The 72,089-nt window shown below is 40.1% G+C and overlaps 4 protein-coding genes across 4 annotated transcripts; 1 reads left to right on the plus strand and 3 right to left on the minus strand.

Annotated features, from left to right (window-relative positions):
* Positions 1 to 7,472: 7,472 nt before the first annotated feature.
* OR10T2 (olfactory receptor family 10 subfamily T member 2) lies at positions 7,473 to 8,507 on the minus strand. Its single transcript, XM_077751535.1, has one exon. The coding sequence runs from the start codon at positions 8,505 to 8,507 to the stop codon at positions 7,473 to 7,475; it is 1,035 nt and encodes a 344-aa protein (XP_077607661.1).
* Positions 8,508 to 30,417: 21,910 nt separating this feature from the next.
* LOC144221301 (olfactory receptor 10K2) lies at positions 30,418 to 31,362 on the minus strand. The gene has a single exon (XM_077751753.1). The coding sequence runs from the start codon at positions 31,360 to 31,362 to the stop codon at positions 30,418 to 30,420; it is 945 nt and encodes a 314-aa protein (XP_077607879.1).
* A 13,871-nt stretch (positions 31,363 to 45,233) lies between these two features.
* Positions 45,234 to 46,178, minus strand: LOC144221302 (olfactory receptor 10T2-like). The gene has a single exon (XM_077751754.1). The coding sequence runs from the start codon at positions 46,176 to 46,178 to the stop codon at positions 45,234 to 45,236; it is 945 nt and encodes a 314-aa protein (XP_077607880.1).
* Positions 46,179 to 64,781: 18,603 nt separating this feature from the next.
* LOC144221303 (olfactory receptor 10K1-like) lies at positions 64,782 to 65,723 on the plus strand. Its single transcript, XM_077751755.1, has one exon. It carries the CDS (start codon positions 64,782 to 64,784, stop codon positions 65,721 to 65,723), a length of 942 nt encoding a protein of 313 aa, XP_077607881.1.
* The last annotated feature ends 6,366 nt before the right edge of the window (positions 65,724 to 72,089 follow it).

Consider the following 72,089-nt stretch of genomic DNA (forward strand, 5'->3'; position numbering starts at 1 on the left):
CAGGGCTCAAACTCATGAGCCATGATATCATGACCTGAGCCAAAGTTGGGCACTTAACCAGCTGAACCACCCAGGTGCCCCCATTATTCCCATTTTATAAGCGAAGAGACAAAGGTCACATAACTAGTAAGCATTGTAAGTTTTGCTCCCAAACCCATGCTTAAAACACTATACTCCACATTCAACAAATAATTGTCAGAAGCCTATCTCATGATAGGTAATGAAATACAGCAGAGACACTGGGTAAAATCTCTTACACACAGAACATATGTGATAGTGGAGGGTTGGGGAGACAGACAGGAAGCAAATAAAAATACTTCATGTGAGATAGTGACATTGTAGGATCCCAGATTGATTTGGGAAAGGAGATCAAAGAGGAAAATGGGCTATTATTGCAAAGACAGTGGAAAGAATGGGAGCCTCTGAGAAGGTGGCTTTTGAGAGAAGACCTAAAACAAGAACAAGAACCATGGCATGCAGTGCCTCGGGGAAGAGCGTTCATTCCAGGCAAAGGAACTGCAGACAAAAGCAGTGTTGTACTGGGTGTGTTCTAGAAACTCCCACATGGCTGACTATACTGGAGTGAATTGTGGGGAACATGACAGGAGGTGAGGCCCATGAGCTGGGGTCAGTTCATAAAGGGGCCTCATAGTCCACTGCACTGGGACCGAAAGTCATTGGAGAATTCAGAATAAATGGAGAGCAGCCATTAGGTAAAAGGAGATGAACTCATAAGCACAAGTTGTATGTGGCCTCAACATTGGATGACTACAAAATGGCGCCCATTCACCTGCGCACTCACACCACAGTGACCCTGGTCTGCTTATCTGCACTGGCCCTAATTCAAAGTATGCCTCATGTACACGCCAACCAGTGTTCAGCATTGCTTACGAAGCGGCACCCTGTCCGGTGCCCTCTCCAGTTCACGCCCCCATTGGCTAACTGTCCGTTGCCCATGGGGTTGCTTGGAACAGCTTCAGGACTTCCATTTCTGCTGGTACACAACGCCTCTCACCGGTTTTCAGGTGCCTCTACAGAGGGCTGCTCCACGTGGAGGCGAGGGCTGGGCTGTGGCTGCCTCCTCAGTTCTTTGTCTCTGGTAGTAGTTCGCGAAGTGGCCTTGCCTGTGTTTAACCTAAAGCCTCCTGTGTCCTGTAAGGCCAGCTCTAGCTCTGACTCCTCTCTTGGGATTCGATAGAGACTCCCCACAGCTTTTCCTCAGTTTCAGTCCGCTGGCTAAAGTAGCTGCTTTCCTCATCACAGTGACTGAAATCATAGAGGTTACAGGTGATTCACATAAACTCAGGGTGAACTCAGTATGTTAAAAGACGTAAAAAGTGTTCTTAATCTGTCGTATGAAAACGATTGCCCACGTACTAGCAGTGACACCTTTGCTTACCACTAAAATGCTGTATGTGCCTCAGAACCCACTTTCTACGTTTAAGGGGAAAAAAGGAAATTCCCTCTAGGAGAGGTCATTGCTTCCATTTCCTATGTCCAGACCAAAGGATGGTACCGATATTCTTCAAGAGAAGAACAACAATGATTTTCAAAATATCAAATAAAAGTGGGGTGCCTGGGTGGCTAAGGTCATGATACCAGGGGGTCATGAATTTGAGCCCCACATCGGGCTCTGTGTTGACAATTCAGAGTCTGCCTGGGATTCTCTCTTCCCCTGTCTCTCTCTGCCCCTCCCTTGCTAGTGCTCTCTCTCCCTGAAAATAAATAAATACAGTTAAAAATGTGTTTAGTTACAAAGCAAAATATGTTTGAATATTATAGTATGTATTTAACTTTTTATTGATTTTAATAGGTAGTAGTGTTATGTACAGACATATCTACTAATTATGGTTTCCTTTGTAGACATGGCTATTTGTATAGACAGGCAAGACTGAGCAGAAGGCATAATAAGCCAGGGTATTCCAGAAAAATTATTCATGAAATCAAATACAGGGAAGATTGTTCACCAGCAATAACCGCCATCTAATAACCAAGTGGAAAAAGGGGTCCTACAGTTAATCATTGTAGATGGTCACACATAGTAACCAAGCACTAAAAAAGTTTGGAAGTGCATTCCAACAAGATGATTTAGTCAAAATCTAAAAAAGGAGAAGTAACTATGCAAACCCAGTTTTCACATCCCCAGAGACTTATTTTAGATATCTCTGAATCATACTAATTATATTATTTTAAATATATGTTTTTTAAAAATTATAATTTCTGTTATAGTAAATACTAGGAATTTCTGTAAAATAATCGTAATGAATGCTAAAATGTATAAATTTAACCAGTGCTAACAGACTGAGTAAATACACCACAATGATAGTATAATAACACCTCACAAGTTAAAAAATGATAAGTTAATTAAAAAGATTAAAATCAGTAAGGTAGTTCTAGACTTGAAAATCCCCTGGTAAAATAATTAGAATTTTATTCTAATATCTAGAATATATATAGATATGCTCACCTGAATCTTCATTTCTTTAATCCTTACTTATTCATATTTTTATTTTTAGTGATTTCCTTCCTCCATTTTTATTATAGAGGAAAATATAAATAAAAAATCAACTGCTACCATTTTATTAGAGGAGAAACACACAAACACAATTTGTATAAACTCCTAGGTAATTTTCCTCTTGGATTTGCCTTCCCAGTGCTTCATTAATTTTACTCATTTCAAGTATTTTATGCTCCATAATAAGTTGTGTGTTTAATGCTTAAACATAGAAAGATTGTGAGGATTTAGTGTTTGGGGAATACAGTTTGATGTATTTATGTTGTTACCAAGAGGGCTTCAAGCCATCTAGACTTCAGGCCAGTGCACGTTTTAGTGAGTTTTTCCATCCACGCACAAAAACTTCACTGGACAATAAAAATACACATTTCAACAGGTTGAAAATCAAATTTAGTGCAAGGAGCAGGCGAGGGGCAGGTGTGACGTCTTCCTTGCCGTTGTCTGTTGTTCCCTGTACGCCTCTGCTCTGAGAGTGGCCAGAAATGAGGTCTGGACAGAGTGGGCCTCCGAACGCCTGGCGGTCCCGGGGTAGCTTGGAGGCAGAGTCCTTCCCTTAGCAGGATGGGAACCACTGGGCGGCTCCGACCTGACAAGACAGAGAATCTGAATTGTTTTTCAAAGGATCATCCTGGCCGCTTTATGGAAAACAGACTTGGGAACAGGGGCAAGTGTGGAAGTAGCAATATACGTATCCAAAAGGAATTTAGGAACGACTCAGGGCCTTTGTTCTAAGAAGCTGGACTCCCATTCGGAATTACAATGAACTAAGGTAGGAATATGAAAGGTACAGAGTTAGGGTACAGACTGAGAATTTGGTTTGGGGTGTTTAATTTGAAATGCCCGGGGTTGGGAGGTGAGGGGCTGGGTGACTCATTCGGATAAGCATCCGACTTTGGCCTAGGTCACGATCTCGCGGTTCGTGGGTTCGAGCCCCGCGTCGGGCTCTGTGCTGACAGCTCAGAGCCTGGAGCCTGCTTTGAACTCTGTGTCTCCCTCTCTCTCTGCTCCTCCCCCACTTGCTGTCTCTCCTTCAAAAATAAATAAGCATTAAAAGATTTTTTTTTTTTTTTAACTTGAAATGCCCGTTAAAATACACTGCGGGGCAGGAGGTACCCATATGAACAGATGGTTGGAAGCCGGTGAAGGGGCTGGGGGTCAGAAGCCGGTTCTCTGTGCTGTGGGCCGGGCTGAGGGTAGGAGGGAGGGACTGGCCGGTTCTTTCTGCTGGATTACAGGAGGGGTGGCTGAGATTTCACCGGAACTGAGAGGGGCCTCGCTCATGGGGGGACTCCAAGCTGAAATATCACAAGCCCACAGATGGGCCTTCAGTTTTGAATGTTGCTGGGTTCCAAGTGTTCTGGAAATAACCAGCAGCCCAGAACAATGCCTGAAATTCAAAGCGGATGGAAGGAGCCGGGTGGGAGTGAGAAACATTGTTACTCATCTCTGACAAAAGAAGCCTAGAAACTGAAAGTAAATACCTAGAAATGCTTACAACAATTCAGCTGAGTAATTGTATGTGTCTTAATCTAACAGTAAGGCGAGAAAAGTTCTTGTGTGTCCTTTTGATTTTGGTTTTATGTAACTCATTTCACTGTAGTTTACAAAAGCACTGGCACATAATACTTTGGGAGGAAAATTAGTCTTTTGCCTCAGATAGATTGAAAGCATAGTCAGAATATGAAGGGAGCACCTGACCATAAAAAGACGGGAAATATAGGTATTTGTGTGTTCTTGTTTGCATTATTTGCATGTGATTGCATAAGAAATATATTAAAATAACTCAGAAAACTTTTTCCTCAAATGTGTTAAAATTCACTAATGTACTAACAAGTAAGTCAGCAAGTTGTTCAAACACTAAGTGTGAATTTCAGGGACGGTCTGGTGCTGGAGGAGAGAGCAGTCTGGGGACTAGAATATTTACAAGATCTGGTGATTATACTTATGTTTCAAATATTCATGAAAATACTATGGCCAAGTGGGTTTATTTTTTTACAAGGTCTGCAGGGGATGATCTGAGGTACAGGTGCACAGACACACACTAGGTCAGAAGAAGAAAAAGGAAGCAACTAGTAAGAGACACAGTTTCGACTAGAAACGGGGTAACACACCAACAGGGAGGCAAACGACAGTCGCAAGCTGAACCCTGAAGGAACACAACTTCGGATTTTCAACACCCCCCAGGGTTCCCCCGGCAAGCTGTAGGCAGATAGTGCGGGTGACACACTTCACCCATTTCTCACTTGGAGGATATTTTATTTTACCCTTTGACCCAGGAAGGAGTGTTTGGTCGGGATCAGCTACAGTGTTTTCATTTGGGAAAGATAACCAAGTCTGCGCGGTAGGGGATGGAGTTAAGGATCAGGACTTGTTTTCAGCCGTTACTGTGTGAATTGACGGAGGACTCAGCCAGAGCAATGAGAGAAGGTGAATGTTGGCTACAGGCTCTTACTCTAACCCAAGCAGCGCACTGCTGGGACAAAAGCCAGTGTGCTTTAGGACAAAGAAGAATCCCCATGTGTCCACTTGGCTTCCTTGTCTCCAAAACTTGGCTGAGGGCATGCCAATGGTTACATTGCCGGGTTGTGACTATGAATTAAAGGGGCGCAGAGCTAGGACCCGGGGAGTACATGTGTCAGGACCTTCTGTTAATGTGGGGGACACGGAATAACATACTTCCAAGAGCCACGTCACCCGGGAAGCCCTCTACAGTGGTCTGGGCACCAGCGCTGCCTCCGAGTCCTGTAGCTCAGGAAGGGCACCAGCCCTGACTTCTAGTCCTGTAGCTCAGGTAGGGCACCCTGCAGGCAGGGGTCCCACAGCACAGTGAACCTGCCTGTGCTCTGCTTTGTCTGGAAACCATTCTCTCTCTCTCTTTTTTTCTATTTTTTTCAATAGATTTATTTATTTATTTTGAGAGAGAGAGAGAGAGAGAGAGGAGGGGAAAGACAGAGAGAGAAGGAAAAAGAGAATCCCAAGTAGGCTCTGCACTGTCAGCACAGAACCCAATGCGGGGCTCCAACCCATCAACCCTGAGACCATGACCAGAGCTGAAACCAAGAATCAGATGCTCAACCGACTGAGCCACCCAAATACCCCCTGACCCTCTTCTTAAATGTCTCCGGGCTACTGAAAAATCCAGCTTAAGAACCTCGAGAAGGAAGTAGTGGATTTCTTGCTGACAAGGCACGCGTGGATTTGGGCCACATCTTGGGGAAACAAAGGCTGTAACTGTATACACACCTTGAGCACTTGTAAGGTTGTACAGCCTTAACTAGCATTCAAGGACAATCAATCGACTAAGCACCTCTCCCTTTTTATTGGCTTATTGTGTCTCTATATCATCCACAAGAAAAAAAGTTTTTTACCTCATTGAAAATATAAAAGAGAAGCCCTCTCACCTGATCCCAACAGAGTCAGACAGTTGGGTGACTAATTCAAAAAAGTCTGGTAGGGCCGAAAATTGAAAAAATGACCCTTATATAACTGAAATGTTTTATTTCAGCTCAAGATGCTTAAGTATACACATATTTATCAATATTTTCATTTAGGGATAAGGCTTTTCCTTTCAGTATTGACCCATGTGATCAGAGCTCTTTAGAGCACACCTAGCCTAACTAAGTCCACCCATGATTCGTTACAAAAATGGTCATGAATTTACAGATAAACAGGAACTGAGACTTGCAACATTGTGTAAGCAAATAACACTTTTCGATTTTTCGTGATTTTCTTTTCTTCTTTGATTTTCTTGCTCATACTTAATTTTTCCAGAATACTCCATCTAGCTGTATTAGAAACGAACAACCTTTATTACAATCATATTTCACCAGTCCATACTACAAATTACATTTCACAAGCAGAATAATTAGAGTAATAAATGTAACTGTCACAGATGGTTTCGAGAATAAGCAGACACTTTAACTTGTAAGGGCGGAAACATGCAGACACCCCAGGAAGTAATGTAATAGACATGAGTATTTATTGTACAAAGGCCAGGGGGATTTCCACAGGGAAAAGAGCGTGCTGCTTACCTTGTTATATAAAATCATGTTCCCTGTTTACACGTAATTTTCAGCCATACGATTAATGATAAGTGTTTTTCCTTTGGGTGGTGAAACATAATTTGAACAAATCAGACTTTAGTTTTTTTAATGTTTATTTATTTTTGAGAGAGAGAGAGAGAGAGAGAGAGACAGAGAATGAGAGGGGGAGGGGCTGAGAGAGAAGGAGGCACAGAATCTGAAGCAGGCTCCAGGCTCTGAGCTGTCAGCACATAGCTCGATGCAGGGCTCGAACCCATGAACTATGAGATCATGACCTGAGCCGAAGTCAAACACTCAACCGACTGAGCCCCCCAGGTGGCCCTGGGAGATTTTTATTCTAGTACGAGTTGGGTCAATGGGCAGAAGCTCTAATTAACAAGAATCAGCTCTCCCAATCAGAAGACAAACTCTGTGCTCACTAGATAATTCACATATTCACAGGAAAAAACAACAACCACAACAGTTGTTCAGGTGAAAAAAACCCCCAAGGCTCATCAGTTTGAAGAGTTTTAAACACCATCTCAAATTACATGGCTTGAAATGGTAGATTTAAAATAATAAAATTATAAAATAAAATAATAGACCTAAAATCAATTCTACTTAGTACTTGTAGTTCCAATGATTGAAATACAATGGTAGGTTCACGTAAGTTTCATGTTATGACCATTGCAGGTTGGTCAGCTGCAAGATCTGGGCCATTTCCAACTGTGTCCACCTTTCAATTTGAGTATTATTTTCCCTTAAAAAAACTATGCATTTTTCTGTTGCCCAAGTGTCAGTGTTTTGTTTTTGTTTTTTTGTTTTTTAACCAGGCTTTGGACAATGTACCATGTAGACTCATTCATGTTTTTTTTCTGGAATGGGAGGAAAGAAACAGGCATTAGTGATCCCTGTCCTTGGAAACATTGTCCACGTCAGGACTGGATTGGTAAAAAGACAGAGAAAGCATCCCACCTTTGACCTCTCTTGTAACTTCCCTCATTACTTTTAGGGTTTTTTGTTAGATCACCTTGGTTGTTACAGGGCTTTCCCAGAACTCTTTTCAGGGCTGACTTCACCTCCTGGTTCCTCAGACTGTAGACCAGAGGATTGAGCAGGGGAGTGACCACAGTGTAGGTCACTGCCACCAACTGATCCTTGTCTGAGGCGGACTTGGATTTGGGCCTCAGGTAGATGATGGAGGCACAGCCGTAGTGCACGAAGACCACCGTGAGGTGGGAGACACATGTGGCAAAGGCCTTCCTTTTTCCCTCAGCCGAGGGGATCTTAAGGATGGTGTTGACGATGAAGCCATAGGAGATAAGGATTAGCAGGAAAGGCACCATGATCACCAGGATGCTGAGGCTAAATAGAACCAGTTCTTTCACATGGGTGTCCTCACAGGCCAACTTAATGACGGGTGCCATGTCACAGAAATAGTGGTTGACTCTGTTGGGACCACAGAAAGGCATGTCACAGATGAGTTTGGTGGCCACCAAAGCAATGAAGAAGCCCGTGACTCCAGACAAGGAAACCAGCCCCAAGCCTAGCCTTTTGTTCATGACGAGCGTGTACCTCAGAGGGTGGCAAATTGCCGCATAGCGATCATACCCCATCACAGCAATGAGAAAGCAATTGGTGCAGGCAAAGCCAAGGAAAAAGAAGAGCTGTGTGGTACAGGCCACAAAGGAGACGCTCTTGGTGGCTGAGAGCAGGTGGGCCAGCAGCTGAGGGACGATGACAAGAGTGTAGCAGGATTCCGAAAAGGAAAGGATGAAGAGGAAACCGTACATGGGAGTGTGCAGAGTCCTGCAGCAGCGGATGACAGCCATGATGATGGCATTGGCCAGCAGGATTGTCAAGTACAGGAGAAGGAAGATGGCGAACAGCAGCAGCTGGAGGTCCCCCAGACTAGAGAAGCCCACCAGGATGAACTGTGTAACCACAGTGGACCTGTTGAAGCCTTGCATCTGGACAACTTCCTTCTGTGAAAAAGTTTGGAAGAGACAAAATGATACCCATCTTTGTAATGATAACATTCTTCCGATGTTCTTCACTTTCAGTATCATATTTGCAGGCACAGAATATTGATAGATCTCTCTCTCTCTCTGTCTCTCAGGACAAATATATTCCTTTTGACGATTTTTAGAAGAAATTATTAATCTCCAGTAATGGGAGAATGATTAGCTATATTAGACAAATACAACAGATTAAAAGAACCAACCAAAGAAGCAAGTTTGATATTTCCCACGACTATATGAGGATACGAGAACATTCTACTGTAAGAGAAAGAACAAGATATGAAGCCATATTAATAACAAGATTACAGGTGATTTGGGATTGCTTTCTGATATATTTTTATGTTCTCCAAATATTTAACAATAAACATATTTTAATTTGACGATTCTAAATATGTTTCACTTTTATGTAGCTCAGAATATTTTTACCTCTTTTTGTCTAGTGGCCAAACATAAACAGGAATAATTTGCTACTTCGGAATGTGATGTTATTATTTTTCCTAAATTAAAAAAAAAAGTGTTTTTTGGAATACCTACATATCTAAATTATGCATGGAATTTGTAACATGTGTCAGTGCCCACGATTACTGGCAGCAGTCGTAGTGGATGGCCTGCTAAGAACGGGACAAGCAAGAAAGCATGTCGGTGACCAAGTACAATCAGCAGATGGGTGCAGTGATAAAGACAAACATTATTATTATTACTTTAAGTTCAAGGACAATTCCTGGTAGAGAACAGTCTGAAAATCCAACTCATCATTTGATCTACAGTGGAAGGCATCTTGGAGGATTGGTAATGGGGTGCTGATGTGAGGGAAAGGTAGATTTCTCTTGCTGTGATACAGGAATGCATTTCCACTATTGGGCCTGTTTATGACACTTCTGTTATCAGAGGCAGAGCAGTGACCTCACAGGCCCTGGTTTGCGCCAGCCAATGGGCCATCTCTCCCAGGCTCGCTCCACTTCACACGCTGGGAAACCTTTCTGCAGTGCCTAGTTCCGTTAAGACAGCACCTCTTTCTACAATAACATCCAGAGCCCTAATCATCTCACTTTCCGAATCCATTCAGAAATGTAGGGGAAACCAGGTTTACTTGTACCACTCAACATCTCTCAACTTGTTGGCTTCTCTGACGGCTGTAGAGTGTAGGACATAGCCTGAGATGATGCTCTCGTACAAGTTCATTCTTGACCATCTCTGCTGAGGCTCCTTTGCTTAGGTGATTCCATGCACCTGTCATCATCACCCTTTCCCTTTCTATGGCACTTTGGGGAAAAGAAGAGACTACCCCACCACCCAGTAGATACCACAAGTGTCTTTGTGTCCTTGTTTCAGGCTGCGTGCATGCACAAAGTGCCTTCTCTTGAGCAAAGTAACCTGGAAGCATCCTCGTCTTTGCAATTATGGTATTAAATTGAAATCGTCTCCCATGTTTGGCTCCCTCTATAGATTATTAGCTTCTTATAGGCAGGGATGACTTTTTTTTTTTTAATGAATAGCTGAATCCCTAGCATAAAGCATACTTTCTAGTTTATCATAGGCTCAACATTTTTTATCTTAATAGAATATAAAACAACTAAATAATATGGTCCAGTAGTAGAGTCAGTACGAAAATTTAAGCTTTTGAACTTCTAATCTACTTTTGAAGAGCCTAAGTAACGTCATTTTGAAATTAAGGCCTCCATTAAGAGCAACCTCGGGCTGCATGTAGCCCCAGTTCCTCAGATTGCTCAAGGCTAAAGCCATACTCGGACCGCCCTCAGGTCAGCTAATCAAAAAACATTCCTGTGGTCTGAGTCAAGGCTGGGAACTGTAGACAGTTATTCTGTACAAACTAGCCAATTTCTCACTGCTTGCCTGAACCCCACATGGGCCCTTTGAACTCACCTCATAACTGGTCATTTTCAAAGGATTCTCAAAAGTCATGATTGGGTCCCACCAAAAATAACAAACACCTCACAGATACTGAATGGTCAACGCTGTTACCATGGGTGCTGTACAATTGTAATTGGTGCTTATGTGATGATGTTATATGTACAACATGTGCACTGTAACACCCCCGTCCCTTACCCCATAAAAACCCTGCTAACTATTGTTCGGGGTTTCACCTTACTGCCATGACACCGGTAGATGGGTGATCCCCGGCTCAAGCTTGTAATAAAGACCCGTTTTGTAACTTGCATCGGTGTCAGCTCCTTGGTGGTCTCTGGGGACTCACGAATCGGGCACAATACTTTCTACTTTCCATAGCTTATGTCACTGACATTTTATGTCAGAATCTGTTCCCCACTTTTTCTAAGGGACAAGCAAACAAGATCTCATGCTGCCTATTCAAGTAAAACTCATTTTGCCATTTCTGACTTTTCTGGAATAATCTGATTTTAATTTTCAAATTTTCTTGAATTATCAAATTTTATTTTAATTTTTTATTTTTAAAAATATATTTATTTATTTTTGAGAGAGAAAGAGAGAGCACAAGCAAGGGAGGAGCAGAGAGAGAGGGAGGCACAGACTCCACAGGAGGCTCCAGGCTATGAGGTGTCAGTACAGAGCCCGAGGGTGGCTCCAACTTGCAAACTGCAGATCAGGACCTGAGCCAAAGCCAGACTCCCAATCGACTGAGCCACCCAGGTGCCTCTGATTATCAAATTTTATAATATGAAACTTACTATCACTAATCCTTAGATTAGGAGATGAGAAAAAAAGAACAAAAAGAATAGGAGCTAGGTAAGCCAAAGATATGGTGAACACACTCAAAGTTAGGGAAGGTCAAGAGGATGTTGCTTAATTTTAATGACAGTTCTGTGAGTCAAAGTGCTTTTACCAGCAACCTGAAGCATCAGCTTCTTTTTCTGTGATTCAAGCAGGAATTTGATTATATCTAAGATAATCCCTGTTTTTGGCCACAAACATAGTGTTTATATGTTTCCTCATGCTGTTTCATATGCTTGTATAGCCTGTTTTCTGTATTCACATCCCCATCGTGTCTCACATTCTCCAATAAACCTTCTCTATTAGAATCCACATAGATGCTTTTCCTCTTCATGACATTTAGAGATCTTGAAATCATACTTGTATGTTGAATAGGTTGTAGTACGATCTATCTATCTATCCATCTATCTATCTACCTACCTATCTATGTATGTATCTATGTGTCTACCTATCATCTATCTATCTATCTATCACCTATCTATCTATCTATCTATCTATCATCTATCTATCTATCTATCTGTCTATCTATCTAGCATCTATCTCTCTATTTCTATATATGTATATATGTATGTATGTATGTATCTATCTCTCTCTCTATGTATCTTTCTATGTATTTATGTATGTATCTATGTATCTATTTAGGTATCTGTCTATCTATCTATCTAGTAGTACTATATACTATACATTTAGAGTATATACACCATATATTCTATATTAAATACTATATATTATATAGTACTCTATACACAATATAGTACATTTTACTATATGTAGTATAGAATATATATAGAATATAGTATATAATACTACATATAGTATGTAATACCATATATAGTATAGAATATATGTAGTATATAGTAGCACACACACACATTACATACACACATTCTATACACTGTTTCTTTGAGGCAGAGACCATAGCAATGTATTCTGAATGATCTGCAGTGCCCACCACACTACAGGGCACAAATAGGCTCTAAAAACAAAGGTTAACAAGTGATGGTATGGTTTAATTCTCCTTTTGTTTCTGAGCTTTCTCATAGACTGTGATTTCATTTCCCGTAGAATGTGCTCTCTGCTCTTCTATTATACTTTATATCATTCCTAAGTTTTCTATTATTCTCAAAGTTACCTTTTTTAAAAAAAAATCAAAATCTATGCTGATGCACTTTCCTGCCCTGCCTTTGTTAGTTCTCTTAGTTCATTTCTCACCATTTCAATTTGATGTGAATTATGCAATGTGTGCATATGTGTTTCTGTTTGTGTGTGTATGTGCACGCAATCAGAGTGGATGCTTCTTCATTTCAAGCAAAAGCAAATCAAGTTTAACTCTGATGCAGAATCTTTTCCATACTAATAAAAACTATTATGCAAATCCATTCAAATTTGAAATCCTTGGTGGAAAATGTTTCCTTTTTCAGACGGTAACCAATAAATAAGACTCACTTACCCACTTATGTTCAAGTGATCAAGAAAGTTGACATAAGACTTTGAGTTTCGGGGCTCACAGTCTTGCAGATCTCTCGAATGTTGAAAAAGGCAGCAGTAGAAGAAGGTCACTTGTAAAAGCCATGACATCTGTCCTGAAAGAAGAAGCAATTGAAAAAAAAAAATGCACTGAAACATTTCATAAAGTGTTTATCTAGACACTTAGATGTCCAAACCTTTTTGAATTTTAAATAAGAGGTTGAAAATAGCCCATTCTATATTCATATGTCAACTCAGATTCCATAATTAAGTTGGAGAGTATTTACAGCCTTCTGGGACTCTAAGGACTAGGGCCCTGTGAGACTTAAGGGGAGCTAATGGGAGAGAGAAAATAAATGGCTGAACTTAGACAAGGGTATCTTATCTAATACCAGAAGAGAATAATTAAGATTGGAAAAAAAAATTCCCATCTTTGTAAAGTACTAAAATGGTAAATAAATATTCTTTTAGCATGGGGGGAATTTAGTTACTTTTGGACAAAAGTTTAGAAAACACTGAGACATCAAGAGAAATCAAGTTTTCCAACCCCATGATTTACATGAAGACTGATTTGACAAAGTGTAGGAGGTAAAGGCAGGGGTTGGTGATTATGTAGGAAATCTCTGTCTTACTTCTCAAAGCCTAAATATCAGTCAGACAACTGAGTTTTTAAATGTCCTTCATGGAATTATTGTAAGGGAAAGACTTTTATTCAGCAGCCATTCATGGAGTGCAGTGATTTGGAAGGCAAGGCATTAGGCATTGCAGTGATTCAAAGATAAATAGATTACACTGATCATTCTAATTTAGTAGAAAGATAGATACATGCATAACAAGAGGCCTGCTGAAGCATGTGCCAGTGAACATCATGGGCTAGAAAGATGATCAGTGCCCAGTGAAGATCCTCAAACACAAGCAGGGTTGAGATTCATCCCATGACTTTATGAATAAAAGCACTGGGAATAGGAAAGCTAAGTGGAAACCACTGTATATTTCGTGCCAGGACATTCAAGGGAAAACAAGTGAGGAGGAAGGCTGAGCACCCCTATTTCTGGTAGTAGCCAGTCTGGATACTCAAGCAAATCATCCTTCTGAAAACAACTAAAATTTCTGGGGGAATATTTTTAAAAAATTATAAATATATTGACAAGCTGACAGCACAGCAGTAACTTTCAGGTCAAAATTTGAAAGAAAGCAAGAATCTAGAAAGATGAGTGGAATGCAGGAAGTTCCTTCCACACTGAGGACATTGACTTATCTGGAAGGAATGACAAACCCAAAATGCTAATTTGAGGGACTCACAGGAGGAGGCTGTCTGAAGTTAAAATCCAGTGCCCACCACATGTGAGTTAATAAGTAGATCTTCTACTTTAAACTTTAACTCTGAAGGACAGTGCCTGAGCATAGGCAAGAGGCAGAACTAAGTCCACTCCTTAGCTCACTGTTAGGAGGCAGTAAGGGGAAAGTTGCCTCAAGGCTGACCAAACGTATGGGTCAGGGTGGGGAAAATAAATCCATTTTGGAGAGGTTGTGAACAGTAGGCCTTCATTCTGATTTGCAGCTCAAATTTTCATCTGTACTTGGTCTAAGAAATTTGAGCTCTTAATTTAATTTATCCTGGATCTAAACTGGTAAATTTGTAGAGGATCTAAACTGGTAGTCCTTCTAAAGATTATCTCTGGAGAAAGGAAACCTGCCTAGCTTCCAGATAAGAACAAAATAGAAATTATAAAAATAAAAACAAGAAGAAAAACATCTCTTCACAGGTGGCATGATTGTCTACATAGGAAATCCCAAAGAATAGAAAAAAAAGAACTCCTGGAAGTAACAGATGGGATTAAAGCAAGATGAAGGATACAGAGTTAATATACAAAAGTCTGTTTTATGAAATTTTAAATTATTGATGAAAGAAACAGAAGATTTCAATCAATGGAAAAATAGTCCATGTTCATGGATAGGAAATCCCAATATTGTTAAGGTGTTAGCTCTTTCCAACTTGATTTATAAATTCAAGATATTCCCAATAAAAATCATAGCAAGTTATTTTATATATATCAGGAAACTGATTATAAAGTTTATATGGAAAGGCTAAAGGCCCAAAATAGCCAACACAGTATTGCATGTTAACCACATTTTCTAATTTCTATATCTGTTGCTTTAACATTTGGGGCCTTGTCCAGGGAGAGACTGCCCTCCCAGGGTTAATGGATTCCAGTTCTTAGAGATAACAAATGACTTTTCTTAGAGCATGGCTTTCATGTGCAAACTAAACAATCTAGGGCCTATACTCCCAAAATGTCTGCTTTTTCAGGCTCTACATCATTTCCCTTTACTGGTTATCCCAAGGCCAAGTTTCAGACGACAGGGAAGGCCTCACACTCAGGAACTCCCTGAAATTATCAAACGGGGCAGTCCTAAACCTGCTTAGCCTGCTTACCCTGCCTTGCCCTTTTCTTCCCATGAAAACTAAATAAAAAGGTGGAGGGGGGAAGGGGAGATCTTTCTCATTTCCCCTTAACCTCTCTGTCTGTGACCCAACTCAGTGTCCCTTGGTGTATTGACCTGAGTGTCATGGTGTATCTTTCCACCACCCTACCCCACACCATAGGAACTATAATAAACTATCTTTTCAATGGCAAGTACCTCCTGATCTGTTGGTCTATCTGAATAAAAATAAATCTACACTTTAAAACACATTAAAAGAGAGGAATAAAATTGGAGGACTGATTCTGCCTGACTTCAAGACTTACTATAAAGTAACAGTAATCAAGACAGCATGGTCTTGGTGAAGGAATAGACAAATAGAAAAAGAAAGAAGCTATCCTACTGTGAAAAGACATTGAAGAACCTTAAATGCATGTTGCTAAGTGAAAAAGGCCAGTCATCAAAGGTTATATACTGTGTGATTTCAACTACATGATATTCTGGATAAAACAAAATTAGAGACAGTGAAAAGATCAGTGGTTGTCCGGGTTTCAGAGAAGGTAGAGAGGGATGTAAAGGTGGAGTCTTAGGGATTTTTAGGGGGCTGAAACTAATCTGTATGGCACTACAATGGTGGATGTGAGACATTATGCATTTATGAAAACCTATAAAACTATACAATACAAAGTGTGAATCTCAATTTAAACTATAGACTTCAGGTAATGCTAATGTATTGATATTAGTTCAACAAATCTGACAGATGTGGGCTGCTTGGGTGGCTCAGTCGGTTAAGCGTCTGATTGTTGATTTCAGCTTGGGTCATGATCTCATGGTTCTGTGCTGTCAGTGCCGAGCCTGCCTGGGATTCTCTCACCCTCTCTCTCTGCCCCTCCCTCGCTCATGTGCTCCCTCTTTCTCTTTCTCTCTCAAAATAAAGAAATAAACATTACAAAAACTAAATTTGGCAAATGTCCAATACTTCAAGATGTTAGTAATAGAAGATGATGGTGTGTTGCTTGGAGTGGGGGCGTGTGTATGGGAACCTTGTGTTTTTATGCATTATTTTCTATAAACCTAAAGATACGCTGAAGAAGTGAAACATCAAATTCTCACACATGATATGTGGAGAAATTAACCAGACACACATGATTTCATTGTAAATGACCAAAAAAGGGTGAAAAATATGGCGATAGAAGCCAGGGTAAAGGTTAGGTTTGGGAAGATAATGCCTGGGAAGAGGCAAAATGGAGCCTTAGAAAATTCTCACAATATTTAATTTCTTTTTAGTTGTAAAAATTCATCCAACTATATACTTATGATCTGTGCACTTTATGCTTTTAAAAATTTGCTTTAGTTAACAGAAACAAAATAGAAGGTCCTCTTTTGGCAATAATAGATGAGAAAGTTTTGACTCAACCCACCCAGTAGGAATAACCAGAAAAGGTACAAGAAAATATTGGAGAGAAATTGGTTTGAAGACATCAGGACCCTAAGGATTAAAATCCAGGAAAAGCAAGAAACCTGGAGAGATTTTTCTAGTATATGGGGAGCATCCACTTGCTAAAGAGAACCTGGCAATTTTGGAAGAGACTACCAAAACTTCAAGAGATTGAGACTCATGGAGCTGGAGGACCAAAGACCACGAAGGAGTGGTGGGCTGGTGAGCTCCCTAAGCTTTTCAGTTGATATCCACAAGGGGAACATAATAGGAAGGAGACAAACAAGAAACAGACAGCCAGCCTTCTCAGAGCCTGAGCCCAGTTTCAAATAGCCTCAAATCCTGGCACACCTGAACCAAGACTTCATCTTTTTTTTTTTTTTTAATGTTTTATTTATTTCTAGGAGAGAGAGAGAGAGAGAGACAGCATGAGCAGAGGAGGGTCAGAGAGAGAGGGAGTCACAGATTGAAACAGGCTCCAGGCTCTGAGCCGGCAGTCAGCACAGAGCCCGACGCGGGGCTTGAACCCACGAACCGCGAGATCATGACCTAAGCGAAAGTCGGACACCCAACCGACTAAGCCACCCAGGCGCCCCGAACCAAGACTTCATCTAATATCTGACCTCCATTGGCCCTTACTCTGACCAGTAGATCATAGTGACATTCTGGGTCTCTTGGGAGGTGCATAGACAGTATCTAAGAACACCCACAAGGTCTGGGTATTCCCCTTTATCCAGTGCATAGGCCCTTTGGTAAATGGAGATCTCTCTGGGAATTACTGGGTCAAGATTTTCAGGATACAATTGTGACCATGTTGAAGTGTCTTTCCTCTAAGTTACTTGTCTTCTTTTACAATCAAGGAGTTTCAGGTTTGGGAATTGGTGTTGTACTGAAATTTAGGTAAGAGGCCATGAATTACTATACTGGTAACTAACACAGCCATCCATCAGACATAGACTGTGATCAAACAGTTTATTGATTGGCTGCTCATCTATTTTATTGCTAGAAATCCTTTGGTCAGCTGGCCGTTTCCATAGATCATTGCAGTTCATAACACTAATCAGTATCCTACACTTCAGTTTATATTGTTTATTGTCCACATCTTATCTCTGACAGTTTTGTGTGGCCTCCAGGCTTCCATTCTCCAGAATACTCTTACCCATTATCTCTAGTCTACAATAGCAATTACTACAGAACTCTCTAAGGAGGTTTATATTCACCTCTGCATTCTGTAAATGCAACCAGATCCTCTGGCTGATGGTGGTTAGTGTTGGACATGGACGTTGTGTATAGTGTTTCTACCCCAACACATTCATTTCCCAGAGCTTTTGGATTCCTTTATGGTATGTTACAAAAACCGTGGCATTTCCAATTTATTAACCATATGTCAATATTTAGTTCAGGCTTCAATTAGTTATTCTAGCAGACAATGCCATTTCTGGATGTATGAGTCAACATATTAGATTCTGAATCCCAGTTGAGTGCTCCTGTATCAACAAATGTAATGAGATTGAAATTGATGTTTCTTCTCCTTTGGTCTAAGATATTCATAAGTCTTCCCTGCATAGGGACATGGCCTCCTAACTCCCACTGATAGAAATTGGCAGGACTGTAAGGTTTTTTTGTTTTTTTGTGTGTGTGTTTTTAAGTTACCTCAGAGCTGGCTTTCTACCCCTCTATCCAGATTGCATTGTGATCTATTTCCTTTGGGGGGGGCCTGTCAGGTGATGGGGCCATTAGCCCAGGTGCAACCACAGAGTCTTTTATGCAGAGGACGGTTAATTCCCTTAGATGTGTGGGGGTGGGAGTGGTATCTTCCTCAACAGACAAGGGTGGTTTGGGGGAATTGGAGGATCAAGATCTCAGCCTCACTTAGATCAGTTGAAATGTATTCATCCCATGTCTCATGTCTCATTTGACATAAGAGCTCTTGTCAGGTTTATCTTTAAAAGCTAAATACACATCCAGACTATGGACTTCACCTTTTGTGATAGCTGTCCCAAGACTCCAGATGGTGTGGACTCCTTCAAATTTGTTAAGAGGGTGTTCTGATCTTCCACATATCTTTTAAATTGTCTCTTCATTGCTTGTAACTTTGTTTTTGTTTGTGTTCACTTTATAATTGTAAAAATGCCAGGAGCTTACAAATTCTTTATAGTCACTGTGACTGCCATGTCATCTGAGCAAAAAAGCACATGATTGCGTGATGCTATGGTCTCCCTACACAACCCAAACTATGCCACACTGGTGCTTACCCGAGTAAATGAAGGGGTATCAGACACCTGGATGAAGGCATTCCTGTTCACACTAGCAAGGAAGTTATCTGTGTACTCTTAAGACAGATAAGTAACTTCATCCTGGAACCCCATGCTTTTTTCTCAAGTCATTTCTATTTCCAATCATTACATCAGTCAAGGTCCCAATGGAAAATAAATGGCACATTAAAATTGAGGAAATTCAAGGCATAGGAGAATTGCATAGACAATGGAGTTACTTGGAGTTAGCAGCCTCCTCGTTTTTATATCCTTCATAATTGTATCCAATTACTGTAACTGATACAAGCCAGCCTTCTGGGGAAGAAGGTAGGGTCAAAGGTCTGGAATGAATATGTATATTTTGAACATCAGTATGATATTAGTTCCTGTTCTTGACAAGGGGATATAATATAAGAAAATTTCAGGCCATTATCTTGACCATAGAATTTGCTTTCCATATAAGAGTATTAAATGCCTCTGTGCATAGTCCTTTTATCTTCTGTGCTTGTCTGTGGGGAAAGTATACTTAACTATTTCATTGATGTCAAGCTTGACCATGAGGTTTGCTTTCTCCAGGAAATGTAAAAGCTGGTGTGGACCACATTTTAGCAGAAGCTTTAAGAACTACAGCATGGACCTAATGGCCCCTTTCCCTACTTCGATGAGAATGGCTGGCCACAGATAAGGGCAATTTCTTCCAATTGGAATGAAAAAGGGGAAACAGAGCCTAATGCAGAAGTGGAGACACCGAAAACACACCATGCTCAAGAAACAAATCTTTGAAGTTGTAAACCAGCTAGAATTTAGAAATGTCTATTATTACAGCACAACCTAGTAAACTTTGGCCAGTATGATGCAAAAGGAATACTCAAGACTTACAAAGACCAAACAAAGAAATATAGTGCTAGCTGTATTAAAATGTGATATTTAGGCTCTATGCCAAAAATATTATCAATGATAAAAGAGTTTGGTTTATGATATATATAGTTTAATTCATTAGGGAGCTACCATAATTAGAATATATATAATATTTATGTAACATGTATATAAATATTAATAGACCTAAGGGAAGAAATAGGAAATCCACAGTCATTGTGGGGAGTTTAACACCCCTTTCTTGGTAAGTGATATAAAAAGAGTACAGATTAGTAAGGATACAGAAACACCAAACAATGTTAAAACTTTTTATTTAGGAAAAAAATAGCAAAATCCTTCATCTAACAATTGCAGAATGTATATCCTTTTCAAAGGCACAAAGACATTTACTACACACTGGACAATAAAGTAAATTTCAACTCACATCAAAGGATTAAAATCATACAGAACATGCTTTTATTTATTATTTATTTATTTTTAAAAAATATAATTTATTGTCAAATTGGCTCACATATAGTGTGTAGAGTGTGCTCTTGGTTTTGGGGGTAGATTCCCATGGTTCATCGCTTCCATACAACAGCCAATGCTCACCCCAGCAAGTGCCCTCCTCAATGTCCTTCACCCATTTTCAACTTCCCCGCCATCAACCCTCAGTTTGTTCTCTGTATTTAAGAGTCTCTTATGGTCTGCCTCCCTCCCTCTCTGTTTGTGACTATTTTTTCCCCCTTCCCTTACTCCATAGTCTGCTGTTAAGTTTCTCAAGATCCACATGTGAGTGGAAACATGATATCTGTCTTTTTCTGACTTACTTCACTCAACATAATACCCTCGAGTTCCATCCATGTTGCTGCAAATGACATGATTTCATTCTTTCTCATTGCCAGTAGTATTCCATTGTATAGATAAACCACATCTTCTTTCTCCATTCATCAGCTGATGGACACTTAGGCTCTTTCTATAATTTGGCTATTGTTGAAAATGCTGTTATAAACATTGGGGTACATGTGCCCCTATAAATCAGCACTTCTCTATCCCTTGGGTAAATTCCTAGCAGTGCTGTTGTTGGGTTGTAGGGTAGTTCTGTTTTAATTTTTTTGAGGACCCTCCACACTGTTTTCCAGAGTGGCTGCACCAGTTTACATTCCCACCAACAGTGCAAGAGGGGTCTCTTNNNATTCCATAGAGCATGCTTTTAGCCTAGAGTGAACATATCAATAACAACACCAAAAAAAAAAAAAAATGCTCCACAAAAGCAGAGATGTTTATTCACTTTGCTCCTGATCCATATCTGGTTCTAGAAGCATGCATGGTACATAGCAATCAATAAATATTCTCTGAATAAGTAATAAATAGAAAGAATAGCTAGAAAATCCCCAAAGTGTTTGGAATTTAGGCAGTATATTTCTAAGTAACTACTAGTTAAAGAAGAATTCTTCAGTGAGAAAATATTTTTAAAATATTGCATATGAAAGCTTGTGAGATTCAGGTACCATAGTACTTAGAAGGGAATCGACAGCCATAAATACCTACAACAGAAAGGAAGAAGGACTGAAAGCTACTTGCATAGCCTTAAAATTATTTATTAGAGGAAAGATCTAAAAAGAAACACTATAGAAGGAGAAAGAAAGGTTACAGTAAACGTAGGAATGGAAATAGGTGAAATAGAAGAGAAACTTCACTTATAGATAATTAGCAAAGTCAAAAATTGTTCGTCTGAGAAAAACCAATATGACAAATCTCCAGTAAGACTGATCAGAAAAAAAGAAATTCAGTAATCATTATTAGAATTGATAAATGGGATATGACCACAGATGATGTGGGGAATAATATGTTAATAAAAGCATACTAGGGAGAATGTGATATCTACATATATAAAAGTCAGATGAAAATCAATAGTCTCAGTAAAATAAACCTTAACATGGTCCATTCTGGAAGATATGAGTGTTTATTTAAACATTAAACAATTGAATCATCTATAAGCCATTCGGTAAAGAAATATCCAAGTCCAGATGGTCTCCACAATTTCAATGATTCACAAATTCTTCAGAGAACATGAAGAGATTACTTCCCAAGTCACTTTATGAGGCTAGCGTAATCTTGATATCAAAACTCAATGATAGATTATATAATGCCAAATGGGACTCCTAAGAGAAGTGGAAGTTCATACCTTGTGTGTATAGACACACACACACATACATGCATGCATTCACCTGCACGGCACACGCACATGGGTGCGTGCACGCACACACACACACACACACAGCACCACATAATGAGATTAGCACACATTTTAAAAGATAAAACAAAATGACCTACATTGAGTTTGGACCCCAAAATGCAAGGGGTTCTTTTTTGACATTAGGAAAATTATAATAAAATTTCCCACTTTAACCGATTAAAGAAAGACAATAGTATAATCATTCAAAACAAAAACTTGGGTCAAACGAGAAAGGGAACGCTGTCTCCTAATCTGGTAAAGTTTATATGCAAAGAAACTAGAGCAAATTTCAAATTTAATGGTGACACGTTGGACGTTGTCCTTTCGAGATAAATACCGATAGCGCATTAATATCACTTTTATTCAATATTTCACATGAGGCTCCAGAGAGAAAAATAAAAGGATGAAAAGAATAAAGATTGGGAAAGAAGAATCAAACTGTCATTCCTTACAAATGATGTTATTATGTGTGTGGGAGTCCAAAAGAACTTACAAAGAATTTATTTGAATTAATCACAGTATTTAGCAATTTTGTTACACTTTAAAAACTTGTATTGCAGATCTCGTGCATTTCCAAACATTGCAACAAGAGATTTGAAAAAAAAAAAAAAGGAAATAGACTATTTATAAAATCCTCAAAATAGAAATAAATCTAAAAATTTATATGCGATTAAATTAGGGGCAATTACAAAATGCTATCATGAGCCGTTAGAGAGGAGCCACATAAAGGAAGACAGGGCAGGACCTGGTGTATATGAGGACACAGAGTGGTTCAGTCTGTATTTCATCTCAGCGGGTGACATGAGGGTTCGTGCCGTGATGCTTAGGACAGAAGGTTAGAATGTGTAGTGTAATTCCAACAGCATTTATACAGAATGCACTAGATTCAGTCACTATTATAATCTTACATTTATTAATTCAATATAATCTTGAAAGTAGCTGATCGTATAAACCATATCATGTCACAATTTAACAGATGAGAAAAGTGATGAACAGAGAGATTAAGTAATTTGCCTAAGGTCACAGGGCTGCTGAGCGGAAGAGCCGGACACAGGCAGTGAGGCTACAGAATCCACGCTCTTACTCTGTACACTGAGCCCCCTTCGTTTGAGTAAGAAGAAAAACAAAGAAAAAGCAAAGTCTGAACTAGTGAGATAGCGAAAAATTGCAAAAATAAAAACAAAAACAAAACAAGAATAGACGATCTATAGGTGAAACAAAGGCAAAAGAACAAGACATACGGAAGAACAAAACATATAAACTAAAGTAAAACATTTTGTGCATTTTCCTGGCAAAAGTAAAACAGTTGACACTTTTCATTTTCGGCAGGGGATGCTGAGCGGTGGCTCTCAGGTGTTGCTGGGGGTGGAGCTGTTATACCCAGATCGCAGTATCCTCAACGACCAGAGACCACCGGGGAGACCGAGTCATGCATGCAAAGGCAAAGGGCTTTATTACAGGCTCGAGCTCGGGCTCCCAGACCTCACCAACGCAGTGGATCTGTGCTGAGAGCCCCGACCAAAGGCAGAGTAGGGTTTTTATGGGGTTTGTGATGGGGGAGTTACAGAAGTTGTGACATGGGAACAGTGATCCAATCATAATTATTCAACATCATTGACAGCGGGTTTGACCATACACATTGTCTAGAGTGTTCGTTACTTTTGGCGGGATCTACAACGTTTAGAGTACCTTTAAATTTAACCAATCACAGAGCTAGCCTAGGGTCTTATTCCGCGACTAACAGGTTAACTTTAACATTAGGTAACAGGGTCCTATCTATAGTTTCTCCAGGCCTCTCCCTTAGTAATGTGGAGGGTGGTCGCTGGCCTTTCCTGATTGGGTGCTGCAAGGGTGGTTTCTCCTGCCTTGGGCAATGTGTCACTGCCTGATAGTTTTGGGGAAGCTGAAACTTAGGCCTTCTAGTTTAGAGGGGAAACTTAAAGCCTGTCATGGAGTCAGTTTGGTTTAGACGTTAAGACTTGTGTCCTTACAGGGCCAGGTGACCCTTTTCTGAAGTCAATTTGGCATCCGTTCCCTCAAACCTACATGACCCTGCTCGAGCACTCAGCAGCCTGGCTTACAATCCCACCAGGAAGAGCTGGGGCTACTCCGGGGACGAGTGTATGCAGAACACTGGCTGTCATTTGTTGGCGACTACAGGTCAGGGATTACAACCTTGCACGTGGTGTCTCATGTAACCCTCATGACCGTTCTCAGTGCTGATTCAGTTCCTCACACAACTGCACATTTTTCTGAATTGTTTTGTATCCTCGCTATATTGTCTTTTTTTGAATTGCTTGTTCACTCATATATTTTCTTTCTTGAATTGTTTGGCTTTATTTTTGTGATATTTAAATGTTTTCTATTTCTCTGAATGAGTAATTACTTTTATAAGGGTTTAAATAGTTTTGCTTATTTGGTCCTTTATTTTATTTTATTTAAAAACATTTTTAAAGGTTAATTTATTTATTTTAAGGGAGACAAAGACAGCAAGGGGGGGTGGAGGGGGGAGAGACAGAGAGAGAGAGGGAGAGAGAGACGATCCCAAGCAGCCAGCGCAGAGTTGATGCTGGGCTTGAACTCACAAAACCCCAAGATCATGACCTCAGCCGAAACCAAGAGTTGAATGCTAAACCGGCTGAGCCAACCAGGTGCCCCTGTCCTTTATTTTAATTAACACTTAAGTGATATTGTGTAAATCATTTATATGTTAAAATAATTTCCTCTGTTTACTACTTCTGTTTTCATGTTTAGAGAGCTCTTCAAGACTGAATGTGTTTAGTTAAATTTGGTTTTTTAAATTTATCATATTGAAAAATATTGTGATAGCTGATCAATTTTTGGAATAAAAAAGTGTGAAATAAAATCTTATTGGCATTTTAAAAATATTAAATGATGTGCACAGCTCCCTTTCTTTTAAAAATGACCCTTTTTTTCCTCAATTATTTTGCTGCATAATAGTATTACTTTTGGATTTTCCATTCTGTGCTTTGATCCGTGGGTCCAATTTGCTTTAGTATCACACTAAATTAATGATTGTCATTTTATTGTCCATTTTACTTTCCGGCAGGGTGATTCGTACCATCTACTGTCATTAGTCTTTCATTAGAGATGGAGGGATGTTTATCCCACTATCGAAAAATAGATATTGGCCTTGATTTGAATTTAAAGATGCAAAAAGGATTACTTGGTATCTCTACAGATTTGAGACACCTTATCCTGATACAGAGTGTACATATTTACTCAGGTTTTAGTCTGTCTCCCTCAGAAAAGGGTCTGTCTTTATTGTTTTTTAATTTTTTAATTAATTTTTTAAAATGTACATCCAAATGAGTTAGCATATAGTGCAACAATGATTTCAGTAGATTCCTTAAGCCCCTTATGCATTTAGCCCATCCCCCCTCCCACAGCCCCTCCAGAAACCCTCTGCTTGTTCTCCATACTTAAGAGTCTCTTACGTTTTGTCCCCCTCTCTGCTTTTATATTATTTTGGCTTCCCTTTTCTTATGTTCCTCTGTTCTGTGTCTTAAAGTCCTCATATGAGTGAAGTCATATGATATTTGTCTTTCTCTGACTGACTGATTTCACTTAGCATAGTACCCTCTAGTTCCATCCACCTAGTTGCAAATGCCAAGATTTCATTCTTTTTGATTGCCGAGTAATAGAGTCTTTCTTTATATTTTAATAAAATGAAAGATTTATTTTAATAGGTCTCAAGTAGAAATTGTTAAATATGTTTCTAGACGTTTTGCAAGATCAATAATTTATATTTCTCATTTTTGCAAACACCTGTTGACCTTTTCACACAGCTGTTTTGAACTCGCAGAGGGATGTATGTATCCCAGACCTGACCCTTTCCTCTTGGTCTCCTTGATGCAGGCTGTTTAAGGATTTGCTCTTAACCTTTCAGAGCCCTGTGGACACACGCAGGGCAGCCATCGCCTCTCTCTGTCCTGCTAGATCCACTCTGTAAGCTCACTCCTCCTACAAATTCATCCCCAGTGGCTGCTCCACGGATCGATGCCAGTGAGGTCTCTGTCTCTTGCTGAACAGAAACAACATCTGCTATGTCCCTGTGTTATCACGTCCCCTGGGAAAGATTCCTGCATCGAAGTCCTTTCCACCTTGCTAATAAAGATTCATCGGGGGGTTGGGGACCAGCAACTTTCTTGACTGAGACATCGGGGGGGAAAACGCACACAGTGAAGTCATGTTACAAAACGTTTTCCATACAGGAAAGTCCAAGGTTAAGTGGAATAGCGGGGAAAGGCATCTCAGCAAGTGCAGAAGTTTTTTTGGAGAATAGAGGAAGTCATGTCATCGAGGACTGAGTGAGTTTGAATTAACAAACGGAAGTTGAGACTGTGCACAAGAGGTAGGGATAATGTGTTAAAGATGGACATTTCTGGAACCCTGTTTTTGCCGTGAGCTTGTCTCTCCCGTCCTGTTAGACAGATGTTGCCTGTATTTCTGGTCACTAGGCTCAGCCCGTCACTGAGACAGGTACCCTTGTGCCACGGCCACATTTTAAATGCCGGGGGAGGAGGAGAGGGGGTTCACGTGTAGGGAGCGTGCAGGGTGCATTCCTGCGCAATTGTCTCCTCTAAGGAAAGAAGACCCAGTGAGACACTAAGAACCAAAGTGGTCCTTGCGGAATTCCATTTCTTATTTCATAACGGTGGGTTGTCTGAAAACGGGTGAAGCTGGTGATATCTCATTAAAGTCATCAAAGGAGATGAGAAAAGCATCAGGAATTTAGGGAAAGGACTCGGAGTTTACTGCTGAATTTTTTTCCTCTTTGTGTAAATACCCAGTCGATCTGATCAAGTCTCTATCCTTATGAATGTTAATATTGTTCTAAATCAATGAGTAGGAAAACTAAAGTTGCATTTAAAATAATCTTTCATTGACTTGTATGGAACAGAACTCCATGAGGTGGGAGAATCTTGTTGGCTGGGCTCAAACGCACTCTCTCCCCTCAGTGCGGATGGGTCTGTGGTGGAGGCCCCCCATGTTCTTGTCTCCAGCTGTAATCCACTCTCCTCTAATCTGTAAATACTTTAGGTTGATATGCTTCAAGTTATGTTTTCTTGAATTGTGATTGACCTGCTTAGTGCTACTTGGGGTCTTAAAAATCAGTCTCGGGGCACCTAGGTGGCTCAATCAGTTAAGAATCGGACAAGTTATGTTTTCTTGACTTGTGATTGGCCTGCTTAGTGCTACTTGGGGTCTTAAAAATCAGTCTCGGGGCACCTGGGTGGCTCAATCAGTTAAGAATCGGACTTTGGCTCAGGTCAGGATCTCACCGTATGTGAGCTCGAGTCCTGCTAGAGTGAGGCTGCTTCTCTCTCCCTCCCTCTCTGCCCCTCGTGGGAGTGTCTCTCTCTCTCTCTCCTTCTCTCTCTGCCCCCTCTCACTTGCACGTTCTATCAGAAATAAAAGTTAAAAAATTTAAAATAAAAAAAAGAAAAGAAAATCAGTCTTAATACACGAGGCCAACCTGAGAGGACACACATCCAATTGTATTGTTGTATATTGTGTTACTGCCAAGGCCACAGGAATTCCCTGATCCCTATTTCTGCCTTGGTTTAGCCTTCCCCATGATGTTTTCATGGATGGCAATCCTGAAAGGGAAAAAAACCTCTGAATTTACTATTATTGCCTGAATTTATGTGCTCAGCTGGAATAAAAGCTTAATCAGAAGGCCTAAGGAGCTTTGCTTTCTCACTGAGGTCAACCTTTCCTTACCACTTTCCTGCGAGTCCTGCAAGGACTACAGAGAGGAGCTGCAGTTAACCGAGAGTGTGTGTGCACGTGCCTGTGCTCACATGTGTGCATGTGCACATCTGTGTGTGCATGCATATATGCACACGTGTGCATGCACCTATCTGTGTGTGCATGTATGTGCATGCGTGTGCATGCACCTATCTGTGTGTGCATGCATGTGCATATGTGTGCATGTGCATGTGTGTGCATGCATCCACCTGTAAGTGTGCACCTCTGTGTATGCATCCATCTATGCGTGCGTGTGCATGTGTGTGCATGTGCACGTAGATGTGTGCACATGTGCTACACCACGTGTGCATATGTATACATCTATGTGTGTGTGTATGAATGTGTACATGTGTGTGCATGCATCCATCTCTGTGTGTGTAGCATTGTGTGTGTGTGAGTGGGCCCATGTGCACACATGTTTATACATCTATATGCACGTGTGTGTACATGTGTGCTTGTGTGTGTGCATGTATGTGAGTGTGCGTGTGAGTGTATGTGTGAAAGAGGAGGAAGGAGAGCAGAATGTTCAGTTCTAACCCATGAGGTCAGGCCCAAAGTCAGATGAATTCTTTGTTCACATAAAAAAAGAATAAGGATGAAAAAGTATATAGAATTATATAGGGATACTGTGTGCCAGCAAATTACCCCGAAGGGCCATTCTAACACACACGACCTTTTACACACGGTGACCCTACCCACTTATGAGAGGTCTGCTATCTGACTCCAAGCTTCAGTGTCCACGAGCGTTGGACAAGACCAGAGGAAAAGGAGGAGGTTTTCTTATGCTACAGCCCCAACCCCACCACCACCCAAACCATTCTAGGATGGGGATTAGCCACACAGTATGATGTGAAGGCCACTTATCTCATGGGTGAGAGCTCGTCTTTTCCACAGATGTCACGTGGTGAAGTCTGCTGCTCTGAAGAGCAATACTTAGGCAGTCTACCTTCTACTGATTAAAAAGGTCCTGTCTTCGCCAGAGGTCATGTGAGAACACTGAAGGAGAGCCACTAATGGAGGCAGATGACGTGGGCTCAGTATTAATTCTACTCACCAGTGGGCAAGGCATTTTAATTCTCTGACAGCTGGTTTCTTACCAATAAAGTATAGATCCTACTGTGTGCCCCTGGGCTGCCCAAAGCGCACACCAAGGAACAACTCTGTGACCACAGTGCACCCTGCAGATTTGAGCTGTTAATGCATGAAGCGGACTCATGGGGGTTCTCGGTTTACTTCCTTTTCGTGAGACACTTGATAGGCTGGGGCCTGGGCTGAGCAACAGGCCCAAGGAAAAGAGAACTGGATGGCCAAAGAAATGAACTTGGCTTTAGTCTCTGTACTTTTCAGGCCCCACCTTCAGCAAGTCTCAAGCTCCAAAGAAATGGAAGAAGAACAGCAGTTGACTTACAGGCTTGCAGGCATGCTCGGCATCCCGCAAAACCAGGAGCTTCGAATGGGGAGTCCCAGGTCCCCTCCCTCCTGCTTCAAGCCCAGGCAGGGGTGTGTCATGGATGATCATCTGGTGGAAGGAAAAGAAAAAATGCAGAAACAAATAATTCAGACCTTTATGGACAGATGCATCTTGAAAGGAAACATAAAGCCAGAAGGCAGCTTTCTGCCCGGGTATGCTCTCACTCCTGCAGGAAGGAGAGAAAACAAAATCATCCCATGCAAATTCTGGGCTCCAATGCACACGCAGACTCCTGAGCTGCATGGAGAAGAGGAATTGTTTGCTAGTTACACAGGGATTTCTGTTTGCTGAAGAGTTAATGAAAAAGGTTTAAGCTTAGCTTATGTCTGTTGGCCACACTGTGAGGTTTTAGGTGTTCTCTTTAACCCGTGCTCCTGAGAGTATCTTCAAGGGATGCTAACCAAATTTAGATTTGTCATCTAGATTTGTCAGTGCATAGAAAATTAGAAAAAGGCCGGCTCCCATAATACATTGGAGATCCAGAAACAGATCACTTCTTGTAGAATTTTCTTGCTTGAGCTTTAGTTGGATGTATCTTAGGCACTGAGCATTGCCACGCTCACTGTGTGAACATTACCTCATTTAAACGTTGTGGTCTTGGGGTGCTTGGGAGGCTCGGTTGGTTGAGCATGTGACTTCGGCTCAGGTCATAATCTCACCGCTCGTGGTTTCTAGCCCGCGTAGGGCTCTGTGCTAATGGCTCAGAGCCGGGAGCTTGCTTCAGAATCTGTGTCTCCCTCTCTCTGCCTGTCCCCCACTCACACTCCATCTCTCTCGCAAAAATGAATGTTTAAAAAAAACCCCAACATTGTGGTCTGCCGATATTGAAAAACTGAAAATCGGGAAATACCCATAAAGGGAGAAATATGGAGATAGGAACTTCCTGGGTCCCTGAAACAGAGAACCAGGGCTGTGCAGAAATTTTCAGAGTGGGCACCTCATCTGGCTGAGACTGAGTGGTAGTATTTGTCATAGCCTAGAGGTCTGAACACATCCAAGTTTTCTTATAGTAGCCATCTATTATTTTTCCCTCAACTGAAAAAACTTCAGTGAGCAATAATTAATGTGATCACAGCAAGAAGATGTGTTTTTCAGAATTTTATATTTGGAAATGAAGGAAATTATCTCTGCTCTTGAAAATTGATCACTTGCTCAATCAGTTCTGCTCTGGGAATTTTTCCTTGTATGCCTCAGGCTTTCATGGCTTGGAAGGAGCAGGATCTCGATTAACACTGTGGCAGGGAAATTGTTCTTGCCACAGCTCTACGAAGAGCTGACTTGAACTCTTTATTTCTCAAGCTGTAAATCAGTGGATTGAACAACGGAGTGAGGATGGTGTAGGAGACTGATATGAGAGCGTCTTGGCTTGAGGAGTAGTTAGACTTGGGCCTTAAGTAGATAAAGGAGGCACAGCCATAATGGATGGTGACAACAATGAGGTGGGATGCACAGGTGGAGAAGGCTTTGTACCTGCCTAATGTGGAAGGAAACTGGAGTATGGCGGAGATGATGTGAATATAGGACACCAAGATCAAGAACAGGGGGATAACCAGGACCAGTGCACAGAGCATGATGATGACAATCTGACTCAGGTAGGTATGATGAGATGCCACCGTGAGGACAGGGGCGATGTCACAGAAGAAGTGATGGAGCTGGTTGGAGGAGCGGAAGGGCAGGTGGAACACCATGGAGGTGATAATCTGTGCAATAGTAAAGCCACAGGCACAGGCAGCAGCCACGAGTCCCACACACACCTTGGGTCCCATGAGCTCTGTGTAGCGCAGGGGGTTACAGATGGCCACGTAGCGGTCATACCCCATGGCTGCCAGCAGGAAGGAGTGAGAGCAGCCGAGGAAGAGGAAGGTGAACATCTGGATGGCACAGCCCAGGAAGGAGATGGTCTTCTTCTGGGCCAGCAGGTCAACCAGCATCTTGGGTACAATGACGAAGGTGTAACAGGTCTCAGAGCAGGAAAGGACAGCAAGGAAGAAGTACATGGGGGTGTGAAGGGCTCTGTCTAGCACGATGGTGGAAATGATGATGGCATTGGTGCCCAGAGTGAAGAGGTAGAGGGGCAGGAAGGCAACAAAGAGCAGGCGCTGCAGCCCGGCCAGAGAGGAGAAGCCAAGGAAGATGAACTCCCTCACCAGGGTCTCATTGCCCCGCTCCATGGAAGGTACATCATTCAGAGACAATCCAGGAGAGGAGGAGAGAGTGTCAAGAGAAGCCTCTGAAAACTAGTAGAGTCACAAGAAATTGATCATGAGAGAGCAGGTGTTAAGATCCGTGCTCTGAATTCATTATTCCACCTCCATGCAGTTTGATTTTAAGACATAAAAAGGTGCCTAACATCAGCCGGGTGGACATCCAAGTGAGTGTCCAGAGTCACCCTAACCCCATAGACAAACCATCCTTGACAATTCTCAGACCCCGCTATCTTTTCATCTTCTCTTGTAGGTTATGACTGTTATGCACGTTTGTAACTCTGCACTGTTTATCCTGAAAGCCTCGCCATCAACTTGCTTGTCCCCAGCCTCTCTCATACTGTCAGCTGCAGCGTAAATCATCTGAACACACTACACGGAGAGGTGAATTTGTCTACGACTCTCAGCACCTTCCCATTAACACTCTCCTTACACTAAAACTATGACATTTCGCTCCCACCTCTCCATGACTTGGACCTGCATTCTCCCCGCCCCTGTTGGCCACACTTCCTGGCATGGCCATTGGCTCCACCTTCCCGTACTTTCATTACTAAGTGTCTTGCTTCTGAACTTTCCTTCTGTTCCCCAATCTGGAGCAAGTTTTCCAGGATGGAATATATCTCCGCGTCCTCCAATACCCAACTCAGAGCTCTTCCTCTTGCAGAGAGAACCGCCATCTTCCTCAGGACTCTCGTCCATTTCTACCACTTCTCTTAATGCCTACAGACACTCCATTGTGCCCATCCTTTCCATCCCACCCCACATCTCTTCAGTCTGTCTTGCCCCTGATGCCCAGCAAAACTTCTGAAATATAAACTGTATCATGTTGCTCCCCTCCTCAAAATTTTACTCATGGCTTTATTTTCCAACCCTTTCTGGTTTTCAAGGTCTTGTTTTGGAAACCAAACTGTTTTTGTGATCATCTGTGGATCTGTATGTGATCCATCACTATCGTACAGACGTGTTGCATCTTCTTTGCCTCTATTCCTCGGTGATGCTAACTTGTTACCACATTTTACTTAGAAATGTTTTACCATTACTCTGAAGCCCCAACCAAATCTACTTTCATGGGGAGCTTCCTTGATCTCTCCCCATAAAGGAGATGTTTCTGCTTCAGAATTCAAATAAGACAGTAATTGCCAATCTGATCTGTTGTTTACTTAATTTTGAAATATTGTATTGCTTTTTTCTCATCTCTCTTTTCCACTGGATTTTGTACCCTTGAGGGGAAGATGTAATTGTATGTATTTTCTCCTGAATTGTCCTCGGTATCCATAACTGTATTAGGTACTTAATAGGTTCTCAATTATTAATAGTCATACAAATTAAAAAGTTAACTTGATATGTTGTTGCTTATCTCATGATGTCAGAAAGCCTTCCTAGAACTTGCAGAACAAGACTGTTTTCTGTTTTTCCACCCTGGGCATGAAGATTGCACATGACCACTAATGCCTAAGAATTTCTGTACTACAGGAGGTAAGCTTTATCTTTCAAGCCAAAAAGAGAAATCTCAGTTTATGATAGGAATATAGCACTGAAGAGAGCATTATTAGAATTCTATGTATTCCCAATTCCTTGGGCATTTGTTACTCTCTAGAGCATACTGGAATGTAAATAAATGGGAGGGAAATTATAAGGTAGACTTGTGATTATTCCATTTAAAGAAGCACATCATTCAAAATTATTATCTTAGCTAATACTAATAACAAAAATGAATGACAGCATACCCTACCTTACTCAAGAACCCCTAAATCAAGAATATCAGGTGCTATACAACTGATGGTGTTAAGCAGTGTGATTATGACCAGCCACCGTGTGTTAGGGACACACATATGAATGAGACCCAGTCCAAGACCTCACAGTTCAGGGTGAGATGTTTGCAGAAGAAGAGATTATTATAAAATGATGTGGTGATTGAAATGGCAGATATGCACCTGTGACTGAAAACACCAAGGGAACAAAGCTTTTCGTGCATCCCTGGAAAAGAATATTTTTTGTGCTTATTTCTGGGTTCCTTTATATCTGTTACAGACATGTTGAGCTAAAGCATTCTTGGAGAAATGTCATAAGAATAGGCACAATTTGGTTTCTGCCATTTTCGTCCAGATGTACAAATAGTTCGAGGAAGCACAGTTGCTGACCTGTCCCTGATGTTTTCTGTTTCCATAGTATCCCACCCCTCCCACCCCCTTCAGACCTTCTCTTCCTCCACCTTATTCTCCTGGTTCTTTGTTCAATGCCTGACACAAGGGTTTTTGTTGATTAGAAGGTTTATTTATTCCTAATATACTATTATCTTTCTAATCCCAGGACCCCCGATTCTCAGGACGACTCATGAATATCCATGTATATGATCTCAAATTTTACCTTCATAAGCACATGTAAAGTTGAATAGTGTAGGGATAAAGTGGCTTTTGAACTTAAACTGATAGAGGCTTTAATCCTGACTCTGGCATATTCTAGTGACAAGATCCTAAATTCTCTAAGTTATATTTTCTCACTTGTATGGTGAGAAAAGCAATTCCTGCCTCCTGGGGCTACAGTGGACATTAATTGAAATTACATTTGTGATAGTGTCTAATTTAGTAAATAGGAGTGCCCAATAAATACTTTCCTTTCGTCACTTGATTATTCGATGGGGGTTGGGACCAGAAATATTTTCATCAGTGAGATAATGAGAATTTAACTCATGACAAGTTGGCAAAATTGCCTTTTCTATACTTTCCAAGGGAGGGACAATTAAAGAGGGATTGTCATTCCCCTGAGGCTCTCCAAGCCTGACTGAAGGTAATCTGTTTTCTACGCAGTCCTGCCCTGTGCTGGAAGAAGCAGAGGCTAGACCTTGAAGGATGATGCCAGCCCTTCGGTGTCAGGCTGCTCTACAGCCAGTCATCCCTGCAGGTTCTTTACACCTGGTAGAAAGCAACGGACGTTTCCCAAATTTTCTGTTTTGTTGGGGGGCGGTATGAGATGAGCTTAGAAGATACATTGTAGTTAATCTTAGTCACACATGAATATAAATTCAGGAATTTCTCATTACGGATGTCTTATAATGATCAATAATGTATATCACAAGATATGCATGCTTTTAGGTATCTGTGTATTTAGGTATTAAACTCAACTATTTATTGTGCTCCTAACGACTAGAATACATCATTCCATAATTCTCATATTTTATAATTTCATGATTTCTATTGTGTCCTAAGCACTGCAGATGTAAACGTGAATGTGGGGCACCTGGGGGGCTCAGTCAGTTAGGCCTCTGACTTCGGCTCAGATCATGATCTCACGGCTTGTGAGTTCGAGCCCTGCATTGGGCTCTGTGCTGACAGCTTGGAGCCTGGAGCCTGTTTCTGATTCTGTATCTCCATCTCTCTTTACCCCTCTCCTGCTCATGTTCTCTCTCTCAAAAATAAATAAACATTAAAAAATTTTTTTTTAATGTAAACATGAATGAAATTATTGTTCCCTTCTCCGAGAAGAGAGAATCAAACAGCAGGCATATTACAAGACAGATCATCATAAACATTATGAAAGAAGCACAAGCAAAATGTCCTGAATATATTGAGGAAAAAGGAAACAATTTCTGGAAGGCTTTGAAGAGAGAACTTCATATTCTATATATGAGTATTTGAATATTAGCTGTAAGCATTTTGATAAAAATATGGACATGACTGGCATTACTCATGTAAACGTTGTGATTGAGCTGATTACCGTTCTCCTTAGTGTTGACTGGCCCTTCAGAATTTTGAACAAACATGTGCTCTTTTGTTGTATAAACATACAAAGACTTCCTGTTTCCAAAGGAAATGCATATGTGTGTACAGGTCTGTGGGCAAGAGACACTCATCTCTCCCTCGCCTTTCTTGTGTCTGTCCCATAAACATCACGATGGGGTCACACATGAACCCCACTCCCAGTCTACTTCAGTTAGCCTGTCAGGATTCCTTCTTACATTTCCAGGCAGAAAAAAATAGAACATAATTTTGCTAATAGTTTATCAACTAAAATTTAGGATCATCTTTTAGAAATATAATATGAACTAACATTTATTACATGTTCTCCATATTCTAGAGTGAAAATATTGTTTTATATATAATATAAATATACACAGTCATATTTGGTATTCATAATGAACCCACGAGTAGATATTACTTTTAATATCTCCATTATAAATGATAAGCAAAGAGTTTGAGGAAATCTCTCAAGTTCACACAGCCAGTAGAACTAGCGCTAGAATATAGATCTTCTGATTAGCGTAAGGGTAGTGCAGGTGTGTGTGTGAGTGTGTGTGTGTGTGTGTGTGTACCTGCACATGGGTCGGTGAGAACAGGAAAGCAATAGTCTGTCACCCTCCTTCCATGTGAAGGTCCTTAAAGACAGGATTTCTGTTACATTTTTGCTGTGGACTCCAGTCCCAACCCCACCATATATTAACGTTGAGACTTTGATGTGTCTGGATCAATTTACTCATCTTTGTAGTGGGGTTCACGCTTATAATCTGCGAACTTACCTTTCAAGGTTTCTCCAAGATGAGTGAGAAAATACTATTGCAATGGATAAGTATTATGCAGCTATCAATTCTGTAATTATCATTTAGAATCAAAATGGGGCCAGTGGTTTTGAGACTATGACCTTGATAACTGCCTGGTCCACTCCACTGGCTTTAGAAAGGGTTTAGTGGAGTAAAGATGGTCTCCCTTCACAGGACAGGGAAACGTGTGCTGCACTAACCTTGACTCTTACCCAGGGGCATCTCCAGAAAGTCAGAGTCATGAATGTCATCGGTTTAGGGGATCTTAAAGCTCTCCTCCCACAGTCTCATCTGAGAGATGAAGGAATTGCGCTCCAGAGAGAGCTGTGAAGTCCCCAAGACCAGAAGGCACCTGAGTGGATGTATTAGCAGCAGAAAAGAGGTCTTTTGTAATTCAGAATGTGGCTCTTAGTGTTATGAAGCCTCCTCAACATGCTAATTATGTAGGTACTAAGTTGCTCTTTGTGCATCTGTGTGTACAGCAGTTAGTTCCGTATTCTGTTCCTGAGCCCACCTGATCTCTACAACCTTGTGCTACAGTCAGAGTTTCTGACTGACTCTGATTTTGTATTCCTGGGGATTTCTGTGTCTTCATCTCTGTCAACTCTCATTGTTTGCAGGACATTCACTAAGCTCTGGGACCTGTACCTAGACCCCACATTATACAACGATTTCTGAAAAAGGTTATTAAAAATTTTGTACACACACACACACACACACACACACACTGGGTTCCTATTCAGCCTTAAATAAATGGAAATCCTGTCATTTGCAACAACATGGACCTGGGAGACATTATGCTAAATGAAGTAAGCCAGTCACAGAGGAGCAAATTCTACTTACAGGAGGGAGCTAAAGAGTCAAACTCCTAGAAACAGAGCAGAATGGGGGTTGCCAGGACATGGGGGAGGAGAAGTGGGGAGTGGTTGTTCAATAGGCATGGATGTCCAGCCATACAAGATAAATATGTTCTAAAGATCTGCTGTAGAACATTGTGCCTGTAGTTAACACTACGATACTCTGTACCTAACATGTATGAAGAGGGTAGATCTCCTGCTAAGCATTCTTGCTGTAAAGAACAAAAGATTTCATGATCAAAATATGGTTGAGTGCCCTATTAAATAAATCAGAACCAAGACCTTGTCTCTGTAAATTTAGGAACACCAGTGAGTCAGTTAATTTAGAATATCTATAAAATGTATATGCATAGTTTTACAGAAATTGACTTTAAAGCTTAAATAATCCTGGTTAATATTACTTGGAGTCCACATCCTTACTTGTGACAGTGTCTGTTTTTACTGGCACTGCAGTGGCATGGGCCCATCGCCCTTCTCTGTCTCTTACCTGAGATGTAAAACCATGGGTCCCACTGGGAGCTGGGTGTTTACTCTCACTTCCTGTCCATTGTCCAGTTTCTCAGTGTGATAGGTGTTCTGTCCAAGAGGATGTCTGTTATTCACTGCTGGGGTCCCATCTGCCCTCCCTTTCCTAAGAGGAAGGGAGACACAGAGCCTGCCAGAGACAGAACCGAAGCGAAGTGAAGAAAGGGAGAAGGTCAAAATGGGGCCGAGGCTACTGATCTCTACCCAGGGGCAGGGATGGGAAGATGATCTGGGGATTTAGACCCCGACCAAATGTAACCAGTTTCCTCCCACCATTTGTGCCACTTGACCAAGTCCACAGCCCACATCGAATAGTGACCACCGAAGAGCTAGCACTCTCATCATATTTATTGGCAGTGGGCTGTTCTTCCCTGGGTCTCCTGATGCCAGAGTCATTGTCATGGAGACGTTGCACTGGGTTTAATTAATGGCTGAGTCGATTGTGGAAAATAGAGGCAAGTCACCAAATGCCAAATTGCTCAAAATTGGGGCCAGGCATTAGGGCTTGGGGAACTGAAGGGTCTCAGCCACTTGCAGATGCAGCACACAGCAATTTTAGAAAATTTGACTAATTTTAAGTTAATTTCTCCGTTTTACACATTACTGAAGGGACAAAAGGGAAATTTATGCAGAGAGTTCATGACGACAGGCACAGTATAAAACATGTTTGTTTTGCCTAGAATGTGTTTTTGTACTTAAAATTAGGGAAGTCTTTTCCTGCAGGCTGAGAGGGCGGATTGAGCAATGTTGCTTTTTATAGTGAAGGCCCTGTTTGGAGTGAGCTGAAAGGAGATGCATCTCACCACACCAATCAAGTTCATTTTTCCTACCTCTGTCCTCCATTACTCAGAAATTAATACAGTGCACGATTGTACGTATGGGATATTGAATCAGTATGTGTTGAGTGTTGGGTGAATCAATGGTCACAGACAGTGCTACCCCAATGACACATCAACTTCTCCATTTATACAAAAACACCGTGAAGTATTTCCTGATCTCCAAAATGTCTGGTTTCCCCTAGCCTTTGGCCGTGCTGGAAATGAGGGTGATTTCAGCATCACTTTCCAATCACATGTGGATCGATGTTGAAAACCCCGAACAATGACATGGCGCATAGTAGGAACTCATCAAATATCTGGTAGATGAAGAAATAATGATATGGAGAACAAAACAGTGAACAAGAAATAATGCCCACGAAGAAGTAGGAAGGAAGAAGAGTGGAATTTAACATCTTTGAATTTGAATGGTGAACTTTTTTTTGTTATTGATGTTCATTGTTCACTTCCACTGCTTTCAATAAACTACTTTATTAAGGTTTTATTGACACGTGAAAAGCTGTATATATTTAATGTGGACACCTCAAAGAGTTTGGGGATAAGTACATACCCATAAAACCATTACCACTACCAAGGCTGTAGACCTGTCCTTCATCTCCCAAATTTCCTCCTATCACTATCATCATCATCATCATCATCATCATCATCATCATCATCATTTTGTGGTAAAAACATCTAACATAAGACCTATTCTCTTAGCCAATTTTAAGTATACAATATAGCATTATTAGTTGTGGCACTATGTGGCATAGTAGAGGTCCAGAACTCATCTTGCATAACAGAAATTTTGTACCCTTTGACCAACATCTTCACATTTCCCCCTCCCCCAGCCCCCTGGCTACCATCAGTTTGTCCTCTACTCTCTTCTATGAGTTTGACTACTTTAGGCTCCCCTTATAAGGAGATCATACAGTACTTGTCTTTCAGTGACTGATTTATTTCACTTACCATAATGTCCTCTAGGCTCCTCCGGGTTGCTGCAAACAACAGAATTTCCTTTCTTTTTAAGGCTGAATAATATTCCATTGTATGTATATACCATATTTTCTTCACCCATTCATCCTTCCTGTGGACCTTTAGTTTGTTTTCATGTCTTGATTCTTATTAATAGTGCTGCAATGAACATTGGAGTGCAGGTATCTCTTTGATATCCTGGTTTTGATTCCTTTGGGCAAATGCTCAGAAACAGGATTGTTGGATCATATGATTGTTCTGTTTTTAAATTTTTGAGGAAGCTCTATTCTGTCTTTTGTAATGGTTATACCGAGTATACCGAGTACCATCCTGCCTATAGTGTACCAGAGCTCCTTTTTATCCACATCCTTGCCAATACTCACCTTTTGTCTTTGATAAAATTCATTCTTTTAGACATTTAGTTTAGGTGTCAGGTGATAACTTATCATGCTTTTAATTTGCATTTCCCTGATGATTAGTAATGTTGAGCAATTTTCCATATACCTGTTGGCTTTTTGTGTGTTTTCAAAATGGGAAAAGGATAATCTCTTCAAAAACTGCTGTTATGAGGGGCACTTGGGTGGCTCAATCAGTTAAGCATCTAATTCTTGACTTCTGCTCAGGTCATGATGTCACGGTTCATGGGTTTGAGCCCTGTGTTGGGCTCCACATGGATGGTGCCAACCCTGCTTGAGATTCTCTCTCTCTTTTCTCTGCTTCCTCCTCCAAATAAATAAATAAGCTTTAAAAAATTGCATTGAGAAAAACTGGATATCTATATATGAAAGAATGAAATTGGACCCATATATAAGCCCATACACATTGATCAACTCGAAATGGATTAAAAATTTAAACATAAAACCTGAAACTATAAACTTCTCACAGAAAACAGGGGTACTATTATCTTGATATTGATCTTGGCAATAATTTTTTGGATATGACACCAAAAACACAAGCAACAGAAACAAACATCAAATATATCAGACTAAAAAGCTTCTGTACAGCAAAGGAATAGTGCACAGCATCAAAGAGCAATTTACAGAATAGGAGAACATTTTTGCAAACAAAGTATCTGATAAGTGATTAATATCCAAAATGCATAAATAACACATACAATTCAAAAGCAAAAAAGCAAAAAAACCAAATAATTTGATTAAAAAACGGGTAAAAGACCTGAATAGACATTTCTCCAGAGAAGATATTTTAATGGCCACTCTTACCACCTTATTTTGTCAAATTTTGGCCCCACTCTTATCCAATTGCCTCATTTTAAAATTCCAGTGGGGGAGCAGGTGATGTGTACTAAGTCAGTCAGCACCCTGGGCTCCCTCTGGCTATTGCATATGATTCAGGAGGGGCATGTGATCCAAGTCTGGATGATCAAGAACAGCAAGTTTCAGTTTTTACATTTGTTTTTACATTTGAAGTGAATTTGCTTCAAGTTTGCAGCAAGTTTCAGTTTTTACATTTGTTTTTACATTTGAAGTGAATTTGCTTCAAGTTTGCAGCAAGTTTCAGTTTTTACATTTGTTTTTACATTTGAAGTGAATTTGCTCTTGGACTAGATTTTGTGAGCTGGAGGTGTTGGACACTGTTGAGTTTAGGCTAAAAATGAAACCAAGAAGCAGAGGTCTGAGACACATCTCGAAGACAGTTTGAGGATGACCTTTCAGAACTCTGTACCAGCCTATGCCCAAAAGCATTGCAACACTAGACTTTTCAGCTTACATGAGCCAATAGACTTATTTTTCATTAATATCAGTTTGAGTTGGATTATACCCAAAGATCTTAAATTATAAGACCTTGTCACATTCCAGGATGGATTGTGCTATTCAGGATGTGCTATTCAGGCAGATGTAAATATACGAATATCTAAGAAATTATAGTAAGAAGTAAAGTACTGGTATATTAATAAGGTGATTTGGGAGGGGGGAGTCATTAAGGAGACATTTGGAAAGAGAACATAGAACTGCATACCCTGAGGCCAAATGTATTAAATTTAGTCTCAAAATGAAGCACCAAAGTTTATACTGGGTAATTCAAGAGACAATGAAAACAATTAAGCATCATGTTGTTCACAAACATGAAACATGTGAGGGATGTGATTTCCAACATGGAAGTACTGATCATATTAACGAAGCCATAATTAATTATTGGCCACTTAAGCAGGATGGAAGAAGGTTTGTAAAACAATATAACTGTATCATACCTAAAACCTCAGACTTGCAGCCTAAATGAAAAGCGAAGCTTTATTTACTTGGTCTCAGCCCACCTCGGTTCGTGAGTCTGGACTAAGGTTGTCCAGACTGTCCCCTGGGGCTGTTCACACTCAACAACCTATTCAGGGCCTGGAAGTGAAGGATGACAAAAGGAAACATCCTTGCCCACTTACTGTCTCTTTTTGCCCTTCCATGCAATGGCTCACTCCTCTTCACCCATTTTGCTCATCCCCTCCACCCTTTGCTGCCCATAAGATCATAAATATGTTTTTAAATATTCTAGAAAAGGTACTGCTTGACCTTAAACATTTAGTTCTAATATCCATGTGGAATTGATTTTGTGTATGATATGAGACAGTTAGATTCTCTCTCTTTCTCTCTCTTTTTTTTTTTTTTTTGTGGCTATCCACTGATATCCTGCACTATTTTTGTAAAGACCGGCTTTCATTCCGGATATGAGAAGGCACACTTGAACTTTTGCTATATCACCTTTGTTGTAACAGGATGAGTATATAGATATTGGCTTATTTCTGAGTGCTCCTTGGAAATGTAAGTCTTCTAGACTAATGCTTTTAATTTATCTTTTTATTTTTAAAATTTTAAACATTTATTTATTTTGAGAGAAAGAGAGCTACAGAGAATAAGCAGCAGAAGGTCAAAGAGGGAGACACAGAATCCGAAGCAGGCTCCAGGGTCTGAACTGTCAGCACAGAGCCCGATGCGAGGCTCAAACCCAGGAACTATGAGATCATGACCTGAGCCGAAGTCGGACGCTTAACCGAATGAGCCACCCAGGCACACTGACTAGTACTTTTTAAAGATTACTTTGACTTCTTGTTCTTTTGCATTTCTGTCTTTCATATTCCTAGACATAGGTGTTTTCTTTCCTGCTGACTCAGAGAAATAGAATTATTATTTTTGTATTATTGACTTTATGACAGGCAATCTCGTAAATAGGTTCATTTACTAATTCTCATTTTCATCCGTATATTCTTATGTAATTTCTATGTTCCTAAGAATAATTTCAACAACCGCACTTTAATTTCTTCCTTTCACACTACTATTATTTTACTTGTGTCCCTTATAATAAGAAAGACCTCTAGTACAGTATTGAATAGAAGTAGAGACAGTGGGCACTGTTGTTTTATCTCTGAAATCAAAGGGACATTTCCTCCTCTTTCTTCATTAAGAATGAAATTTGCAGTCAATTTTTAAACATACTCTATGAGATTAAGAAAGCCTATTTTTAGTTTTGTATGTTTTTATTTATAATTGCATGGTGAATGTTATTGACTTTTTCTGCATCTATCCAGACAATTACATCATAAGTATGTGAATCATATTTTAAAATAAATTATAAATATAATTGTCTTGATAGACACAAAAAGTTACATATATATAATTTATATCCTGTATCTACTCCTATCTGTTCTATATACCTATCTAATTTAATCAATAAATCTACCATCTGTTGGTCCTTTTTTTTTTGCCATAAATATAGAAACTTTGAAATGTAAAATATGTTAAGTCAAGTAACCTTTGGATAAACCCCATTTGTTCATATGATTGGGTTCAATACGGCTGTCCTAATTTAACCTTAAGAGTCCTTCCTATTAGGATTCCATTTCTGCCTTATTTTTTGTCACCTCTGTCCACCCTGGAGATCTATTTCTGGCACTAGAAACACATAAAGGTACTCATCTAAGCTATGAAATCTTCTCTGAGTCTGTGCACCTGCCCCAAACACTCTGCCACTGTTCACTTCCTTAGTTTTTACTTATTTTTTAGGTCTCAATTTCTTTTTTTAAATATATATATATTTTTATTTATTTCTAGGAGAGAGAGAGAGACAGCGTGAACAGGGGAGGGTCAGAGAAAGAGGGAGACACAGACTCTGAAATAGGCTCCAGGCTCTGAGCTGACAGTCAGCACAGAGCCCGACGCGGGGCTCGAACCCACAAACCGTGAGATCATGACCTAAGCGAAAGTCGGACGCTTAACTGACTAAGCCACCCAGGCGCCCCAGGCCTCAATTTCAATATTACCTATTCTACAAAGCCTTATTTTGATTTCTCCTTTGAGGATTGAGTTAGATCCTCACACATACACAGCCACTGCATCCCAAGTAATTATCACACTGCATTGTCATTCTCTTTTCTCCTCTGCAATGGTTCTCACCCTCTTAGCTATCCTCACTATGTGTATTGAGTGACAGATGCCAAGAATTAATTATTAGATACATGAATGAAAGTAGAAAACACATTCTGAGTTGAGCATATAGAATAAATCTTTATTCAGTATCTCATTAAGTCAATATTTTAAAAAATAGTTTATTATCAAGTTGGTTTCCATATAACACCCAGTGCTCATCTCCACAAGTGCCCTCCTCCATGCCCATCACCCCCCTTACCTTCCTCCCCACCCCCATTCATTAAGTCAATATTAAAGGTACCACTGAAGATCCAGAAGAAATCTATTCAGCAATGTGATTATTTATACTTACAGGTACATCAGGAGACCTCAATGACCTCTCTTTTCTTATTATTTATTAATTGAATAAAAATTTTTGTAAGCCTAGTGTGTGCTCAAGTGAAAGGCTGAGTAGTGACAATTTATGGAATTATTATATAAAATTCACTTGTTTTACTGAAACTCACCTTTAACAAAGCCCACAGTAAACTTAGTGGAATATGTGTGAGGTACAGAAACAAGTGACTGAAATTTGGCCACGTCTTATAATAGGACATGAAGGAAAGAAGGGTGCACATCACTCTTTGCCAACAACTGTTACTTTACTGCTTGCACACAGTAGCAGGTGCATCAACAAAGCTTTTATTTTTTAAAAATTATTAAGCATTTATTTATTTTTGAGAGACAAAGCGCGAGCAGGAGAGGAGCAGATAGAGAGGAAGACACAGAATCCAAAGGAGGCTCCCAGCTCTGAGTTGTCAGCACAGAGCCTGACATAGGCCTTGAATTCATGAGCAGTGAGATCATGATCTGAGCCAAAGATGGGCGCTCAACCGACTGAGCCACCCACGTGCCCCCAACAGAGCTTTTGAGTGTTCAGCTTAATTTCCCACTGTATCTGACATTTAGTACAATCATAGTTTATGGAAGTAAGTAACAAAAAGAAGGGGAGGTAAAGAGGAATGATAAATGTTAATGCCCATGCCTTCACCAGACAAGCATGGGATTGCTTTGCATCTGTTAATTTATTGAGTTCTTAAAATGTCCCACTGAAGAGGTACTAGGAATCTCATGTTACCCAGGGGATAACTGATCATAAGAGAGGTTAAACGTGCCTCACGGCATTAGCTGGAAAATTATCCAAATCAAGATTCAAATCCAGGGTTTTGTGAGTCCAAAGTCTGTGTTTTCTACTCTACCATTGGTCTTCTAGAACTTGAATCCCTTCCTTATTTATCCATTAGTAAATTCATTTCTTTTTATCTATAAATATTTATTTGTAAACCCCCAAATATATAAAGCATCCAGAAACTTAAAAGACATTTGCCACTGTTTCCTTCAGCATGAGAAGTAAATCAGCAGGCTAGGCATTCTCAGAAGGATAATGTATCATTTTTCACAAAAGCCAAGAAAACTGACATTTCCGGTGCATGAAAATAGCATGATTTGAGTGCTTAAGAGTTTCCACATTCAGATAACTTTCTGGGGACCTATAACCTCCACAGTGGATATAGGCTAACCAGAAAGAAGGACTTTCCAATAAAAAGAATCAAGGTAACTTGAAGTCCTCATTTCTTCCTTTTATGTTTTTGTTTTTGTTAGTTTGTTAGTTAGTTTTGTTTTGTTTTGTTTTTGACCAAGAAAAGTGATAGATATGTTTATAAAGTTGAATTTCTATCCAGGACACTTTCACGAATATAACTTTCCTGATTTACCAACTCCCTCATACAGTTTTAGGAAATGAGTACCTGCTGAGAACCTTACTCAGAGCCATCTTCACCTCTTTATTTCTCAGTGTATACACAAGAGGATTGAGCAGTGGGGTAATCACAGTGTAGGTCACTGCCACGAGTCGGTCCTTATCTGAGGAGTACAGGGATGTGGGCCTCAGGTAGATGAAGGAGGCGCAGCCATAGTGGACGACAACGACCGTGAGGTGGGAGGCACAAGTGGCGAAGGCCTTCCTCTGTCCCTCGGCTGATGCAATCTTGAGGATGGTGGAGACGATGAAGACGTAGGAGATGAAGATCAGCACGAAGGGAACCAGCAATACCAGAATGCTGAGGAAGAAGATGACCATCTCCTTTAGGTTGGTGTCCGTGCAGCCTAGTTTTATGACCGGGGAAATGTCACAGAAAAAGTGGTTGATCCGATTGGTGGCACAGAAGGGCACGCTAAACACCAGGACATGGACAACGGCAGAGATGACGAAGCCGCAGAAGCCAGAGGCTAGAACCAGCCGCAGGCAGGTGGCTCGGCTGACAACGAGTGTGTAGTTGAGAGGGTTGCAGATGGCAACGTAGCGATCGTAGCCCATGACAGCAATCAGGAAACAGTTGGTACAAGCGAAGCCCACGAAGAAGTAGAGCTGAGCAGCACATCCAGAGAAAGAAATAGCCTGACTTGTGGAAAGCAGGTTGGTCAGCATCTTTGGTACAATGACCAAGGTGTAGCAGGTTTCAGAGCACGAGAGGACAAAGAGGAAGAAGTACATTGGGGTGTGCAAAGTCCTGTCCAGACGGATGACAGCCATGATGGTAGCATTGGCCATCAGAGTGGTCAGGTAAACCAGGAGGAAGATGAGGAAGAGAAGGATCTGTAGATCCCCCAGATTTGAGAAGCCCACAAGGATGAACTCCGTGATCATGCTCTGGTTCTGTCCCTTCATTGGTCAGTGGGAATCTGGTTCAGACATCCTGAAATTGAGAACAAAGAATTCAACAAAAGCGAAATGCCCCCCAAAGAGACAATATTTGTGTTCCTGCATAAAGCTGGAAATACCAGTTTGGAAAAACGAGTAACAAACCCTTAATCACACTGATCAGGGGGTGGGAAAAGGAGGCATGAGGAGAAGTGACCTAAGATGTCCCAAATCAAGGACGTCTGATGGTTCATACACAGAGTGTTAAATCAAGAGGTGATTGAGAGCTCATTTCATCTAATTTTGTCGTTTTATGGAAGAAGAAATTGAGGCTCAGAAAGATTAAGCCATTTACTTAACCCACATGAAAGCAAAAGCCCTCAAAAAAAATCACTTACCTGAAAAATCTCTTATGAGACTCTGATTCAGGAGAAAACAAAAACCAATGAAACGTGTTCTTTCTAGTCCTTCATATGTTTAGCTCAAATACTGTTAGTTTACATGCAATATTTTTATTTATTTAAAAGTGTGGAGTTTTTTTCATGATAAATAATCAACTATGAAACGTTGATTGACCCCACATATTGGTGTTTTCCTTGTCACAAGTGCATGGGAATTTGGGATTAAGAGCCTAAGTATAGCTCATACTCTGCACAGAGGGTGATGAGGCCTCCATTCCTCCAGCCCTGCTTAGTATTGCCTTCGTTTCTATTGCCTCCAGAATGTCCTAAGAACAATTCTCACCATTATCTATGGGAATATCTGTCATTTGATCCAAGAGCACATAGTGCTGAACGCTGAGATAACGAGACAGACAACCTTTATGTTAGAAAAAGCTCAAGGGGCACCTGGGTGGCTCAGTCAGGTGAATATCTGACTCTTGATTTTGACGCAGGTCGTGAGCCCAGGGTCATGGGATTGAGACCTGAGTTGGTTCTGTGTTGAGTGTGGAGCCTGCTTAAGATTCTCTCTCTCTCTCTCTCTCTCTCTCCCCCCCCACTGCCCCTCTCCTCCACTTGCATGCTCTCTCTCTATAAAAAATAAAATAAAATTTTTAAAAAAGCTCAGGAACCTCCTTGCTCAATTTGCAGGCAATTCTGTGGATGTTTTATGTAAATCTGGGAAGTATGTCCAGTCACCACAGTCAAGGGCCAGTTATAAGAAGCCCACAGCCACAGTGCAAGCTGCTTTCTCCCTAGCTGCCTTGATTGTCAAGAACCTCTGAATTCGTAGATGAGCCAGATCTTCCTACTTGACTCAGGCACCTGTGGGTGTGGATGTGTCTTCTGCAGACATGTGGAAGGGGCTTAATTAGTTTTCATCAATGACAGCCCTTTAGTTATTGCAGAAGAGAGATCATATCCCTTTTGAGGTCGTATTGTTCTCCTGACTAACACTCTTAGTTCTCTCAATTATTTCTCCTGATATTATTTCTGGAATCCTCTGTCCTGATCATTGTCCCAGGTGGTTTGATCCTGAGCATTAGATCACACTTCTGGCCTCAACGGTAAGACAAGCTGGCTGATCCACGGCCATCACACATCACTAACTTCTGTCTCTCTGTCGTTACAGATAACATCACATTTCCTTTCCTACTGTCCTTTATCCCCCACGGTTAATATTTATCCCTGCTCTTCATCCCCAGCTTCATATTTATCTCCCGGAAGGCTTCTCTGAGTAGCGATGAAGTCTTTGATTACTGCGCGCATCTACTCCGTCAGTCGTCCTGGGAGCATTTGCTGGAACGGAAGCAGAGAGATGTCGGTAAGGACACAGGAGCTAAGCCGTGAGGCTGAGACCATGGCTCTGACACTGACCAGCTTTATGACTCCGTGGAAATCACTCCTTTGTGCCTCGAGCTTTTGTCTGAAATGGCAATAATAGGAGCAAAAACCATTTTGTGAGCACCAAATGGCCACCATGAAGTCCTTGACTCATCGTGAACATTGAGGGAGTGTTAGTTATATCTAATCCACCTGCCTCACATTACACATCAGGAAACTGAAGCCCAGAGAGGCACCATGTAAAGATGTAGGCTGTGTAGCTACTTAACATCAGAAAGGAGACTGTATCTCACACATCTTAAACTCTGCCGTCCAGGGCTCTGTCCTGTCCTTCACCTGGGTCCTATTTTTGCTCTTTCCACTGTGCTGTGTGCTTACATACCGGGGGCTGAGGAAACAGATCAGTGGTTCTTTACTCTGTGTGGCCCCGTAAGGCAGTCTGCCCCCCACCCCCTCCTACCTCCTGTTCTTCCACCTTTACTGGGTCACTGATGCTTTCCATCAGCTAAAGTGTGTATCTGTCCTGTCATTCAGGATGTTTCCTCCTGTATCTTGGTTTAACTCTCTTTCAGAAAGTTTGCTGTTTTACATTCTTAATGTTTCTCTCCCCTCACTCTCTCCAAAGCAGGTGGCAAGATTGTTTCCTGGACCATTTGGGCTCTGTCCCTGTGTTTCCCCCTGAATCCTGATGCTCGGACCCACTTCACCTGGGCATGGTGTCCATGTTTCTGAGTCTTTTTTTTGGTGCCCAGGACATTTGTAGAGTCAGACGATGACCGATGTTGCTGCTAAGAGGAAAGGCTGTTGTTGCAGCCACAATGCAAAGGAAACACTTACGTTTAGAGGCAGAGTTCCGGTCCAGTCCCGGCTTCCCTTCTGGACCCTGTCAAAGTATAAAGACAGAGAGAAAGAGGCAAACTGTAAAAACATCACACAGAATCCCACCCCACCCCCCCCCAGATTTGATTGGGGGAGGTCCAGGGGCTATAAGCCTTTAAAGAGGAAAGAAAGTTCTGTTTGCAGGTTGGGATGGAGCCACGTGGGTGACCTTGACTTCACCAGCTCTGTGTGCCTGATGGCAGCACCTCAGTGAAATCCCTGGGTCTTATAGATGTAGAGCAGGTACTCCAGGGGATGAGGCCTCGGCGGGAGGTAGTTTTGGGAACCTGGGCATTAAAAACTTGAGAAAAAAATCCAATAGATTATGTGCTTTACTTGATCTGTGTAAAGGATGGATAGCTTTGAATCTTATGAATCCCCCCTTCCATAGGTCATTCATTTTGGCCCAAGGTTTCGTTTGCTGAATGAAGTAATGAATGAAGTAACTCTCTTAATCATTGGCCTTGTAGACTCTGGATATAGAGGGACTGTTTTAAGGGATTACATAAATGCCATCCTTGACAAATTTCATATTGTTTCTTCCTCCTTCAAGGATGCTGGTTGAATAAACCAGATAATTGTTTCTGTATCTCTGCTGCTTCATGCATCTCCGCTATGCCTGTATTTCAAAGGGGAAGAGATTCTAATCTTTTCAACACTTCTCTGCTACATCAATCTTTTCAAATACATGAATGTATGCAGACTCTTCTAGGCATCCATCAATTCATTAATTTAATCCTTATGCCTTGAGTACTGATGTCATTCCAGGCACTCTGGTGATTGTCTGGTGGGGAGGGCTGCACAAAGGTGGGAATGACAGTCCGCCATGGTGGTGGTTTCCAGACCACATACACCTGAGGTTGCCCACTGCCAGAATGTGCCTCAGATCCTCTGGATGAGAACTCTTTCGGGTAGGTTCTGGGAATATTTTTATATTGGTTCAAGTGATTTTCTTTTATTTTTTATTTTTATTTATTTCTAGGAGAGAGAGAGAGAGAGACAGCGTGAGCAGGGGAGGGTCAGAGAGAGAGGGAGACACAGACTCTGAAATAGGCTCTGGGCTCTGAGCTGACTCCAGGCTCTGAGCTGGCACTCAGCCCAGAACCCGACGTGGGGCTCGAACCCACGAACCGCGAGATCATGACCTAAGCAAAAGCCGGACGCTTAACCGACTAAGCCACCCAGGCGCCCCGGTTCAAGTGATTTCTATTACTCTTAGCAAGTTTAGAACTACAGCTCTTTGTCTGAAAAGAAGTTGGTGTTTATAAGGGGAGATGGAGATATAAAGCAAAGAGGGCTAAGACTGAGGCACTCTCAGGATGCCTCACTGCAGTAGGTCTCCTCCAATTCCTCTTACACGTCTCTCCCTCACAACACGATGCCTCTTCCTGAAGGATTCAGGAGTTTGGTGCTATTCAAGGAGGGAAGAAATAATGGATTTCTTTCTTGTGTTTTAGTTTTTATTCTGAGAAATATAAGGTTCTCACTGATAGACATGTGCTCTGGGTTAATACAAATAAGAAAGACGCCTGGGGGGCTCAGTCTGTTGAGTGTCGGCTACAGTTCAGGTCATGATTTTGTGGTTCATGGGTTTGAGCTCCACATCAGGTTCACTGCTGTCAGCACAGAGCCTGCTTCAGATTTTCAGTCCCCCTCTCTCGGCCCCTCCCCTGCTTGTACTCTCTCTCAAAATGAAATAAACATTTAAAAAAGAAAGAAATTGAGTTAATACAAATGAGAGTCTTGTTGATTTTTGATGAGGAAAACACAGATACTTGGAAGTAAGAATTGTTTAAATTCATAGGTTATTTTAGAGAGAGGTGTGAAGGACTGTACCGGCAAAGCTTTCTTTCTACTCACTTCCATACTGCAGCTCTGATATTATGAGCAGCTTTCTGCGGATCTACCAGGTAAGCATCAGTATCCATTCACCACTGCATTCAGCTCTATGGGGAGCTCATTGGTTCAGACCTTGTTATTTGCATTTACAGAAGGAACCCAAGGAGAGTACAGTGGTCCTGCTGAGCTGAGGGGTACAAACTCAAGCAAAGTAAAAAAGCTTGAGAAGCTAAAGCAGCTGTACTCCTAAAGGGGAACTCCAGAGAGATGGGCCGATTTCGGGAAAGTGTAGTCACCTGTCACCCTCTGTCACCCTACAGGATTATTACATTAATGTTGACTCTTTTCCTCATGCTGTGCTTTTCATCCTTGTGACTTACTCGTTTTGTAACTGGAAGCTTGTATCTCTTAATCCCCTTCACTTATTCCACCCCTCCCCAACTCCCTCCTGTCTGGCAGCCACTAGTGTTTTCTCTGTATATCTGTTTCTGTTTCTTTTTGTTTCTTTGTTTAGATTCCACATATTAAATAATTAAAAAATTTAAAATATCATACGTGATGAGCACAATTTAGAAACAGATGAACCGGATATCAAGAAAAGCTATTGAACAACGCTGACCACGTGATATTGGCATAAGACTGAACACTTGAATCAACGGAGCAGCCTGCACACTGTGGAGCTGGCACCATGCGTATATGCCCCCCTATGCCGGGAGCTGCACCGGCCTCTCTGGATGGCAGTCACAGCAAGGAAATGGCAGTGTTTGCACAGCTCCTGCCATGAGACACGAAAACTGGTATCTCCTTCTGCTACTACTGGCTCATGTTGGAAATGAGCCTGCGGGTATTGACCAGGCCTCACAATATTCCATATCAGACCCATATTCTGAACACAGATACCTCATAAGGAAAAGCATATTCCTGCCTTTGCAAGAGAGATTTTAGATGAAAGCATTATGGATGATTTTCAAAAGGCTCTTCCTATGGGCCTTGCAGACTCAAGACTTGCATAAAAAAGGGGGTTAAGAACACAAGAGTTACAACTGAGCCTGGCCCCAAGACAAAGAGCCTAATTTAAAGTTAAGGTACAGATAAGGGCAGAACATAAATTACTACATATATCTTTGCTTATTGGTGAAGCATAGCAGTCCCTTCCTCAAGGCCTACATTCCACAAACGCCCTCCCTTACACTGGCAGCTGGGATGAGGATAGATAAGAGCAGCTAAAGCATAAACCCAGATGCAAAGACTGACCCATTCAGGGCCCCCATGATAGTTTCCACAAACAAAGCAATTCAGAAACATTCATCCTCTTGAGAGCCAAACAGAATGACTCCTAGCTTATCTGTATACAATTTAACCTATATGTTATCCTGGTTTTCACTAAGAGCATCCTGTTAATTCCTTGGTTGTAAATTCACTATGACTGGGATAATTCTGCAGAATATCAAAAACTTGTTATCGCAAAAGGCCTCCCATTATAGAAATTCCTTTCTCTGACTTCATGTTGTTGCTGAACCTTTAAATAAAGACACCAAAACCGACAGGATAGAGATGCCTGCTTGGTGATCAGAAAGAATCTCGGGGCTCTCTCACTCTCTCTCTCGCCAACACTGTCCATCCTTCAGGGACCCCTGGACCTGCCAGAGCCGGCCTCCGACACCCCTGGTTGTCCGCAAAGATGCTAAGGTTTTTCTTTTCTTTTCTTTTTTTTTCTTTTAGAGTTTATTGTCAAGTTGGTTTCCATATAGCACCCAGTGCTCACCCCCACAAGTGCCCTCCTCCATGCCCATCGCCCCCCTTCCCTTCTCCCACACCCCCATCAGCCCTCAGTTTGTTCTCAGTATCCAAGAGTGTCTCACGGTTTGCCTCCTTCCCTCTCCTCAACTATTTTTTCCCTTCCCCTCCCCCATGGTCCTGTGTTAAGTTTCTTCTGTTCCACTTATGAGTGAAAACATATGGTATCTGTCCTTCTCTGCCTGACTTATTTCACTGATGCTAAGGTTTTTCAATGAAGAAAGGATAGTCCTTTCAAGGTACTGTATTGGAAATATTGGATATACAGATTTAAAAAATACAAAGGTTGACCTTTAACAAAAGTCATACACAATTTAACCTACAAATGTCAAAACTATACAAATTTCAGGGAAAAACGCTCAGAAATTCTGCAACTTTGAGTAGACAAATAATGATCAGACAAGTGATAAAAAACATGAATCACGAAAAGAAAATAAGTGATAAGTTGAACTACCCCTACCTCAAAAATGTTGCTATTCTAAAATTAGATAATGTGGATGGTTGCAAAACTCTGATGATATGGACAACTACTGAGCTGTATACTTTGAAGGTATAAATAAAAAGGTTTGCAAATTATATTTCTTTCTTATTATTAAAAATTTTTTTTAAATTTATTTTTTGAGAGAGAGACAGAGAGCAAGCTCGAGAGGGGCGGAGAGAAAGGGAGACACAGAATCTGAAGCAGACTCCTGGCTCTGAGCCTGATGTTGGGGTTTGAACTCACAAACCGTGAGATCATGACCTGAGCTTAAGTCGGAGGCTTAACTGACTGACCACCCAGGCGCCCCTACAAATTATATCTCACTAAAACTATTATAACAAAGACATAATAATCAATGAAATTAAAGGGCAAACCACATAGTAGGAGAACATAGTTGCAAAATTTACATCTAATTATGGACTCTTATCCAGAATACAAAAGTATCTCTTACAGAGGAAAAAATAGGAAGGCAAACCAATTAATGGAAATATAGTCAAAGCTTTGAACACATACTTGGTTCACAATAAAACCTTTAAAAAAAAAGCCAGAAGCACATGAAAAACTGCCCGGCACACTTAGTCTTCAAGTACATGCATAATCAAGGTACCGTGAAATGTCACTACCCATGTGGGCTGTTGGAAAGGTGAACAGTAGATGTAGCTGTCAGGTGCTGGAGCCTTCCTGAGCTGCTGGTAAAAATTAGTCACCCATAGTGCCTTTCTGGAAAGCAGTTTGACAGTTTATAAACAGTTAAATTTACCTCTACCAGGTGGCACAGCCATCCCCCTTGTAGATGCTTCCCGAAGATAAATGAACATATACGTCTCCACAATGAATTGGAGACTCATTTCATAAGAGTTTTACTCTGATTAGCCTCAAACTGGAAAGAACCCAAATGCCTGCCAATGGTTCAACAAATGAATAAATTGTGGTGTGTTCGTAAATGGAATGCTATTGAGCAATGCACAGAAAACTGATAAATGCAACAAAATGAGTGAATCTCAAAAGCATTATGCTCAGCGAAAGATAGAAGACACAGAAATGAACATACTATTTTATTTCATTTAGATGAAATTATGGAAAAAATCAAACTGTCACTAAAAAGCAAGATTAGTATTTTTCTGCAGGCCCAGGCTGGGTGGAATTGACCATGAACGGATAGGAGGGAGCTTCTGGGGTTTGTAGGAATGTTCTATATCTTGACTGGGTGGTTGTCACTTGGGTGTGTGCCTTTTTCAAAACTCACCAAACCCTACATTTAAATTGGAAACATTTTATGGTACATAAATGGAATCTCTGTAAGGTTAGTTTTCAATGTAAAAAATATTTTAATAAAAAGAAAAGACTAGTGTAACTCTTTTAATTCAAAGTCCAAATGTTTTTGAACCACATAGTCTTACAAATCTATAAAGACAAAAAAGCAAAAGAAAAATAGGAAAATGTTATAAGCAGAAAATTTCCAAAAGCTGAAGGAGTATTTGATAAATTTTTGTAAAACGTTTTACTCCTAGTAATATGTAATCAAAGAAATGTAAAAAGAGGCAAATAACATTTTTATTTTTCATCTTGACTTGAACTGAAAGGTTAAATAAAGCATTATATATATATATACACACAAAATGGAGAAATTGACATGTCCACAGATTTTTTTTTAAAAAGTATACATTTATATAGTCTTTGTAGAGTTTGTTTGCCAGTACAATGCATATGGAAATTTGAAATGCAAATAGATTTTGACCCCGCAATTTCATTTTGTGAATAATGTTAAGATGATGATTAGCAGTTGCTTCAAGGACAATTTCATTTTTTGTTTGTTTGTTTACAATACCAAAATTCTGAGAACTTTATAACCTCAAATAAAATGGCATTTATAACATTATTATAAAGCTCCTGCATCTATTGCAAAGATTGAGGTCAGATCATACATAGCTGTTTTCTGAGAGCAAATCAAAATCCACTTGAGGTATCTAAAGTAATGAAAAGGTTTGATGGAGGAATTAGAGACATATATCTGTTGAAGGCTGGGAGAGGGAATGTCAGGAGGGTTGTTCTTGACTTTTAGCATTTAAAAGGATTATAGGAAGGCCCCACCTACAGTTTTGGTGGATGGAGCCCTAGAGAGTGCTTCTCAGGAAATCCAAATGCCAAGGGCAAAAGCCTGTGTCTACCATATGCTGGCATAACATGCTCCCAGAAAACGACTTTCCTTCTTTCCCATTATCTATACAGCTCTAAATATAGCTAAAATTCTTCTGGCAAGTGAAGGGATTCAAGGCAGTCTCCTCTTTCCCTCCATTCCCCCAGAATGTACCACTTCAGCATGTGAGTTATTTTGAGCTGAAGGCACTTGGAGACCCTGTGGGCTCAAAAGAAACTTCTGTCCTCCTTTAACCACACAGAAGAATCTAAACAGGTGGTGATTCCCCAAATAAGGGTTATTAACAGATAAATTTGATCTGAGTGAACCATCTACATGGGAGAGCAAACATCTAACTACTAAACATCTGCTCTTTTTATTTCCCTATGAAGTGCATTCCTTTTCTCTGAAATCCCATACTCCTACTCCTCCTTAGTTCTGAATGACATACAGATCTTATTTTACCTAACTGTGTTTGGAATTTCCATGTCCATGTGGATTCTCCATATGTACACCTATTACTTTTAATTGATTTTCTCCTATTAATCTGTCTCATTTCAATTCCTTAGTCCAGTTAAAAGGACCTTTGAGGCTACAAGAATTCTTGCTCCTTGACACAAAGACTCTGGACAGACTCCAAGATTTTGAGGTTTTCTGTCCTTCTAGAAGAGTACAGTAAAGAGAACCTTAGAATTATAAGTATGATATGAAGTATCAACAAAATATAACCAGCCCAATTTTCCCTTTTGGATACTGAACATTCATACATAACCTTTTTATGTTTCCATTTTCAAACAGTAGTAACTAACGTGACGCAAATATACCTCACACAGAGTGTCCACATTCATTTTCAAAAAAGGGCGATGCAGTGCCACAGGCTAAGTGTTCCTTGATGGTCTTGTTTTAAAGATTGAAGAGGCGCCTCCAACTTTGGCTCAGGCCATGATCTCACGGTTCATGGGTTCTAGCCCTGCTTTGGGTTCTATGCCAACAGTTTAGAACCTGGAGCCTGCTTTGGATTCTGTGCCCCCCTTCTCTCTGCCCTTCCCCTGCTCATAGTCTCTCTCTCTCTCTCTCTCAAAAATAAACACTAAAAAAAAAAGTTTGAATTATGATGTTTACCACCAGCAACACACCTTATATATACTAGTATACTAAGAAAAGTGGGGTATGGTTAACATATACAAATATTTGCATAATTAAACAAGCAAAAAAAAAACAAAACACAGCTACTGCAACCCTCACTTCTGGAATTCGTCACAAGACTGTCGTTGTTATTTATGATTTTTTTCTTTCACTTATTGTCCATTCTTTTGAATTTAGCTAGCACCTCTACATTTCCAAAGGATCTAGCTATTGTGACTTTGCCAAATTTAGGTTGTTTCGATCAAAATTTGTATATGAAGTAATAAAAGATGCCCTATCATCTCTCCTAGATTCTAGACATACTTTCCCTGCCCTAGAAGTGTAGTAGCAATCCTATCATTCCTTAAAAAATAGTACCCACAAAGGAAGACAGAGAGAGAGGAGGAAAGGAAGAAAGAAACAAACCACAAAACAATCCGAAAACAATGAACAAAATGACAGGAGCAAGTCCTTCATTAGTCACTTTAAATGTCAGTGGAGTAAATTCTCCAAATAGAGACAGAATGATTGAACAAGTAAAAATACAAAATTCAACAAGATCTTGCATACAAAAGACTTGCTTCAGCTTTTTAAGACATGTCTAAGCTAAGAGTGAGGGATGGAAAAAGATAGTCCATGAAAATGGTAACCTAAAAAAGAACAGGGGTGGCTCTCTTCATATCAGACAAGATGCACTGAAGTCAAAACTATTACAAGACACAAAAAGGTCATCATATAAAAGTGCCAATTTAATAGGAAGATATATCAGTTATGAAAACATGTAAAACAAATATTGACAGTGCTGATGGGAAAAAAGGATAGCAACGTAATAATAGGAGGAAACGTCAATGTGTCACCTTCCATAAAAGGATCATTCAAACCAGAAATTTGGTCAAGAAACAGAAAAATGGAACAAGAGTATAGAACAAATGGATCTAACGGACATAGACAGAACTCCCCGCCCAATTGCAGAAGAATGTACTTTCTTTTCAAGTGCACACGGGACATCCTCCAGGATAGATCACATGTTAGAACACAGAACAAGTCTCAACAAATTCAAGATCAACATCATTCCAAGTATCTTTTCTGGCTAGACTGGAATGAAATCAGAAATCACTAACAGCAAGAACATGGGAAAATTCACAAATACGTGGAAACTAAACAGGCACACTCTTCGCAATCATTGGGTCAAAGAGGAATTAAAAGGGCATTTAAAGAATATCTTGAGACATAGAGAAATGAAAATACAGCATACTAAGGTGTATAGGATGCAGCAAAAGCAGAATTAAGAGGAAAGTTTATAGCCATAAATGCCTAAAGAAGAACAGATCTAAAATAAACAAACTGACATTATACTTTTAGGAAAAAGAAAAAAGAGAAAAAATTAAGCCCAAAGTTAGCATAAGGGGTGAAATAATGATGATTAGAGAAGAAATACACCAAAAAGATATTAGAAAACCAGTATAAAAGAATGATTAACAAAACCAAGTCTACTCTTTTTGAAAACAAAAATAAAAACAAAACTCACAAAACTTTCATCAGACTAATTGAAATAAAATAAAGAAGACTCAAGTAAATAAAATGAAAAATGAAAGAAGAGACATGTACAATGTAGGCCTGAGAATCAGAAAGGATGATAAGGGACTATTGTGAACAACTATACTACTACAAATTGGATAAATTCCTAAAAACATATAATCTACCAAAACTGTATCAAGAAGAAACAGAAAGCTTGAAAAACCCAATTACAAATGAGGAAATTGATCTGTAATAAAAAATTCCCCAGCAAGGAAAAGTCGAAGAACTGAAGGTATCACAGGTGAATTCTACCAAAAGTATGACGATGAGTTAACACAAATCCTTTTAAACTCTTCTAAAAAATAGAAGAGGGAACAATTTCAAACTCTTATGAGGGTAATATTACCCTGACACCAAAGGTAAAGACAGAACAGAAATATCATGGGCCAGTATCTCTGATAAACACAGATGCAGAAGTCCTCAGCAAAATACTGGGAAACTGAATACAAGGACCATTAAAGTGATTACACATTATGATCAAGTGAAACTTACTCCTGAGATGCAGAAAGTTCAAAGTATACAAATCAATCAATGTGATAGATCACACTAACACAAGGAGAGAAAAAAACATGATCAAAACAAAAAGGCCGAAAAAGTATTTGACAAAGTACAACATCCATTCATGATTAAAAATTTTTTAAATAGTTTATTGTCAAGTTGGTTTCCATATAACACTCAGTGCTCACTCCCATAAGTGCCCTCCTCCTAACAAATTGGGTATCACAGGAATTTACTTGGATGTAATAAAGGCAATATATGAAAAGCCCATACCTAAATTATATTATCAATGGATAAATAGGTGAAGAAAATGTATATACTATATATAATATTATGTCATGTTATTATTATATTATATTATTATATTATCTTTATTATATATAACTGTCATGAGAGGTCACTTCTGTCAAAACCCAAGTTTCCAAATATGAACCTATAAATTTCTGAGCTCCCCTCTCCTCTCCATATATATAAATGGAATATTATTCAGCCACAAGAAAGAAGGAAATCCTCCCATTTGGGACAACAAGGATGAATCTGGAGTGCATTGTGTTGAGTGAAATAAGCCATCACACACACATACACACAGACACACACACGTATTGATGTGGAATCTAAAAACGTCAAACTCATAGAAGCAGGGACTAGCATGGTTGTGGCCATGTTCTGCGGGAAGGGGAAGTGCAGAGATGGAGGTCAGGGGGAGTAAAGGGAACAAATGTTGGTAGTGAAGGATGGAGAAGTTCTGGAGGTCTAACGTACAGCATGGCGACCGTAGTTAATAATACGGTGGTGTATGGGGGCACCTGGGTGGCTCAGTGGTTAAGCGTTCGACTTCGGCTCAGGTCATCATCTCACGGTTCGTGGGTTCGAGCCCCGCGTCGGGCTCTGTGCTGACAGCTCAGAGCCTAGAGCCTGTCTTCGGATTCTGTGTCTCCCTCTCTCTCTGACCCTCCCCTGCTCACGCTGCCTCTCTCTCTCTCTCTTTCAAAAATAAATAAAACATTAAAAAATGTAAATAATACTGTGTTGTATGAAATTTGCAGAGCCAGTTGATCTCCAAGTGTTCTCACCGCACACACAGATTGTAACTATGCGGTGTGACTGGTATGTTAAAGAGTTTTATTATGATAATCATTTCACAATGTATACATATATCAAAACATATTATATATCTTGGATATATACAATTTGGGGGGATGTTGGAAAAAATTTAGAATAAAAATTGAAAATAGATTAAAAATGTTTTAAAGAGAGAAAAAATACCTATTGTTTCTGTCATCAAGAAAAAAAATGATATATAATCTCTGCAAATAATGAACCTAAAACTTAGGTTAGGAACTGATAAACCTAAAACCTAAAATCTTTAAAAAATCTGCATATTCATTGAAATATTTAGCTATCTTCTTATGCTCAAGGATACTCCCAAAAACCATCTATCTGTAACTTACAGATATATAAGCGAAATTTAAGTTCTTCTATTAAGGAAACACTTTTTGAAAAATAAAATCAATTCTGTAGCAATCATAAGAAAATTGGATCAATTACCCTAGCTAGAGTAATAAGCCCCTTTCTGCCTATAGATCATTTGTATATTAGAACAAAGTGGACTGAAGTGGTCAAGGGCAAGACTCAATTTCCAGTTTTGAGTTTCCTGGCAGAGGTAACACTCCTATGAAAAATAATGGCTCTAAACTACAAAGCTCAACTTATGAGTGTCAGTCATTCAGGGTGCAATGGAAGGGGTTGTTTCTATCTCCTCTTGCATGGATTCCCAGACTCACACATGCTTGCTGTGGGAAAATGGGCACAGTACGTTGTTTGTGAGTTCGGAGAAGACTCACGGGGCTCGGTCAGGGGTGGTCATGCTGTTGGTGCTACCACTGAGCCTTCAGGAAGCCATTTCTTTGTTCTGCCAGAACACGTCCTTTGAGTGGTGGGGTATATAGAAGGAGCTTGTTGTCCAGTATTATTCACTAAATAATCACTAAATAAGTGTGAGGTCACGTCTGTCAAAGCCCAAGTTCCAAATATGCACACACAAATTTCTGAGCTCGCTCTCTGTCTCTCTGTATTATTTGCTTCTTCCTGTTCCCGCAGCACGCTCCTTTTACTTCTAAGGCATCATACTCCTGGGAAGAGTAAGCCTTCGTAGTACCCGACATTTTGCAAAAGTGTCTTATTCTTCCATGTAAACTTTAGAAATTTGATTGTCAGTCTGTCTTCACAATTCATGCTGGGATTTTGGCTGGAATTAGACTCACTTTGGATTCACTTTATCAAAAGTGACAGCTTTGTTCCATCACTCTAGTAAAAAACATTTGTAGACAACAAGCAACTCAATGATAGAACTCAACCACACTGAAGATATGTGTTAAAAACTTAGGTTTTGGCAGAATATCCCAATACCCCTAATTAGAATCTCTATGGACAAGAACCTGAGAAGATGAATTTGTAATTAAGTCTTATTTTGACTCTTATAGACACTAAAGTTGAGAATCCTAAGATACTGACATAAGATACTATTTTTTCCCGACATAGATTCAATGGAACACTTCCACATGGCCTCTGCAATATAGGTTTTATTGTGGTGATTTCTCTTTCACAATCTGCCACACATGGACTGAACTTCCAATGCAGATGCAAGCTAATTATGCTCATGGCTCCTTCTCCCCAGGTTCCTCAGCAAAGGCTACCTTTAAATCAGTGACATTAATTTTCCAAAATAGGCTTGATGTTCTAATTAACCCCAAGACAATGTCTCCAGTAGCAGATCTAGCCTCAGGAGTCCAACGATCACAGTACATGTTTCTAATAACACACTGTATGCTGGTCATCAGAACGTCTACAGATAGTGACCTTGGCTGGAGAGGTCGAGGGTCCTGATGCCTGGCAGAGGCTTTCTATACTGATGCAGATAAGAGCTTCTACTTCAGGACAGATTCACTCTTTTTCTTCAGGTTCTAATCTTTGGCTTAGAATCTAGTTGACTGTCAAGGGATCCCACATACAGAATAGCTCCTTCTGTCTGAATTGAAAGGAAGAGAGCAATGAAGGTACTTACTGAGTAGCAGGAATATTCATGTAGTCTGGGGCTTTTCGGTGCATGAACCTGAGAGATGAGTAGTGCTTGTGAACATCAGCCCCACCCATGACAAAGGAGATCAGTGATGGCAGTTCCTGTAAGTGGCTGGTTTGAGGACAATCAGGGGCTACTTTTAACTGGAAGTGCTAAAGTGATTCGGTATGTTCCGTAAAGTTCTCTGAATGTTCTGAATGATCAGGCTGGGTCAGTTTTGTTCCTAGCTAAATTTTCTTTTCCTTTCTTATCGATTGGATGACTCATGCATTAAAAGAAACAGATATTGGGTCCCCACTTTTCTCTGCTGTGTACTCATGGATGACTGTTGTTAGCTATATTTGAAATCTGATACTTAGACTCCCTTTTAATAGGGGAAGTTCAGGTTTTTCAAGCGTATCTAAGAAGATAAAATCTTACTTCTTTACTACTATCTGATACTGCCTTCATAGTTTCTCTCAGTTTAACGACTGAGGCTTTCCCTAAAATAAATATCTGAATATCTCAAATGATTTGCATCTAAAAAATATGTAGAATTGTCCTCTTTTTTGAGGTACCCAGTACCTCCATGTATCGAGTCACTATTTAAATCCAGGTTACATAGTATCCCAATGAGGCATCTAAGGAGTTAGAAAAATAAGGTGTGCAAGTGTCATATCCTAGAATCATAACCTGACTTACACCCACAAGTTGTAGAATATGAGGGTACTTTAAGGATCGTCTTTTAGAGAACTTTGGGCTCCGTGGGTGGAAAAGACTCTTAGGACTCAGTACTCCACTCTCACCTTAAGTCAAAACTCCTTCCACAAGATACTGTTCAAGGAATCACAGTTCATTGCAGTTGTTGCTTACCCTAGCCCCTTTAATTTTAAAGTAAAGAGACCAAATATCCAAATGAAGTGCCTTGCCCAAAGTTACCCAAAGCTAGACCTAACATATAGGCCTTCTCACATCAAAAGGAGGGATATTTTACCTTAATTTTATAGCATGTGGGTATTTGGTTGGAAAAATGTTTTTAATTTTTCTGCTCTTATATCTTTCCATCTGTAGTATAGATCTAACACATTGTGGTGGTTTCTCATGTCTTCCTGAGCAGATAAGGACTGCTTTCTCAGATAGACTGTACTTCTGGGTCCCCAGACACCACCAAAAGGGCACATACACTGATCACACAACTCATTTAGATGGTGTGGTTATATTCATAGTATGTAAAAAAAAAATCCACTTGACTGAAATCAGCTGTTCTCATGGGTCTGAATGACAAATAACCCAAAATATTATTTTGATATTGGGTAGATATAAAAAAATATTTTGTTATTTGTAATTGGGTAGATTATTGGGTATTGAATATTTTGGTGTTGGGTACCCTTTCACAATCAAGAAAGTTCAGGCTTCCAGAAATCCACATATCATGTCAGTGGAGTCAGGGTATAGTGGGAATTTGGTGTGGATTAAGTGAAAGGAGATCCAGGAAGATCTTTGAAAGGGGCTAAGACAAGGATAAGTAATGAGCATAAATTTAGATTTGCCTCAGTGTCTTGGAATAGACAGAAATCCATTTGTCCTGGTGAGGATGTCATGTACAGATATTTGTTTTTCTTAGTATAAAAAACATACAGCCATTACATGCATATGTATATAGTGGGGACAGACATAGGATATACATATTTCATATTTTATTTAACAGAAATATCTTTATAATTACAGAATGAAAAATTCCTATTATTTGTTAAAGAACTTTAAAACCAGCATATGTGAGTATTCTAATACTAACTTCAAATTTTTTTTTTAATGTTTTATTTATTTCTAGGAGAGAGAGAGAGAGTGAGAGAGCGTGAGCAGGGCAGGGTCAGAGAGAGAGGGAGTCACAGACTGAAACAGGCTCCAGGCTCTGAGCTGGCAGTCAGCCCAGAGCCCCACGCGGGGCTCGAACCCATGAACCGCGAGATCATGACCTAAGCGAAAGTCGGATGCTTAACCGACTAAGCCACCCAGGCGCCCCTCTAATACTAACTTCAAATAAATGAATGATTATATCTGTTTAAGTTTAGAATCAGTTTCTATCATGCAAGAAAGAAAAAAAAATGTATTATCTCTAAATTCAAGGGATAGATTCAATGGGTTTCAGAAACTTCCCATCATTTACCTTAAAATCTAGAAATCTCAGGTTTGCTATTGGCTAGAAGAATGTAAAAAAAATCTGGTGGCAGATGGAAAGAATTCCTCAACATAAAAGACCTAAAAGTATATGAATACACTGAAAAGTGTGTAAATAAAGATTGGATGTAACCAAGAAATGAAAGCTAGGTGGTTTTGTTTCCAGAGAACACTTTCTTCATTCACTAGGCTTGGAGGACAGTTGGGAAATACACCCAATAAAAAATTATCTGATATAAGCCCTAAAAATGACTTTAGAAATCATCCTTTCTCATAGTTTGCAGACTATGTTTAGTAGCCAAATATTCAAAAGGAATCTTGTTGATAATAATATATAAAAGACATGAAGTCTGTGAGTTATGGAGGGCACTGGAACCTGGAAAACCGACCAATTGTCCCATTCTTTCTCATGCTCTGTGACAAGCTCTGAGTCATTTTTGGAAACCTCTGTTCTCTGAGTTTCTCAGAGGCACAGAAAGTGGGAAGAAGGATGTGAGCTACAAATGCCACAAAGGTAATGAATCTCTTTCTACCATCCTGCTGACTCTTCTCTTCCTAGGAAAGGAGACATTCTTCTTTAAACCAGTGTCGTCTTCTGTTCCACCCTTGGCTCAGGGTTCCAGTGTAGACCCTCCACTAATGTCCCTAATCAGTGGTTTAGTCAGTCTGTCAGAAATAACACTAATGATGTTTCTTTCCTTATTGTTTTGGGTCCTGCCATAATATTGTAATGAATAATCGGCATTGATATATGATGTGCCTACCACATTTCTAGCATACAATAAGTCATCAACAAACACAATTCCCCCTCACACGTTTGCTAGACATTATCTAATTCTTCCTCTCCCTTCCCGATTTATGGTTGGATAAACTGAAGATCATGAGAGGTCCAAACACCACTCATTCCTTCATTCCACATTTTGATCAAGTTCAGATGGCTGAAGTTAAACATGTTTTTTTGCTTTTGGAGAGCTAGTTTCCTTGGGCTTGTAGTGAGCAAGACAAACACAATAATTCCTAAGTAAGACACAAAGGGAAACAGACAGTTCCTTAATCCTTGGCTAGAGAGATCACATGGTCTTAGTCTTAAAGAAAGCCTCCTAATTGGCCATCAGTTCTTCTGTTGTATTTTTAGCCTTAATGCTTTTCTTAGCAGACCTTTCTGAGGAGGAATGAAGTTCTTGCCATCTGCAGACTTTGTGCTGAGTTTCCCATACATTTCCTGGATCCTGGCCTCTGTCTCTGTCCTTGACTCTCCTTTCTTGAGGTGCTGTCCATGGAGCAGGGCAATGAGACCCTGGTGAGGGAGTTCGTCTTCCTTGGCTTCTCCTCTCTGGCCGGGCTGCAGCGCCTGCTCTTTGTTGCCTTCCTGCCCCTCTACCTCTTCACTCTGGGCACCAATGCCATCATCATTTCCACCATCGTGCTAGACAGAGCCCTTCACACCCCCATGTACTTCTTCCTTGCTGTCCTTTCCTGCTCTGAGACCTGTTACACCTTCGTCATTGTACCCAAGATGCTGGTTGACCTGCTGGCCCAGAAGAAGACCATCTCCTTCCTGGGCTGTGCCATCCAGATGTTCACCTTCCTCTTCCTCGGCTGCTCTCACTCCTTCCTGCTGGCAGCCATGGGGTATGACCGCTACGTGGCCATCTGTAACCCCCTGCGCTACACAGAGCTCATGGGACCCAAGGTGTGTGTGGGACTCGTGGCTGCTGCCTGTGCCTGTGGCTTTACTATTGCACAGATTATCACCTCCATGGTGTTCCACCTGCCCTTCCGCTCCTCCAACCAGCTCCATCACTATTTTTGTGACATCGCCCCTGTCCTCAAGGTGGCATCTCATCACTCACACCTCAGTCAGTTGGTCATATTCATGATTGGTGTGTTTGTCTTGGTCATTCCCCTGGTACTTATCCTGATCTCCTACGTTCGTATCATTTTGGCCATTCTGAAGATCCCATCCTCCACCGGCAGGTACAAGGCCTTCTCCACCTGTGCCTCCCATCTCATTGTGGTAACCGTTCATTACGGTTGTGCTTCTTTCATCTACTTAAGGCCCAAGTCCAGCTACTCCTCAAGTCAAGACACCCTCATATCTGTGTCCTACACCATCCTGACCCCATTGTTCAATCCAATGATTTACAGTCTGAGAAATCAGGAGTTCAAGTCAGCCCTTCGGAGGGTAATGGGCCAGACTTCATGTCCTATTAACTAAATTATTTCATTAAAATTACATTTTAAGTATTCAGCGAATTGTATGCCTTTTGTGTACCATTTACTTTATAAACTGTATGCTTATAGCCACTTCCTACTTCAGAGTTCTAGTCATTTTATCCATCAGCTTGTAATAAGTTTATATTAACATTTTGATAATTTTTGAATAATTTTCCATTTGTTGGTTTTCTAATATTTTCAGTTATGCTTTTGTTTCAAGTAAATTTTTCATTTTCTAGTCCAAGCTTTGGTTACTTACTACTCTGAGAATCTTTTATTATCTTTAAACTTAGTTTCCAATTTTTTCATTCAGTGATATATTTTTTCTAACATTTATTTTTTTTACATTTTATTGATATATCCACAAGATTTTTTTTTTTAGCATTATGTAAGTTGAAGATTAAAACGGGTTTTTCTCAGACAGATGCCATATGTATCACTCATATGTGGATCTGGAGAAACGTCACAGAATACCACGAGGGAGGGAAAGTGGGAAAAAGTTACAGAGAAGGAGGGAGGCAGACCATAAGAGACTCTTAAATACTGAGAACAAACTGAGGGTGGATGAAGGGTGAGAGAGAGGGGAAAGTGGGTGATAGGCATTGAGGAGGGCACTTTTTGGGATGAGTATTTGGTGTTGTATTGAAACCAATTTGAGAATAAATTATATTAAAAGAAAAAAAGAAAACTGCATATGCAAAATAAAACCACCTGGTTTTTTTCTGTTGCTTAAAGAAATATTTATTGAGTTGCTATTGTATGTTAGGTGAGATCACTTCATGTTTGAAACTTTGTTGAAACTCTGTGAAATAATAGGAGCACCATGTCTTTTCTGAGGGAGAGCCCCATAGTAATATTCCTCCTAAGAAAATTGACCTCTAAGTCCATTTTTATTTTAGCGGATTACATCTGGAATTTAGTTTTCTACAAAATTATTCATTTCAGCTAGTCTTTGAAAATTCTTTATAAAATTTGTACAAAATGTTCTCACTTTTTGAAAATATCTTAGAAATGGTTATTGTCTGTGTTATTTTATACTATGTATATTTGTGTTTAAAATTTTTTTTCTGGTCCATATAGCAGTTGTGTAAGTTTTGTTTATTGTTTTCAAAGAGCTAATGTATGTGTGAGTGAATGGATGCATTCTAGGCTTGTGTGTTTCCTCCATATAGTTATTTTTAATTTTATTCATATTATTATTCCTTTGAATTTTCCTGTAAATTGTTGTTTTATTTCTAACTTTCTGATGTTTTCTATGTACTTTTAATTTTTAAAGATTTATTTTTATACATAATTAAGCTGTGAAATTTCCTCTAATCACCGCTTTAAACTCAAACCATGTGTTCTACTACATGGAATGTAGTTTATATTATTTACTTCCATTCTGACCCAACAATTATTTCATAGATTTTTAAATTCTCAGATGGAAAAGCCTTTTTCTTTGTTTTCTATTAATAATTTATTATACTGGGAATAGGAAATATTGTTTATATTCTTACCACTTTCTGACCTTGGTTCAAGGTTTTATTGTGACTTTATACACAGCCAAAATACCTACTTACTTCATGTGCCTTGAAATGAGCATGTGTAGTTTCTCATTAGAACATAAAGTACAATAAATGCTCTTCAGATATACTTCACTAATTTGCTGCTTTGGTCTTCTAAATTCTTACTTATGTCTTTCTTCCTGACTTGTTTGAGCAGAGTGGTGTATGAAAGTCACCCATTATTAGTGTGTCTCCTTGTACATATTTAATAGTTTCTTTCTTATGAAGTTTGCACCAGTGTTTTTTGGGGAGGACATAAATTCATGTCTATTACAATTTCACTGTGAATTGTACTTATTGGCATTAAAAGTATTTTTTTTGTTACTACTGTCTTTTGTTGTTTAATGCTCTTGGTCTGAATCTTAAAATTATCAAATGTCAAGATCTCTCCCTTGCTTGTTTGGTTTGTGAGGGCTGTACGTAATTTCCCAACTCTGTATTTTTAGTCTTTCTGAATCATTTCCATCAGTCTTTAACATTTGCCCTATTAACTAAATTATTAGCTAAATTGTCCTATTAACCTGTTTCCAGCCCAAGTGTTTGGACTCACTGGCAGAGGGAATAAATGCGCAATCTGAAATTGGGAGGAAATTCTAAAAGGAGACGTCTCAGCAAAAACCTGCCTACACATTCTTCTCCATAATCCAAATTTAATTAATTAATTTATTGAACAAATACTGATCATGTGCACATTGTATTCTAGGAACAAGTATGTTTCCCAGGTGTATCATGTCTGCCATTCCAATATTCTATCCTTAATTTGTATCTTTCCTCCCCTCTTGCAGATGTCAGAAATGAAAATATAAAATTTGCATTTTTCTCCCACCTACGAATGAAAATTTAGAGTCATTAGGTAAGGAACCTCCAAGGAGGCCGTTCCATGGATGTTTGTTTTAACAAATGGTGCCCAGAAAACTTCCAGCTTTCAGTAAGTCCCCTGAGAATTTCTAAGAGGAAACTGACTAATCCCTATGGGGTGTTAGTAAAGACCTTCTCTTTGGCCAACAAACACTCATAGTTTATTACTATACTTGTTAATTGGGGGAAATTATGGACAAGCAATGGGCACAATGTGATAATTAGCTCCCCGTGGAGGAGATGATCTCAATTGCCACCAAGGCATTGAGGCCAATGTAGAAAGGAAAGACCATCCGTGATACTTACTGAGGCATTAGCTAAACTGCCCACAGAGAAGGGACAAAGGTTATATTTTTCTGGAGTCTTGTAGAGAGTTTCTTTATATTGATCCAGAGAGTTTACGGAAAATGAAAGAAGACCTTTGGCACATTATGACAGGGATGACAATTTTGGCAAATTTTACCTAGAAACTTTTTATAGGAGTTTCAAGGAAGTGTCTGAGAATGAAGACACCATGATGCCACTGGGAAAGAGCCCTCTGATTTGAAGGATTGTAAGAATTTTATTTAGAGACTTTGACTTCCTTATTGAGAAGAGCAGTGACAATCCAGTCATTTCTTGTATGTAAATATTTAAATTGTTGCATTGTTTCATGAGTCTACGACCAAATCTCATCAGTAGTGGGAAATGTGATCAAATGACAGAAAGGATAAGTGGATGGTGGAAACTGAAGATAAAGATGGAGGTCAACAAGAAGGCAGGGCCACAGAATCTGTTTTGATTGTTTCACTGTGGGTACAGCATTAGACTTAGAAAGGAAGAAAATGAAATTTATAGAGATCATAGAATGGATGGAGAACATAGGCAGTATTTTCACTTAGGAGCGTGTGCTGGGACACACTGAACCCAGCTTCCATAAAAGGAAATAATTCATTAATGGACTATTCAATTTATTTATTCATCAAACACTTAACGTTTCATTTAAATATTGGGTTAAGTTTCAAGGACACACAAGGAATAAGGTATGGTCCTTTTCCCTGAGGGCTTCAAGTCTACTGGAGAGATAGCCAAAAAAAAAAACAACAACAAAGTTTGGATATAACAGGCTGAGTATTTTGATAAAGACACAGGAAGCAAGCTTGAAATATACTAAATGTTAAATATACTAGAAACAGCAAAATTTCCCTATATGTATTTGAGAAAGTTCAGTGACTTGAAAAAATATGAATGATGGGTGGGCCACAGATGAAGACAAGAGAATATTAGAGGCTGAGATTTCCTTCTCTCTCTCTCTCTCTCTCCCTCCCTTCTTCCTTCCCTTCCTCTCAATTTCTATCTCTTGCACACCCACTTTCTCAGCATAAAGTCTTGAAATGCAAAAGTGTATGTAGAAAACTGTAAGTATGTCAGTTAATTCCTGTGTGATGGAGATTTAGAAGAGGAGGCCGTAAATGGAATTAAGAGTGAAGAATTAGCTGTCTTTTCAACCCGCTTAAGGAACTGGCTTCACCCATACCAATGAAGTCACTGAGGAAAGTAATGAAAAATCAATTCACCTTTTCCACTTATTCAGAATACGATTGAATTACCCAATTTTCCCTTGTATTTATTCCCACTGGCCACATTTCTTATTTTCCCAAAGCTCTTCTCTGAATTCATAGCATCCTCCTTTCCAAGTTCAGCCCATTGTCTTTTTGTTTTTAATCAAATATTTTATGTAGCATTGTCAACCAGGTTAAAGAGAGTTTAAGTTTCTTTTATTGTGAATTTATTTTCAAACTTCAGTTCAGTCATAGGTTCCAAAGATGTCTCTGAAAAAGTAGATGATGTCTTGTGAGCACCACGGGGGAGGATCTCTGAATGTTTACCCAGTAATGTGGCCTTTCAATCCTTTCAGAACCCCAACCATCTGTGGCTAACTAGTCACTGCTCTTCCTGGGGATGGTCCCATAAAAGAGAAAGCACTAAAGAATGGAGACCAGGACATTGGAAAAGTGGAGATGACATCTCACTTTTGACTGGACTTTGTTCCAATCAAAGGCACAGAATGTATTCTTTGCGTATAAAGTTTAGAGATAAGGCAATTGAAAGATCTCCAAACAGGAGTGAAAGCTCTTGATTTTAATCCCATTTCAAAATTTTGCTATACCTTTGTCTAAGAAAAAGAGCAAACAATGATAGAAATTTTACTATTTGAAAAGATCTTCAAGACGAAGTGCTATTTAAACTAAAATTAAAAAGTTTAGCTAATTAAGACAATGGAAGAAAACACTTCATAAACCGAAAGGCAACAATTTTTAATGGATCATTTGTCTCTGCATTTAGAGAATGGATTTCGAGAATCTTTTCATACCAAAATGTTGAATCAGAAGGTTAATATTATATGTTAGATTAATATTAAGAGAACAAATTTGGAAAACTCCTGAAATCAAACCTGCTGAGCATTCTGAAATCATTTAGAAGAAAACCGGGGATTACAACCCACTTATTTTTTCAGCAAGCTCAAGCTCCTGCTGTAAATTCGACATTGCTGTATGCAGAGAGGCAGGTTCTGGTCTTTGGTAAGTTGCAATTTGTAAAATCAAAGACAACCTCATAACCCTCATAATGCTAGTGACAATGAGATTCACAATTAGGAGGTTATAGGGAAGAGTCAATGCCTACATCCTACTTTAACTGAGAATTTCATACAATTCAGAGAAAAAGAAAACAACCACCACAAACATCAAGTATGGATGATTTCCAGATTTAGAAAGTAGACTGAAAAATAACGTGATGGTTCAAAGTTTCTCAATGCTAAAGTGTGTGTGAAGGAACACAGTGGCAGGTATGAGTGGAAAGTTACATTTGGGAAAAGCATTAGAGACAGAACATGATTGCCTTAACTTTGTAGATAATTGAGGCTGATCTAATTTTGGTAAGAGGGTTAGGATTTGTCCTATACAAAGAAAGATCTGGGGCCACAGTGGTGGATGGCCTAGAGTGGAACAAGATAAAATCCAGGGGGCTGGTTTATCAAATCCTTGGAGTGGTCCAGACAAGAGCTAATTTCCTGAAGAAAGGAAGAAATGGATCCTAGAAGTATTGCAGAAGAAAAACAGATTGGATGTGGAGAAGGGAAAAATCATGCGGTTAAACAGGTCTCACAAATCCACAGGTTATGTGATTCGGAGGATGTTATTGAGGTATAGAATCCAAGTGAAGGACCAGATCTGGATGCAAGGGGGGGAGAGGGCAAGAATATTTTGATGAAAATGTACATAATCTAGCACCAGTGACAGTAGGTTATGAGAAGCATTAGGGAAAGTATCTGAGCCACCCTAGTAGGAATTCAGAGACACCTGGGAATGTTGGTCTGTTGAGTCAGGTAGGACAGGGTAAGATGCGCAACCAAAGGGGTAGCCAACGAATGAGGAAGCAAAACTGAATTCTCCCTGCTGTGTATTTTCTGGAAGGGAAATCAGCCATACTGTACCACAAGAGAGTTTGGAGCAATCATAACACTAGTTCTAAGACAACAGCAGTGGTTCTAAATCAAATTAACTTAAGCATTTTTAAAGTTTATTTATTTTTGAAGGCAAGAGAGACAGAATATGAGTGGGGGAGGGGCAGAGAGACAGACAGACAGACAGACAGAATCTGGAGCAGGCTCTAGGCTTCAAGCCATCAGCACAGAGCCTGACTTGGGGATCCAACTCCTGAGCCGTAAGATCATGACCTGAGCCGAAGTCGGACGCTTAACTGACTGAGTCACCCAGGTGCCCCAAACCAAATTAACTGCATGGAAAGGGGGTATAAGGCTGTTAATGAAAAGGAACTGTACTTTTCAGAGGTCCGAAACACAAAGGCAGACCAAGAGTGCTTCCTCAGCTGAGAAATGTGCTAGAAGCGGGTGAGTGGTGGACCCTCAGACATTGGTACTATTGCTGGTGGAATACATGAATTAGTAATGTGGATGAAAC

Source organism: Crocuta crocuta, unplaced genomic scaffold (assembly GCF_008692635.1).
Source record: "Crocuta crocuta isolate KB4526 unplaced genomic scaffold, BGI_CrCroc_1.0 scaffold494, whole genome shotgun sequence".
In the NCBI taxonomy this organism is placed as follows: Eukaryota; Metazoa; Chordata; class Mammalia; order Carnivora; family Hyaenidae; genus Crocuta; species Crocuta crocuta.

Coding starts and splice junctions, on each gene's coding strand:
- LOC144221303 (XM_077751755.1), top strand. CDS start 64,782: ATGGAGCAGGGCAATGAGACCCTGGTGAGGGAGTTCGTCTTCCTTGGC.
- OR10T2 (XM_077751535.1), bottom strand. CDS start 8,507: ATGCAAGGCTTCAACAGGTCCACTGTGGTTACACAGTTCATCCTGGTG.
- LOC144221302 (XM_077751754.1), bottom strand. CDS start 46,178: ATGAAGGGACAGAACCAGAGCATGATCACGGAGTTCATCCTTGTGGGC.
- LOC144221301 (XM_077751753.1), bottom strand. CDS start 31,362: ATGGAGCGGGGCAATGAGACCCTGGTGAGGGAGTTCATCTTCCTTGGC.